Source organism: Orbicella faveolata, unplaced genomic scaffold (genome assembly GCF_042242905.1).
Source record: "Orbicella faveolata isolate gen_17 unplaced genomic scaffold, um_ofav_v1 contig_12, whole genome shotgun sequence".
Taxonomy (NCBI): domain Eukaryota; kingdom Metazoa; phylum Cnidaria; class Anthozoa; order Scleractinia; family Merulinidae; genus Orbicella; species Orbicella faveolata.
Genome location: NW_028301539.1, coordinates 22,959,130 through 23,031,001, shown reverse-complemented (window position 1 = coordinate 23,031,001; position 71,872 = coordinate 22,959,130). Strand labels below are relative to the sequence as shown.

At 37.7% G+C, this 71,872-nt stretch overlaps 3 protein-coding genes and 1 long non-coding RNA gene across 10 annotated transcripts; all 4 read left to right on the top strand.

The window, feature by feature from the left end:
• Positions 1-14,317: 14,317 nt before the first annotated feature.
• On the top strand, positions 14,318-22,469 carry LOC110041679 (uncharacterized). 4 transcript variants are annotated; one of them, XM_089282900.1, is made up of 11 exons: positions 14,318-14,411; positions 14,887-14,916; positions 16,062-16,097; positions 17,958-17,990; positions 18,101-18,127; positions 18,615-18,647; positions 18,839-18,871; positions 19,352-19,381; positions 19,580-19,609; positions 20,196-20,456; positions 22,195-22,469. In XM_089282900.1, the coding sequence occupies exons 1-11, from the start codon at positions 14,351-14,353 to the stop codon at positions 22,227-22,229; spliced, it is 609 nt and encodes a 202-aa protein (XP_089139026.1). In that variant the 5' UTR covers positions 14,318-14,350; the 3' UTR covers positions 22,230-22,469. The 4 variants fall into 4 exon arrangements, with proteins under 4 accessions (XP_089139026.1, XP_089139027.1, XP_020602648.1 ...); XM_089282901.1 differs by lacking the exon at positions 14,887-14,916; XM_020746989.2 differs by lacking the exon at positions 16,062-16,097.
• A 4,734-nt stretch (positions 22,470-27,203) lies between these two features.
• Positions 27,204-34,123, top strand: LOC149117225 (uncharacterized). The gene is made up of 3 exons (XR_016204116.1): positions 27,204-27,237; positions 27,664-27,693; positions 33,825-34,123. It is a non-coding gene; the product is annotated as an uncharacterized LOC149117225 (long non-coding RNA).
• Positions 34,124-39,638: 5,515 nt separating this feature from the next.
• On the top strand, positions 39,639-45,743 carry LOC110041704 (uncharacterized). 2 transcript variants are annotated; one of them, XM_020747013.2, is made up of 6 exons: positions 39,639-39,859; positions 39,952-39,972; positions 40,732-40,761; positions 41,261-41,338; positions 45,272-45,402; positions 45,555-45,743. In XM_020747013.2, the coding sequence occupies exons 1-5, from the start codon at positions 39,799-39,801 to the stop codon at positions 45,388-45,390; spliced, it is 309 nt and encodes a 102-aa protein (XP_020602672.1). In that variant the 5' UTR covers positions 39,639-39,798; the 3' UTR covers positions 45,391-45,402; positions 45,555-45,743. The 2 variants fall into 2 exon arrangements, with proteins under 2 accessions (XP_020602672.1, XP_020602673.1); XM_020747014.2 differs by lacking the exon at positions 40,732-40,761.
• A 4,268-nt stretch (positions 45,744-50,011) lies between these two features.
• On the top strand, positions 50,012-54,090 carry LOC110041696 (uncharacterized). 3 transcript variants are annotated; one of them, XM_089282898.1, is made up of 9 exons: positions 50,012-50,098; positions 50,746-50,766; positions 51,148-51,201; positions 51,545-51,574; positions 51,766-51,840; positions 52,193-52,219; positions 52,317-52,346; positions 53,147-53,362; positions 53,869-54,090. In XM_089282898.1, the coding sequence occupies exons 1-9, from the start codon at positions 50,038-50,040 to the stop codon at positions 53,874-53,876; spliced, it is 522 nt and encodes a 173-aa protein (XP_089139024.1). In that variant the 5' UTR covers positions 50,012-50,037; the 3' UTR covers positions 53,877-54,090. The 3 variants fall into 3 exon arrangements, with proteins under 3 accessions (XP_089139024.1, XP_020602662.1, XP_089139025.1); XM_020747003.2 differs by lacking the exon at positions 52,193-52,219; XM_089282899.1 differs by lacking the exons at positions 52,193-52,219; positions 52,317-52,346.
• The last annotated feature ends 17,782 nt before the right edge of the window (positions 54,091-71,872 follow it).

Below are 71,872 nucleotides of genomic sequence, written 5' to 3'. Positions count from 1 at the left end.
CGGTATTCTGCTGTGAGGTAGTAGCGCTGAACAGTTGCAGGTTTTAAGCTAAAGCGTGTGGTTCCACCAGGATTCTGGGTATCTTTGTTCACTGTGACCTCAGTTGTCTGGTCAACTGGAATCCTCCCAAAGGGATTGCTGCTGGCTAACTCAACGGAAAAACTGCCTTCTTTGAATGCCTTCTGTACTTCAGGATTTTTGTCACCGAGATTTGTCATCTGAGTAAATTAAGGAGTCAGGTATCGTGAATAGTTCACCTTGTCATAGGCGAAACACCAAGGGATCATCCTTCGCATGGAATGGAGATGTAATCCCAGTCACCTTCACGAGATGCCCGCAACAGGCCAAGAACTATTCCCTCTACCGTATCCACATATGACATCCAGAATGCTGAAAGTTCGCCGTTATTTTGACGAAGATGATTCAGGAACTCTCTCCACATAGGCATCACCTGAGGCAGGACTGGGCACAGTAGCAGCTGGTCTAAGCTCTCTTCCTTCAAATTATTAGCCAGTGTATCCACCTGCTCAAGAAAAGACGCCACTGTGATGCGATGATTGGGATCGCTGCTCTCGAGCCTTCTCGTGAACTCAGCTCATGCTAACCTCATCAGAGCTTCATACAGGTACTTGTGTGCCCGCACGCCACGCTTGCAATGCTCTCCATCAATGACACCACTTATGGGTTAGTCTCTTTTCATAGTAAACAGGCTTCTACATTTTCCGTGATATGCGATATTTGGTATATGATTTTCTCGGACCGTTTAGGCGACATCCAAAACTGCCTGATGATTTCGAACTTTGGTTGCTTCCAGCAAAGCCAGCCGAGAGCTGATGTCCTTTGGAGACACAAGATGTTCTTCCTCCTTATCACATGCAGCATAGTGTATTATGCACTGGCGCTTGTCCTTTTCCATTCAATCTGAATGGCAAACGCAAGCTCAGGAACTATAAATGGAGAATTTAAATAAATCTATTATTTACTCTGAAACAATAGCATAAATGATATCAATGATTTCATATACGTTATAGATGCACTAGTAAATTAGCACTCCGTAATAGATCGATTATTTTCAAGCTTTAGATCGAACGGAAAGGCTAACTTCTAAAACAGTTCAAAAAAGATTTAATGCGAACTGATTTGTTTTCTCATAATGCAAAGTACAATTTAAGTTCCAAATAGATAAAAGGTGAATTGTCTGAAAAAAAACCGATCAGCCGATTTTTTGTTTTTTTTGCATAAAAGAGAGCAAGTTTTAAAAAAATACTAGAGTTTTTATGAAGAAGGTTAAAGATATTTCCAGCCATTGACTGCCACGACAGAAATGGACTGTTTTTCTAGATTATGTTTTACAGAACATCTTATATTGTGCTCAGCTGTTACGTCTTTGTCATGCTATTTGGCAATCGAAAAAAGTTCTTAAAACTGATTCATTCAAAATTAAAAGTACACAAAACTAAAATGTTTATAAAATTCATATTTTGTGGAATAATTAAGTGACTGATAGGTATCTAGTAGTTTAAACACTTACCTTAACGAAGTTGGTCTTTTCAAAATGGCGGATACATCAAGCAACAGAGTTCTCAGAGATGGCATAAATTAACATACCGCTGACCAAAATTTGAAGGCTCGCGTATTATACAAAATGTTCTCAAACACATTATGTAGACTCTTAAAAGTATAACTATGTCTCCACCCTTCATTTTATTGCATTCTATAAGCATTTGTAGCTGCATATAATTGAACATTAACTATGGGCCTAATGTGTTATAGTTTGGGAGGGGGTGCAAATAGATGCAGTCAGCACGGAGGAGCTACAATCGATCCAGTGCTATCATGGATTTTCCAAGTCTACAATGGCAGGGCCTTTCAAAAAACACCAGGAAACTTATTCACCCTGAATGATACCGACAGCCTAAATTTGGCTGCCTGGCTCACGGACTATAACATCCATTCGTAGGCACTTTGGTATCTTTAAGTTCAGTTCGTAGATCTGAACTTGGTTCAGGAGGAAAAGCAGAGGAAGGCTCATGTTGTGTAATTCGTTCATCATTGCGGGATTACTTGATTTATTGGCATTCCCCGGTTTTGTCTGCTCACGTTTTTTTCCTGCCCAAGTCTTTCTTCACGTGTGTTTAGACGTGATCCGATATATAATGATCTTGTTTTGTTCCAGATTATTGGCGTCGGTGGAGTCCGCCATCATTTGAAAGCATCGGGAATGACTCGAACGCACTATTTACTTTTAAAGCACTATTAATATCGTGACTTCATTTTAAAGCTTGTCTCATATTCCATCGGCCCTTTCTGGTTTATTTTTTATTTAATATCATCGGCATGTCACTGAAACAGATTATGACGCCTTCCCTGGCCGCAAGACGAAGAACCCTAGTGAGAGTATGTAAGGAATGCTAGGGAAATTTCCTACCATTTCTCTGCGGTAGTTACAGTAGAAGCCCCGTGGGTCCCGTCATGTTTTTCACGCAAAGACCACGAATGTTCAGCACTTCCGCATTTTACCATATGTATCAGTATTTGGTTAAATATTAAGAATGGCTGACTGTTAGGATCGAGAACCGCCGGTCAACGACCCGTTTGGCAAATCGCTCATATTTTGCCCAAAGATACCCTTAGGTGACCTAATTCTAAAAATCATATTTCAAGGTTCCAGCGAATTTTTATTTTTCAGAAATTCGCGAAAATTTGAAAGCGCGGTCAAAGTGCGGTTTTTCGTGTAATAAAATGACCGAAATAAGGTGCGAGGACGAAGCGCTGGTAAAGTCTTAAAATAAAGTCAATTGACTTCAAACTTCACACAAATGTGGAACAACCATTCTAATTTATTCCTCGTTTTAAACTAATCTCAGAGATGTTGATATAGTGGTTTTCCGAACCATTTTAAAAACACCTATGAAGCGTGTGAAAAATAACGGCAAAATATAGGTCATGTTTAACAGCATAAAAATGCATCTGATACCTCACTTTCCGATTATTTTACTTTACAGCCTGGAAATATCATTATTAAACATATATCATGCCAAGTTTCATGCTCGAACTCGCAGTATTTCCCTTTCAGAAAAACGAAAATCTACGTCAATGTGCTGGGCGCAAATAACACAATAACTATACACGAACAAGAGACAAATCAGTTTCAACGGCGAAAGTAAAAGGCCATCATTCATTAAAATCCCGTCAATTCACTGCTATCAGTAGAAACATAATGTCCACTACATAAAAACTGTTTTTAGACGTTTTCGAAACATTGCGCGTTAACTTTGTTTAATTTCCTGTCCGCCGTCATGTCTAGTCTGTCATCCCGTGTATTTCCTTAATGTAAACAACACTCTGAATGGTTTTCACGACAAACGCAAGAGATTTCCTTTAACCTTAATGTTTTCGGTTCACCAAAACGCTTTAAGTTCGTTAAGACACAATAATGGGTCAACTTGGAATGCTGTTTAGCATTAAGGACGTTAAAGGACTGTAAATTAATCGAGTTGAAATATCTTGAAGTAAATCAAAATCGCGCCTTTATTCTAATTTGGTAAACAGCCGACCTCCGTTCAAGTTCAAGAAGTCGAGAGGTTAATTCGGCGATGTATTACCGGTACAACAACAAAATCAAACCGCGGGCATCAAAAGTGTAAGTTTAAAAGTGTAGTGGCAAGTCCCAAATAAATTTCGCCTTTCTAAAATGGAAACAAGAAGTGAAACGCTCTGACCCGAAACAAATACACAAAATATTAATACGACTAATTTAATCCGAAAATGTTACAGAAAACATACGTAAAAGCCGTCGATTCCCCTCAATACCACTCCACATTGCCTTAAAGAGCCCAAGCTTTCTGCTGTAAGAATCAGGGGCCTCAGGAATCTGCTTTTATCATATCGGCAACCATGCTGCGTGGCTGATATTCGAGACTCAGTAAAAGTTGTCACACAACCGTACGAGCAGCCCAGTCACGCTTTCACTGTTCTTGCGCAAATGTTCAACATTTCGCAATTTACCTAAACCGATTACAAGTTTAAAGTAGTGAAAGTAGATTGAAATGTGCTTCTTAAAGCTGACCTATCCAGGTGCAATTATTTCTTGTTCTTGAATGGCTCTTAGTTGTAGCTACAGTCGGGAAGGGGGGGGGGGGAGGGGGTACTCCTGGAAATTTTGGATATCTGTATGCAGTGGAAGCTTAAGTGGTCTCCAGCTCTTAACGCCAACACTGACACACCAGATGATTCTCGAAGTATCACAGGGATCACTAAGCTAAATAATTTTGAGTTTAGCTCCGCTGAGTCAATTACCTGTTGGCGCGCATATTGCATTGACCGTGGACAGGTGGAAAAACAGTTAAACCGGAAATGCCTGGTGCACATTGTAATTTAGCGTTGTTCAACACGCAATCGGTCAGGTTGTAATGCTAATCGTATTTGATAGAATCTCAAGTTTTCTTTCGACACATACTGGGGTGACATACTCCTAGATGGGTGTGACCGGGAGCCATGAGTCAAGTCAGTCAACTCGCAAAGCGTAACAGAAGAGTGATAGTGAACCACTGGTGGAAGGACTGCCGATTGTCCCTACGCTTTACCCTGATAGGCCTCTGTTTTATTCTAATGAACTGATGCTGTGACAATAATACTATTTAGCTTTACGAACATGCTAATTGTTAAGGGTTTCTTTTGCAATTTAGTCAGACATCGCTCTTTCTTTATTTCTGCTGGAAACATCGTTCTCTAAAGGAGACTTCAGGTCATTTTCTAAAAAGGCACGAACACTGCGACCCCAACATCGGGTCGTGTTGAACAACGCTAAATTACAATGTGCACCAGGCATTTCCGGTTTAACTGTTTTTCCACCTGTCCACGGTCAATGCAATATGCGCGCCAACAGGTAATTGACTCAGCGGAGCTAAACTCAAAATTATTTAGCTTAGTGATCCCTGTGATACTTCGAGAATCATCTGGTGTGTCAGTGTTGGCGTTAAGAGCTGGAGACCACTTAAGCTTCCACTGCATACAGATATCCAAAATTTCCAGGAGTACCCCCTCCCCCCCCCCCCCCTTCCCGACTGTAGCTACAACTAAGAGCCATTCAAGAACAAGAAATAATTGCTCCTGGATAGGTCAGCTTTAAAAAGCGCATTTCAATCTACTTTCACTACTTTAAACTTGTAATCGGTTTAGGTAAATTGCGAAATGTTGAACATTTGCGCAAGAGCAGTGAAAGCGTGACTGGGCTGCTCGTACGGTTGTGTGACAACTTTTACTGAGTCTCGAATATCAGCCACGCAGCATGGTTGCCAATATGATAAAAGCAGATTCCTGAGGCCCCTGATTCTTACAGCAGAAAGCTTGGGCTCTTTAAGGCAATATGGAGTGGTATTGAGGGGAATCGACGGCTTTTAGGTATGTTTTCTGTAACATTTTCGGATTAAATTAGTCGTATTAATATTTTGTGTATTTGTTTCGGGTCAGAGCGTTTCACTTCTTGTTTCCATTTTATATAGGCGAAATTTATTTGGGACTTGCCACTACACTTTTAAACTTACACTTTTGTGACCTCGGTTTGATTTTGTTGTTGTACCGGTAATACATTGCCGAATTAACCTCTCGACTTCTTGAACTTGAACGGAAGTCGGCTGTTTGCCAAATTAGAATAAGGGCGCGATTTTGATTTGCCTCAAGATATTTCAACTCGATTAATTTACAGTCCTTTAACGTCCTTAATGCTAGACAGCATTCCAAGTTGACCCATTATTGTGTCTTAACGAACTTAAAGCGTTTTGGTGAACCGAAAACATTAAGGTTACAGGAAATCTCTTGCGTTTGTCGTGAAAACCATTCACAGTGTTGTTTACATTAAGGAAATACACGGGATGACAGACTAGACATGACGGCGGACAGGAAATTAAACAAAGTTAACGCGCAATGTTTCGAAAACGTCTAAAAACAGTTTTTATGTAGTGGACATTATGTTTCCACTGATGGCAGTGAATTGACGGGATTTTAATGAATGATGGCCTTTTACTTTCGCCGTTGAAACTGATTTGTCTCTTGTTCGTGTACAATTATTGTGTTATTTGCGCGCAACACATTGACGTAGATTTTCGTTTTTCTGAAAGGGAAATACTGCGAGTTCGAGCATGAAACTTGGCATGATATATGTTTAATAATGATATTTCCAGGCTGTAAAGTAAAATAATCGGAAAGTGAGGTACCAGATGCATTTTTATGCTGTTAAACATGACCTATATTTTGCCGTTATTTTTCACACGCTTCATAGGTGTTTTTAAAATGGTTCGGAAAACCACTATATCAACATCTCTGAGATTAGTTTAAAACGAGGAATAAATTAGAGTGGTTGTTCCACATTTGTGTGAAGTTTGAAGTCAATTGACTTTATTTTAAGACTTTACCAGCGCTTCGTCCTCGCACCTTATTTCGGTCATTTTATTACACGAAAAACCGCACTTTGACCGCGCTTTCAAATTTTCGCGAATTTCTGAAAAATAAAAATTCGCTGGAACCTTGAAATATGATTTTTAGAATTAGGTCACCTAAGGGTATCTTTAAGCAAAATATGAGCGATTTGCCAAATGGGTCGTTGACCGGCGTTTCGCGATCCTAACAGTCAGCCATTCTTAAGAAAGAATCCAACAGAAGTTCGAGTAACAAGCGGACAAAAACACTGTACCTAGATTATTTACATCGTATTGCGAACTTCTCTGCGACTGTTTTAAATATCTTCTCAAAAGAAATCCTTATCGTAACACCAAATGTCGAAAACAGATTTTGAAGTTCATAAGAAACACTTGAAAGTATTGGTGAAATGAAACTGAAGTTGAAATTTTACTTGTGTTTGCACATGACCTTTGAAAGTTATTTTCTCAAGTTTCTATGGGAAACTGTTTACGGTGTTATTTCAGGCAGCTATCTATGTCTTTAGCTTTTAGAAAATGCAAAGAGGACCGTAATATACATATATGTTATTGGCCGGCTGGGAGGTCCGTATGGTGAAAAACTGTGACCGAGGTCTTGAAAATGCTGCCCGAGGCCGCAGGTCGAGGGCAGCATTTTCAAGCCCGAGGTCACAGTTTTTCACTATACGGACCGACCCTAAGCCGGACATTAACATGTTTATCTTTTTTTCTTGCGGTAAACTGCTTACAAGTGGGTTTGTTTACGCAGGTTTGTCATTGAATTTGCTTACGCGCCGTCTACAGACTCTACAAGCCATTGGTAAAAAATTTAACTTGCGAACGAGCGAGTAACTCAGATACTAGACAAAGAAAGATGTATTAAAGAACCGATTTATATCGAACTATATATAGCTACTTTATGTTAGCGGCATTTAGTTCATCATTTGAGTTCTCTCTATAAATTGTTTTTCCGGTGTGGAATTTCGTGCAAAGTTTGAAGTTCTACTACAAAAACGATTTTTGTCAGTCGTTGCGAATCACTCGAAATCAGACTTTTCTACCGTAAATTGAGTGGCAGATAGCGAGGAAATTCGTGAAGTGTATTCCACAGAAATTCTCTCAATTACGGCAACGATCGGAGAGGTAAACTCGACTGAAATTGACTTATTTTGTACTTAAAATTGTACAGAGAGAGACAGAGGATTACGCGCCATTACAGCGCCGAGCTACAAACAGCCAAACAAACTCACACAACTTCAAAAAACTCAATTGAATTTACTTACAGTGACTTTCCTTGCCATTTAAAGGTGAATAGACATAAACTTGCGTTGATTAATCTTCTATGGAAGTGTAAAAAGGGCGAAAGATGACGCTTACCGCTAATTCATTCACGAAAATAGATCAACTTGACGGATTCCGCCCGCTGTGGCGGTCCGGATGAGAAAATTCCGCCCGCTCCAGGAACCAATCAGATTGCAGGATTTGTTGAATTCCGCCCGCTCACGAGCCGAGAATAAGATAACTTAGCTCTTATTAACCGAGCAGGAGGTCTCTATGGGAGAATCTTGACCGAGGTCGTGAGTACAGACCGAACGCAGTGAGGTCTGTACACACGACCGAGGTCAAGATTCTCCCATACAGACCGACTTAGCTCGGTTAATAAGATGTTTATTTTATGGCAAAGAAGAAAATTTTAATTCGTTTAATGTAACTGGTTTGCTGACATTTTGCTAGCGAACGGCGATGAGCTTAACTTAAACCTGCCGGAATTTGCTCGTCCTCCTTACTTCTTTTTTATGTCATCAGGCTTTTTGGCACTTCCATAAATGACTGAGAAGAAAATAAAAGAAAATGGTGAACATTTTTGTATTTCAGTTTGCTACTTTTTCAACACAAAATGAAACCGGTCTACAGATGCCGGTCTAGATGGGAAAATCTAGACCGCGGTCAATATCGATTTCAGCCAATCAAATTTGTGAATTGGGTAGTTCCCAGTCCTTGTGAGACACAGCCATATAATAATACCTCTTACTAACCGAGTTCGAGGGCCGTACTGTAAGTTACATGGCTGACTCATGGTTTTTGTTGAATTTCAAATAAAGTAAACTCGTTAGCTCATTTTTGACCTTTTCAGTCTTGTAACACCGACGCATAACCACGAATATGAGCAATGTCTATATAAAATTTGCATTGTCACATCTGTCCAAACATTTACATCCTAACTGCTGTTACATGCATGATATGTAACTGAATATGTCCCTTCAAGGTGGCTTACTACAGTTTTGATGGAGTATAAGAGCACAACTTTTAGTTCTTTTCAAAAATGTTCCAAGTTGTTTTTCCTTTCTCTATTTACTGTTTGCTTAGGTTATTTACCATTATATGTGAAATTTGAATAATTTAAACCTGCTTAAATGGCCAAAATGAATGGCCGAGAGCTCAACGAGAGACCGGGCGCAAGTACGTTTAATAACGTTTTTCTCAAAATTTATCCGTATGACCCCACTTCAAAATTCCAAGAATTATAAATTGGCTGTGATTAAACATTCATGAAAAGTAAAATAAAAATCTGTAAGACAGATTTTTCGCAACTAAGAACACGTGAAATTTTGCTTATTTCAGTAATAGCTCAAAATCTGTCTCATGGATTTCTTTTAAATTTTGGCTCTAAGCGCAATTCACCCCTACAACTGAACTGTGAAAATTTCATCATAGGTTGTATGGTATAGTTTTGAGCAATCTTGGATCAAAGACTGGCTTTTACAACCTTGAACAAGAATTGTTAAGCGCGCGCTCATGTGACGCCACGGATCGCGTGCAAAAAAAGCAAGAGTAAATTAAAATTCTTTTACCGGTTGTTTGTCGACCTTTTCTGTCATATTTTATTGGCCCTAGGCTTAAACACATGTTTCAAAGCAGTTTGAAACTACTGCTTCGTAAACCAAAGTGGTTTAACGCGATTCCACCGTTATTGGTAAGTACTATTACAATGACTTCCCTCTTTCTGTTCGTAGTATTACATCTAAACCTCTCTTTAAAAGGGCGCTTTATAAATATTATTTTGCTCAGTATTAAATTTAGTTGATTGCAGTCTTGTTGTGTGTGTTGTGTGCTCGTGCGTGTGTTTGTGTGCTTGGCTTTAAAAAAGGGTAATATACACTATTTTTTAAAGGCCTAAATTAGTCATGCTATATTGTGCCCTTCTCCATTTGTTGCTTTCTTTAATATCTTTAAATATCTTTAAAGAAAGATATCTTGTAATGTAATAGTGACTTTGTAATATAAAAAATATCTTTGTAATATAATGATGAATGGAGGAAATAATAAAACAAAAAAAGCAAACAAACAAACAAACAAAAAAGACTAAAATCATTGATCGGATATGTTACTTGAGCCTTGTACTCCCCTTATTGAACAAGTTCTTTCAAATTGACATGCAACATTTCAGTGTTGTGTGAAAAATAAACTACTTACCTATTACATAGACCCCACAAACTATTTCATTTCATTAGGATGTTTAAGTCGTATGCGAGACCAAAGAAAGCTTTCGAGGCAGATCATTTACCGTAAATGTCCCAAAGAAACAGAACTTGCATCCCAATTGCAATCTTTTTTGTTGGAAAACGTTATAAAGATAGCAATGCGAAAAACAAAATTAGGCTTACCGGAGTGTTGATCACGCTGAAAGAATCCAACATTATCCTAATATCATTACTGTTCTACTTTTGAATATTTTTACCTTGTGTTAGCCAATTTTTTTGTTCGGCAGGTGGGGGGGGGGGGGGGGGGCGTGTCCTCGCCCCTCCCCATGCTACGGCACTGCAGTAATTTCTTTCGACGCCCTATGGAAAACCGCTCTAACACTGAAGCTCAATCATATGTGACTGGTTTCAACAGAAAATTCACAATGCCACAACTGACACATCTTTTTAAAACGAGGCTTGGATATTTAATTACCATTGAAATACAGTCAATTTTTTTTCAGTCAAATAAATGATTGTTTGGGTTGCAATTGCGGGTAATTTAACAATTGTCAGGCAAAGGTTTTGATTTTATACGCTGCTTGTTGATTCTATGCCACCAAACTCTGACATCTTTTCTTTTTCTATTGTAATTCAGAGCGCGTTTCACCGTCTCTTCATGACGATTCCTGCATTATGGCTACTCTATCACACGTTCAAAGCACAATTCGCTGCCATTAGAGCGGTTTTGAAGTGAGCGTCGTAAAACCAAAACCAAAACCAAAACCAAAGTAATTGCCTGATTATCTTCGACACTCAATTGAAAACCACTCTATTCGATATCGCTGCACGTGACATTGATAAAAAACAATGAAGACAAATTTGTACACCAAAGTCTAATGTCTCTCGACACTATATAATATATGACTTTGACATAACACTTGATTTGTTTATTTGAAATTTGATATCATACTTGATTTGCAGGCGTTTCACTGTCTCTTCGTGGAGATTCCTAGATACATTATGCTACTTTACCACACGTTCCAGGCGTTCCAAGTGCAATTCGCCCCACTATTACACTATCTTACTTTGCAGATTTGTATCTGTTTCGTCAATACAAATTCAAATAATGTTATTCCCATTATGCAATACCGTTTCAGGTGGCATTGATCAATGAAGACAGTAAATACAAATATGTGCACCAACATCTAATGTGTCTCGACCCCACCTAATATTTAACTTTGATATTACACTTGATTTGATGAAAGAGAAACCAATTTGGGTAATGCGTTCATGTGAGGATAAGTTTGCTGGTAAGCGATCACGAACCATCGATATTCATAGAACTCACAAAATCTGCTACGGTTTCGTTTAGTTCGGTTATAAGGCCACTATACTCGCTTTATTCGATAAGTCGAGCATAAATAAGGTTTAGACTGAAATGTTTTTCTTTCCGCTCTGCTTCAATTATTAATATAAGCGGTATCTGCCATCAAATCCCATCCCACTTTGACAGCCGCACATAAATAATTTAAAACACATTGCGCCCAAGATATCGAGCTACAAGTGACTAGTTTATTATTCAAATTACTTCAAACTAGTCTGGTTCCCAGGCGAATTCTCTTTTGTCCCAGACTCCCTTAGGCTGAGAACGCCCTAGGACTAGCCTTTCCGCGTAAGTTCTTGAACTGCCATGTATATACCTGTAGCAAAAAGAGCAAGCAATTTTATTGACGAATCGTTTTTCAGGAATGTCACAATACCTTCTTTACTTTCAAGACATTAAAGTCCATGGACATTGAAATATACTGTGCTCATCGTTTGATAGTAATAATCATGGTAACAATACCCTATATTTTAATTGCCCATATTTTTTTCAACTAAGTTTGAGATTTGTATGCATGGAATGCCTGCCAAACAAAGTTCTTAAATTAATGAAATAAAGACTCTACGATGCTCGCTAATGATTATTCGGCACCATTCATATTCGATATTTTGGAGATAAAACCGACAAATTTGAAATATTGCACGACACAATAAACAGGTATTGGCGCTAACGCTTAAGATTCAGTTTAAGCGCCCTAACCCTAAAAGTCACCTATAGATCTAAAGAATTAACATACATTTCTGTAAACAAGTATTAAATTCGTAAAAGACTAAATTCCGCGTTCTCTGGAGAACAGGAACCACAACGACTAGTTTTTTCAATATCTATTTCGAATGTAACGCTGTGTTCCATATTCAGTTTCGAGATGTTTTGACTACGAGATTCGCGTGTTTTGTAAACAAAATATAAATTTGTTTTTTTAAACAACTTTGCCCTCCGCGTCGCCAAGACGCCGTTATCAAGGGAGTTGTCTCAATATTGTTTCACTTGGTTTGGTGTTTGTTTTTCACGACACTATCTTCGGTTTAATTACTTCGTGCATAGTTAATGGAGGGGATTGGTTATGAAGCCCGGCAAACATCAAAGGAGCAAACGAAGATGGTAAGATATATGTTGGAATGTCCACGACCGTGCACAATCTTTTGTTTTGCGTTCATACACAATGCATGAGTTACGTAATCAAAACATTTCTATTGGTTGGTTCCTCGGTAAGTAGTAAACAACTATTGTGTTTTGCACATTGTCAAGGTCAAAAAAGAGAACAAAAACAACACAGAACTTTGTCGAGTTTCATAACCATTCCCTTCTATTAACTATGCTTTGTGCGGGGTACATCCGTTTGTGATTCGTGTTTTCCAAACACTGTTTTCCCGAAAACTGATTTGGTGCACATTTTTTGTTCCTTATAGCGCTTTTCACGATTAACTTTTCTAATCTGCATTACAATGTAATCCAACGTTGACGCGAGACAATTTCGGGTTCAAACTACAAAATAACCCGAAATTTCCTCACATGCATGCTAGATTATACTGGAATGCAAATAAGAACAGTTAACCGTGAAAAGGGCTATTATGGTACTTGCTAAGTACATTTTAATAATGTTTTTTTTTTGCTGTATGGAAAATACAGAGGGTGCTAGAGATATTATGGGCCGAAGATGTAGAACGAAATGCTATGCTATAATTAAACTGACTAAAGATTCTCTAAGACTATTTTAAATCTGGCTTTAACATTTTACTTCTAATATTTTTTTTTCGGTTTTCTACTCCCGTTTTTGTTAGAGCGATTGTGTGCTGTAATGCGTTCAAGGGTAGTGAAATGCCATCTTGAATACCACCAAGAGAAATTGAGGGTTAATTCATTTTCTCTTGATATCACGACATACTGGTATACACTGCGATGTAGGATATTCCTGATTTGTCCACCGATACTACAATATAAACAATAGCCTCCATTTGGCGCAAAAATATGCTCGGATATTTGTTTGAGGACATTGTCTGTTCTGAGAAGGGAACAGTTTTCCGAGAGCGAAGTTTGAGGAAAACGGCGAGCTTCGAAAAACAGATAATGTCCAAGGACAAATATCTAAGCATATTTTTTAAAGTAAATGGAGGCTCTTGTGTTTATTATCCTTCAAGCTTAGTTTTGCAACACGCGGGATTTGTTAGAAATTGGGGAATATCACTCGGATATTCCTCAGTTCTAGCTGGGGCATATTAGGTCACGTGACGCGTTTAGACCAATCGCGTACGAACGAAAATACTTGATGGATTATAATGAATGATATGAAACTGAATGTCTCCTCGTATTTTGCACTCTGTACTTTAAAAATCCAGTTCAATCGACGAATTAAAACAGCACAGTTAACCAGATGCCACGCAAAACCTATTTGGGAAGTGTAAAGGTGATGGGGGACCAAGCTACCTTAAGGTTGATTTCCGTCGCCGACGAAGTCGCAGTTGGAGTCGTAATCAGAAGCGCAAAGTGATATGATCTTATGAAAATAAAACGAACGGAATCGGAAGCAGAATACCGATGATGTCCCTGAGATCTTTCAAACTTTTACCCCGATGTCCCGAGTAAAGTTCTTATAATAATAAATAAATATTTATATAGCGCCTATCCATGCCTGCTCTAGGCGCTGTACAATTCGCCAAAATGAGCTGTACTAATCTTAATAATTAAAAATGTACATTTAAGAAAGTAATAGAAAGTAAAAATCGCTAAGAATAATAAGTTTTCTTTAAAAAATGAGTTTTGAGTTTAGATTGAAGTTTAACATGTATGTTGGAGATGACTCGGCAGACCAATTTAAACTTTTAACACATATTTGGAGCTATCTTTAGACTAAAAATTATCTGGCGAAACTGCGTGAGTGATTTGCAGATATTAAAGCTCTTAAAGAGATAGTCCACGGTTGATATTAGACGATCATTAGCTTAATGTGATGTCTATACAGACAGTATAATGGCAATTACCTGGCAATTACCTGTATTATTTGACACTTCTTTTGCGTTCCAAATGCATAAAAGGGGAATTCTGCATGGTGTTTCTCAGATCTGGAGCCCTGCTTATCTCTCGGAGACATGGGTTCAAAGATTTGGTTCATTGCAGTTCTTCTTTTGGGGGTTTGCGTCGTTTCTCAAGGTATGAGATTTTTCATTATGCAGTTATGGATTTGAAACGTTCTTTGTAGATACCTCTCTGAACGTTTCTTTTCATTGCATTCTTGCAACCTTCTCAGTTACAATAGACGATTGGTAAAGTTAATTTAATTATCTCTTTAATAAAACAACACTATACATTTGCCATTCAACTAAGACAGGTAATATAGTATATCGACATGTACCTGGATAAACGAAATTTAGCAGCTAATTACGAAGATAATTGCTCTGCATGTGGCATTTCTATTTGCAAACCGTCGATACTAGCATCCTTTTCAACTGCACTTTTCTGTTCGCAGACGCTCCAAAGGAAAAATGATTTGGAAAAGTTTGAGAAGTCTACCTGAATGCAAAGCGATAAACTCATTAAAAGACCAGCAAGCTTGTAATTATACTTTGAAATGCGATTTAACATGACCCGCCTCTTCCTCCTTGTCTATCTTTCTCTCTCTTTGCAGAGAGTGCGATTGAAGATGTGGAATTGTACGGTAAGATGATAAAAGCGTTGATCATTGCTCCTTACTTGAATACCTGTAGAACACGGCAAAATGCTTTGGCATTTTTATTTTTTATAATACATGTCTGCTGTATCGAGACGCCTTAAATCCGATTATTCGTCAGATGATCGAGTCAGTACGTAAGGTAGAAAGATGACTTTCACTCTGTACACACCAAAACATACAAAGAAATCACCCTAGGCTAGGTGCAAATTTTCTACCAATTTGGTATTTATTCTCGGGTGGAAAAGCCAGCTAGCTCTGCGTTTTCAGAGCAAATATGACTAGGCATGTGCAGGCCGAAAAATGTGAAAACCAATGTATTGGCCACGGGCGAGGTTGGAGTGAACGAGGATTTTATTGTCTCTGTTGAGAGTCGATTTAAAGAGGCGCTATTATAGCATTTCGCTGCATCTTTGGCCAAAACGGTGCCAGTATTTGATTAAGCACCCTCGACATATTAACGTTTTTACGTTACGTCATCAAGTATTAAAGAGCTAGCAGAGTTCTCATCCTGATAAGACAGAAATTTTTCAAACTTTAAAAAGTTTTATCCCTTTACAACTTTTCAGCTCAATGGCGTTCCTCCTTTAGAAACCTGCACATCTTGAATTTCCCATTCAGAGTTATGGTTGCACGTTATGAAACATGTGTCAAAAAAAAACATTGAATAATAATTATATTCACCTCGTGATTTAGCAAGTTGTGAATTTCAAGCAGTGAGAAACGTATTTTTGCAAATGCTTGTCTCAGTACAAATAATAAGTAACCTACACAACTAAAATGAATTCCAGATGTTTGCAGTATTTTTCGGCCGCAATATTGGTGGACCACGCGTACAACTCCATACTGGACTCTGTCAATTGTGCCCAACACATCTCGACGAATATCTGAAGATTGGGAAAACACACAGACCCAAAACGGGAAGAAGTGTCAGCTTTAGTTATTTCTAACTGAAGAAGACATTTTCTTGACTTTATCTCCGAAAAAAAAAAAAAAAAAAAAAAAAAAAGAACACGACGACGACGACGACAACAACAACAGGAAAACTGCCTTTTATTCACATAAAAGTACATGAGGCCAATATTTTTCAAAGTAAATAATGGTGATTTCATCTTTTTTTTCGTATTTATCAGAGCATTCGTTTCCTGATTACGATGAAGATGATTTAGGTAAGAAAGGATTCTTTTGTTGATAGACTGACTGAATTATTTAATTAAAATTGTTTCCGTTCGAAGGAGAACCGCTTGGGAAATAAATTGTGAAGTACATGGTACTGCTTTTTCCTTTTCTCCTTTTCTTCTCGCTGGAATTCCACAAACGTTTTAAGTTGTAAAGACACAACAATAATGAAAAGAAATAATAAGAACACGTTTACGTTTACGTGATCCTATATAACAATAATCTAGAGAGATCGTCATCATGATGTTAGATCCATCGAAACGTCGAATTACGTTTTTCCTTATATTTCTTGTCATCTATATTACTGTGATATTTTCTAGAAGCTTCTGATGATAAGCACCCTTCCCCTGAGGGGTGGGGGAGGGGTGGAGGAAGACTCCCATATAAAAAGGACGGGATGCTGGTCGGACGGGGGTGCTAGTCATCAAAGGCTACATGTAAATATGATGTTCAAAACTTTTCATGGATCGACCCCTGAATATCTACAATCTCGATTCGTATCTCGAAATGATATAGCTGGTTTTCGCATGACGTCACTAAAATTCGAACTACAAAACTATTGATCTTCCAGAGATTTTACTTAAATGATGTATAAGAGCAGCTGAAAACTAATATTCATACAAATTTTCGCTCCGAATGGATTCTTGGTTTTGTGACAAACTACGCTTGAATTTCTAAGTTTTTGCGTGACGCGGCATTTACATGACGACCTAGAGAGCTGTCATGATGGTTAAAAGAGTGACTTATTTCGGGGAACTTGGCTATCTGAACAGGTCATGTCTTAGAAAAAATATTATTTCAATTTTTTAGAGTTCCTCGAGGGATAAATTTAGGCTTTTGGAGCAAAACTTAGTGACAGATGTTTCTGTTGGTTTCCGGCCGCCATGTTGGTGCCCATACGGATGGGCACCAGCATGGCGTCTCCATACAAATCTCCGCATATCTCGCATAAGAAAAATTGCTGTGATCAGAATTTTGGCGCGAGTCTTTGCATATTTACCTTCTTTCATTTCCCAGATTCTGGACTTTATCTATTGACCGGTTTTGATTTTTATTTTGATCTATTTTGAATTGCGTGACACTGAAAACCAGCAATTACTTCGTATCGACTGAGAAATTCTGAGAATAAATTGGCTCTTCCACAGCCCCGCACCAATTATTTAAAGAGAAGCTTTTCCCACAGGAGTGCTATGTTGTGGAACAGCCTTTCTCATGAGCACTTTCAGTTTCAGTTTCTCATCTACAGTTTCTTTAAGCGAATTTAAAGGTAAAATGCATCATTACAGCTGTGAATGAGACACGGCATCCTTGAAAAGGAACTTTAGTAATATGATAGGTTTTTATTCTTATGTTGTATTTATTATTAGTTAGCTTAGTTAGGCAGACTCAGATATTATACCTTAAAATTATGTTGAAGGAATTTTTACCATGTATAAACAAAGTTATCAACTCAACTCAACGAATCCCTAACAGGTACCAAGATTTTATGGGCGTGGTTTGAAATGATTTTACCCTAAGAAGTACCTATTCTAAAACAGCACATTATCTCCTGTCGTATTTTTTTCGGCTCAATACCCTGATAGGTACCGCGAAAGCTCCCGCTGTGGACCTTTTGAGGCTGAGCAACCCAATAAGTACCAGAACAGCGTTTTTAACCCCTGATGGCGGGACGACCACTCCCATCCTTTTTATATATGAGAGTTTCCCCCCCCCCCCCCATCCTCCCAGGATAAGTCTCGCTGCTGTGTATATAAAATGTGAAGGTTATCACAATGTTAATTAAATTTTGGGTGTTTTGCCCGTTTCGAGACATTACCGGAGATGTCCTTTCCCTTCTGTTTTATTTTTAGAAGATCCCTATGATGAGCCAGACGAAATAATGGGTAAGCTGGAATTCTCTGAATTATAATTATGAGAACCTCAACTTTCCATAGTCAATTCTTTTATCGCGCTCACAACTGATCTGTTTTGCACTTTTTTGTTTTCTCAAAAGATCCCGATGATGAATCAGAAGAAATGGGTAATTAATATTTGTTCTTTTCGTAAATTGTAATCCTCCCCTCCGTATTAAAAAAAAAAAAGAAAAAAAAGATGGCGACTGTAGATTCTACCACAATACCATGCGAGCCTAACACAGCCCATAACGAACAAGGAAAGCTACATTTTGAAATATTTGTCCCTTTGCAATCGACATTGTGTATGCTAGGTTTGATGGTTTTAGAACGGTTCTGTACGTTTTTGTGAACATTTTTTGAGTTTCCTCGTGCTAAGAATTACAGGTAAATATTCCAGTCGCCATCGTTTTTCCTACAGCTGGGAGGGTTCTAACAACGTTGATGAAACTGAGATAATATTAGTGTTTCTCACCTTTTCCCGGAATCGGCCCCAAAAATATTCTTGAGTGATAGTCATGAAGACATAGCAACTCATGGGAAATTAAATAATACCAGAGGAGCTCTTTGCGCTCTTTTAAAAGTCATATAACGTTTCTCAAATATTATTTTCAGAGGATCCAGAGACGGCGGACTTATACACAATGGGTAAGCTGGGCATCTTGTGGGATAAACTGATCTAACACATTGCATTTGAATGAGTAATGTCTTGGAAAGTTGCTAATTCCTTAAGCCTTTTTTATAAGTTTGCTTACCTGTCTTACCTGGCGGCCAGTGTGTTGACAAAGTAATTGCAATGTTTTTTTTTTTGTTTTTTTTTTTCTAAATATCGCTTTCAGAGGATCCGGAGACGACAGATTTATATGAAATGGGTGAGTCTAGCATGTTTTGGGATACAGTGGCCTATTAAACATATTGCATTTCAATGAGTGATGTCTTGGAAACATTCTAATTTCTTAAGCCCTTTCTTTGGTTACTTCCTCAAATATTTTATGCAGCCAATGTAATGACAATTAAGTACATTGCAACGTATGGAAATGCGCGTCACACACTACTTTTTTAAGTATCGCTTTCAGAGGATCCGGAGACGACAGACTTATATGAAATAGGAGAGTCTGGCATCTTCTGGGATAAACTGATCTAACACATTGCATTTCAATGACTGACGTGTTGGAAAATTTCTGATTTCTTAAGCCTTTTTTTTTTACTTCCTCAAATATTTTATGCAACCCATGTGATGAAAAAGTAATTACAATGTATGGAAACATGCATCATATAATTGTCATATGAGGACATTTCTGATGTAGAATTATCTCGACCTTACTTTTTTTACTCTATATCATTTTTTCTAGGGTATTCTGACGATGATTCAAATGAAATAGGTAAGATAGATTTTTCTGTTGACATGAAGTAAATTTTAATTCGCATTTGTTTTGAAGAATTCAAGAGACTCTCTCTGTTATGTACTGGACCATCCTAGATTTAATACACACACAGTTACACCAAGCCTGCTTTTTAGACACAGTCAAATCTTAAACAGTTGTCAAACTGAACGTTTTTCGTCTTGTTTAATTTCTCAGATGAATTTGAGGATGCTTTAGACCAAACGGGTGAGATAATTTTAGCTATGACCTTTATTAAGAGAACTTGGCAATAAAACTTCAACTAATCTTCGAGCTTAAATTTCAAAATATTTATGCCATCTGCATCATATTTCCTAAATGGCAAAACAAGGCATTTATTCATGTGGCGTTTTAGGAAAAACGATTAGAAGCACAATTTACACGTTAAAAAGAGTTAGGGAAATTATCGTTAATAATCATAACAAACAAGTGGCAGTACTTGCTATGCAGAAAGAAAAACCATTTTATCTGTGTTTCTATCGAACGAGAAACATTTGTGAAAGTTTGATGAAATTCGAGAAAAACAGTGAAAATCATACTCGTTCTCCTGAATTTTTCCCCGTAATTTTGTAACTATTTTGTGGCATTTAAGGGTTGTTATAACAGTAGATTTGTCTTCATTGACTGCAAAAAAAAAAAAAAAAAAAAAAAAAAAAAAATTAAAAAGTACTAAGTAATCGATGGAGAATTGACTTAGAAGAAACATTGTACCTATAAAACCAGTTGACCATGTCCCGTCACAAGATCCTCTGTTGTGAATTTTGTAGCCATAGTTTCACTCCCTCTTTTTCAGATTTACAGGATGCAAGACGTCCTCCAAGACCACGACGTCCTCCAAGACCACGACGCCGCCGTTTACGACGTTTTCGTATACGCCGCTTTCGTCCTGTCATCAGAGCCCCACCCAGATTCCGCATAGCCCGGCGCAGATTCCGCAGAGCTCCGCGCAGATTCCGCAGAGTCGTCAGATTCCGCAGAGTCTCCAGATTCCGCAGAGTCCCCAGACTCCGCCGATTCCGCAGTGGGCGAGGTCGTGCTCCCTCATTGCGACCAAGTAAGTAACTGCGTTAAGAAATTAAATGGACACGAATAATGTTTATAAAGGAATATAGAAGATATTTACACGATTTCATTGTTGCGAGGATATGAATATCACAAATACATTTTAAGGCAAAAAAAAAAAAATATATGACTGAATCTCAGCTCTTTCAATGTGAAGTAAAATAGTTTTTACAAGAAGTCTATAATAGGCCGTTTTCGAGTCTTGTGCCTATGTTTCAATACGAGGCTTCGTGGAAAACCTTTCATATAAAAATGAGCTTTATTTGCATGAAAATGAACCTGTAGGCGGAACACATCGTTTTGACACATAGGCCAAAATAAACTCGGAGGTGGCCTATAGCAGAAGTCTTCAGACTTCTGGTTTAACTTATTGCTAGCTTTGGTATTAAAATAACAGCAAGGTTAGAAATTAAGCAGTCTGGTATTTAGTCCTCATTTTCTGATGAAGCTGATCCTGATATCTCGCGTATATTTTGTGTCTCAACCTCATATATGCAAACAAGCCGTCTCCTCGTCAATTGCCAAATGAGATAACATCCATTCTGTTAAATGTCTAAGTAAAAAAGGAACTTACGTAACTCCGCCAAGATAACGTTCGATAATGCACGGCTTGCTCACATGTAGATTAAGTTTATTGCTATGCAAGGAAATCCGCTGATATACTGAATTAGTATAATTTCAGAGCTGAAAAAAGAGTTTCCAGGAATCTGATTGGTTGAGCGATTTCTTTTATGACATTATATTATATTATCCACGCCAGGCGGTGAACATAACATTTGTGAGCTTGGCTACTAAGTTTGGCACCTTTGCCGTCTCGGCAAGTAAACATGGTGGACAATAGACCAATTTCGATATATTAAAATTCAGCCTAAAACAATTGACCTCAGTACGAGGCTCTGGGGAATAAATACAGAGTTTGTGGGATTTATTCCTCAGAGCCTCGTTCTGAGGTCTATTGTGTTAGGCTGAATTTTAATATATCGAAATTGGTCTATTGCTGAACGAATTTTTCATTTGTTCGGAAGACATCACTACAAGTCCAGGATATTTGTGCATATTTGAAAGGATGGAGAATTTTCAAAGTGACTGCTGTCGCCCTTGGACCAAAAATCCTTTAAAGGCATACATACATTGTAATTCAAGGCATCACGAAGAATCTTATACACAGTGGTTACGTTGATCACCAGTACGTCAGATCGACTGACCAAAATTTATTTTTCTTCAAACTAATTATAAAGCTAAACGTTCGTAGACGATGATGACAACTGTGAATGAAGTCAACAACGATAAAACAAATTTAAGGTAACGGATGAATTTAATTTTCGTAGTGTTTGGCTTGTTTGTTTTACTGCCGAACTAGATGAGTTAATTGATTCACAATCGATGTACATGTAAGCTTATTTTTAAAACTACGGCTGCATGCGTGAACGCAGACGAACAATTGCATCTCTTTTTTACGTTTTAGTCCTTTATTTTCTTTGCTCAGCTCTAAAATTATACTAAAACAATAATTCGCCTCAGGCTCAGTGAACGTTGGTGAATATTCACCTCGACTTCGTCTCGGTGAATATTCACCAATGTTGACTCCGCCTCCGGCGAATAATTGATAAATATAATTCTGCGTATTTACGAACTTTGAACTGCAGTTGGAAGTGACGCAAGATCTTTAATTATAATGTAAGTTTCTTAGCGGATCTTCCATTCTAATTGTTTCCGCTTCATTTTCACAGAGGAAGAGGAAGTAATTAAGGCAATGTCGATATAATGGAAAGAGAAAGAGGCCAAAGTGCAACGCCTGAAGATAGCAAAATGTTGTTCTTTATAAAGGGGAGGTTCCCATGTTGACACGTTAATTGTGACGTCGTCACTGCGTTTCATCAAACGTGAGCGTGGAGAAAACTTAATTTAGGACAAGAACATATAAGAAAAATAGAATTGTTAGATTTAAATTCTACTCAATGATGTAGATTTAAGGGTTTGAAATAAAAGCAATTTTTAACTGAAACATGTTTGGTCCTTTCTCCCATGAACACGATAAAGCAATCACAGATCTTTCAAAAAAATATCGTGAACCAGATTTTATTATTTCGATGCTAATTCAATTTTGGTAGCTCCTTCTCGTCTTTAAACTTCGTAATCAAATGTCAGCGTGGGTACTTCGAAATGCCGGCATTCACTGGCCGTGTTAGAGTATTCAATGTCCAATTCTTCAGAGTTTGTTTACACTACTCATACATGGTATTTGACCCAAAATACTAAATATCCCCGAAATTTTTTAGCACTTGTATTTTCTATGTTTTTGTCAATGGAAACATAAAATAACACAAAGCTGATTTTCAAATTGGGATTTAGTTTTTACTACAATGGAAGTTGTAACAAATGCCACAAAGAGCCAGTTTAAGAAATGCCAGGATACGTAGGATACCCAGGACAACGTGACGATTAAAAAACTTGCTAATTTATTTTCTACTTAACAATATCGCGTTTCTCTGGATCTTGAGTGTTTATCGATCAAAACTATTCTTATCGCGATACGTAACGAGAAAAATTAACTCCAGTAACAGCAATGATGAAAATTGTTTACGTTCTTGCGAGTGTTGCGAAAAAAAAAAAATGGAACTGTTGGTTCAAATAACTTAGATTGTAAAGTAAAACATGCACAGGTGACATCTTTCGACATGACATCTTGATGTAACCTGGCTTACGTTCAAAATGTAAGAAAAACTGACTTTATTACGGTCGAATTCGAATTTAAATGACGAAAGCTGGATTTATTTGACATTAAACTAAAGTTAAGAGTATCAGGAAGTCATTCCGGGAGAAATAAATCGACTGTTTTGAATGTTTACACCTTGCGAATATTAAGTGGCAGTCCCGCTAAAAGCGGTCCACTCGACTTCGGGACCAAAAATAATTTTCCTTCATTTTTTGTCAGTGAAAAGGGTTTGACACGTATATATAAAATAAGCAATTTATTATTTTCCAAATCCCTATTTTTTGCTTTGCTACGAGCCAAAATTGAATTTTGGCCAAACTGAGGTTGCCGACCGTGATCAGAAAGGTAAAATTCACCGATTTTGTGAAGCGTGCTACGTCGCCTAAAATGTAGCTCACGGAATTTCGTTTTCACGCGAATTTTAAGGTACATTCATTACTTTGACTGACGAAATATGGAAACTTTTCGAAAAATTCTAAGCTTACCAGTGAGGCTGGAAGATACCCTACTCCGAGGCCGTTGATCACCTACTAAAATTTAGCCAAATTTGACGGGGAAAACCTCAAAAGTTGGGTCTAAATGAAGGCTAAAAAGCACATCACAGTAAATTTCATACCTTAATAAACCGTTCTATAAGTTCAAACCGGCGGGTATCTCATTGGATTGCACGCGAGAACAGATTAAAATCTGCCACAGTCAGTGTGTTTACATAGCTATCGCTCGTGTCAAAGCTCATTTGCATAACCCTAGCACCCGGTGAAAATACATCTTCTTCCGTTCAGGTTCGTTTGTTGACCTTCTGAGTAGTGGCAAATAGCTTCCTTTAATACTTGTGTACACTCTAGATCCAGTTTTGAGGTGAAGGTTGCGTTAAAGTTGATCAATTCTCAAGACTTGCGAGACTCCCAAAGTAAATAATGGCGCCGGTCTGCAGAAATTAACCGTAGCCGTCGTCCTGACTCTTCAATAAGTTCTGCAACAGAGGTAGCACTAGGAGAAGAAAAAAATCGTAAGTTTTCATTGACCGTTTAATGGCAACTGAATCCTGCACTACTGCCAAGACTATTGGGAGCTTGAGGGCTATATGCCCGAGTTTGAAAAACAACAACAACGAACACTTACCGGTTGCATCGCTGGGAAATGAACCTGAATGAACACGACACGCTTGAATGGAACTATGTTTTGCGATGAATGATGGGCTTTACTTCTGTTTTATGCTTGATGCTTGTCTTCTAGTATCTTGCACAGCCCATAAAATAAACTTCAGGATCCGTTTATCGGGCCGGTTTTACAACGAAAGCTGCACCAGCTTCGTCAAAATGTCACACAAGTTGTAACGTGACCAATCACCCGGGAGGGGGGTACTCCTTTATATGGGCTATATAGGTATCTGCACGTGAGGCCCAAAGGGTAGGGTTTTTCAGCCGTTTGGGTCATAAATAGGGTATCGATTTTGGCCATTTTGGTTATAAATTGGGTATGGTTTTAGCCCTCTAGTCTTGAATTGGGTATGTTTCTAAGCAGAAGCTACTTTTTCATCATTATCAATAAGACCTTCAACAAAAGCCCTTCATAACGTATGTTTAGGACAACTGTGTCAGCCGCAACGGTCATAAATAGGCTATCGAATTTTTGGTCAGGTCATAAATAGGGTAGCAAAAAACGCAGACTTTTGGTCATAAAGAGGGTCAGGGTTTTGGGAAATGGGCCGCACACCCCCACTCAACTTTTCTGGAAGTACCCCCCCCCCGGGCCAATTACCAGGGGCCGAGGGCAAACCCCTACCCCGCGCGCACCGATCATTAGATTTGGCAAGATTTTCTCATTTCAATATGGATAGTGAAAAAGCCACCCATTAATTTTTTGGACTAGTGCAATCTTTTCAGTAACTCTACCCTTTGGGGCCTCACATGCAGATACCTATATAGCCCATATAAGGGAGTACCCCCCTCCCGGGTAATTGGTCACGTTACAACTTGTGTGACATTTTGACGAAGCTGGTGGACTAGTGCAATCTTTTCAGTATGACCGAACGACGACAATCATTGCACCTTTTCAATTTTTATCTACCTTTCCTCGGAAAAATATAAGGAGTTGTTAATACACGAGGGCGGAGGAAGCAGACATGGACCTAAAATTCACTTTTCCTTTCCCGTTATCAGCCGTTCGTTTTTCATAGAAAGCACAATGGAAGAAAATCAAAAGATGGCACCAAGAAACCTTCCAAAAACCGTCCATATCGAAGCGCGTGCAGATGTTGAGAGACCGATTTCTCACTTTGCTATACTCATAGGAAGTTTGGGAACTAAATCACTTGTTGTAAACACAAAATGGCCGTGGCATTTATCAATCCTTCCTTGGCTTCCCGAATCACCGTTTACTGTTCATACATGTAGGTGCGCCGAGAGTTGTCCAAAAGAGCGCTTCTACAAACCTTTCAAGAGGAGTCTACATGATCAAACCGGCTTCGAGGAAAACAATGGTCAGTTATACAAAGAACATCGAAGTATGTGACGGTCACGCTCGACACAGATGAGGAACGTACAACTCTACTTTATATACAAACCTACAGTTGGAAGGAAAAGCTGGCAGTTTTAATGCTACCTAGGTTTCAAGGATCCCTACAAAGGACCAAAACTTTAATCTTGAAGCCAGGTAAGAGATTTACGGGAATTTATCGGAGCACTTTACGAAGGCGAGTGTGTTAGTTACTCACTGGAATATTTTCAAAATTTCCTGAACTTTAAGCGGTCGTTAGTTTTGAAAACCTGGTGGGCAGACAAATTTTATTATTGTTTTAAATTAAGGGACTTTTATACTTTCTATTCATGTAGTTCAGCAGTTTCAAACAGGTGCCACATTTTTAAAACGTGCCTTCAAAGTAGAGCTATTTTCGCGTCTGGTTCAAAACTCGATTTAACGGGTAGAAAATCTTCTTTTAACCGTTGAAGGAACAACATTGAATTATAATTACAACATGGCTAAACAAACTGCTATGATATATCTATAGTTTAAAAAAAGAATTGGGACTTTTGAGCGAATATTATTTTTTTTAGAGCGCCGGCAATATGTGCTATTTTTCCAGTTTCGGCGGGCATGAAACTTGTGTCGAGCGGACCGAACTTCAATCAATCCTAGAAAACTTCAATTGGAATTTTTAATGAAATAAAACTCATTTTATTGATTGACTAGGTAATGTAAGGGCTTCGAAATCCAAGCTTATGAGAAAAATCGAATTTTCGAAGTAAAATCAGTGGTCGGTTCTTACAGAGACAGCCTCTTAAAGCTCTTGAGGATAGTCGACGGTTGATATTAGACGATCATAACGTTGGCAGCATTGATAAATCACCCGAGCAATTAGCTTAATCTGGTGTCTAGGCAGACAGTATAATGGCAATTACCTGCATTGGCTCTGCTTATTTGACACTTCTCTTACGTTCCAAATGCATAAAAGGGGTATTATGCAAGGGGTTTTTCAGATCTAGAGCCTTGGTTATCTCTCGGAGACATGGGTTTAAAGATTTGCTTCATTGCAGTTCTACCTTTTGGGGTTTGCGTCGTTTCTGAAGGTATGAAATTTTTCATATAGTCATGGACTCTAGACGTTCTCTGAAGGTTTTCTTTACATTGCCTTCTGCAGCTTTCTCAGTTACAATGGAGGGTCGGTAAAGTTAATTTCAGCGATCAGTATAACAAAACAACACCATATACATTTAACAGTTAATATAATACATCAACATGTACCTGGAAAAACGAGATTTAGTAGCTGATTAAGAAGATAGTTGTTCTAGCTGCCATTGGCATTTTTATTTGCAAGCCGTCGAAACTAGCATGCATTTTACTTGCCTTTTTGTGTTTACACATGCTCCAAAGGAAAATCAGTGATCTGGATAAGTTTGAGAAGTTTGCATCGAATCCAAAGCATATCAGCCGACTTTGAAAAGATTTCTATATATATTTATACTTCGAAATAAGATTTAACAAAACCTGCCTCTTCCTTGTTTTCTGTCTTTCTCTCTTTTTGCACAGAATGCGATTGAAGATGCAGAATTGTTCGGTAAGATGATAAAAGCTTTGATCATTACTCCTTATTACCTACCTGCAAACACTGCAAGGTGCTTTTTATAATACATGTTTGCTGTATCGAGATGCCCTTCATTCGATTATTCGTCAGACGATCAAGTAAGTGCTTAAAATATGACACACTAAAACATACTAAGAAATCACCCTGGGCTTTGTGAAAATTTTCCACCAGTTGGTATTGCGCTAGGGAGGAAAAGCCGGGTAAAGGGTTTTTCAGTTGACATAAAGTGAATTTTAATAATTCAAATGTTTTTGGTAGAATTCAAGACACTTTCGCCGTGATGTACTGGACCATCTTGGATTTGGTACACACACAATTACACTACGCCCGCTTTTTAGACACAGTCAGGTCGTAAACAATTGCCAAACTGAGCGTTTTTCGTCTTGTTTAATTTTCCAGATGAATTTGAGGATGCTTTAGACCCAATGGGTGAGATAAGTGGAGCTACGATTTTCTAATATGAAAGAAGTCAAGAATTCGAGAAACATTGTCACTAATCTTCGAGCCTCGATATTTATTCAATCATATTATTTACATGTAAATGGCAAAACAAGGCATTTATTTGTCTGACTTTTCAGGAAAAACGATTAAGAGTACAATTTATACGTTAAAAAGAGTTAGGGAAATTATCTCAACGATCGAAACAAACAAGTGGCAGTCTTTTCCAAGGAGATAAAGAAAACATTTTATCTGTGTTTCTATCGAGCAAGAAACATTTGTAGATTAAAATCCCACGTACACGTTCTCCTCACATTTTTCTCGTGTTTTTGTAACTATTTTGTAGCATTTAAGAGTCACTGTCTGAGAAAACCGGGCAAAATCTGAAAAAGCTGAAAGATGGGGGTCGGCCAAATTATTCCATACTAACATCATAGATAAGTTAGGTTGACTTATGGATAAATATACTAAAGTTTGCTCTTCAAGCGTTTTGGTATAGGAGATATGAGATCCAATCTCCATCACCCCCTCAGGTCCTAGTTTTTCTGGTAAATATGACCCAAATTTGACATCCAGCAAAAACTGTAAAATTTAGCGAACGAAGTTCGTGTTTTCTATCTGATATAATTGGACATAGAACTTCTTGTAAAAAGCCAGAGATATGAGAAATAAGCACAAGTCAGTCTACACCATTTAGTTTTCGAATACCTATATGCGAATAAGCAACAAATGAGCCATTTTCAACTTCCCGCAGAACGCACAACTAAAACGTCAGCAATAATCGGATGCCAAAACCAAACACTTTTACCTTCCCTCTATCACAAACAGCAATAATCTTTTTGGGCTATTCAAACACCAAGATACTACATCACCTCCATTTCTCCTACCAGTCGATGTCATATACAGCACGACACGACGCAAGCAATGTGCTGTTTAAGCCGCTCCTGGATTTCGCATTGGGTTTGTCCAGTGTTAAATATATGCAGTTGACTAAAGTGGTCCAAAAAAAATTCAGAACCCCTCTTTGGCCAATCTAACAGAACGAGAATTTAAAAAGAAACATGAAGTAAACAGAACGACGCCATCTTGAGTTGGATTGCTCGCAAGGGACTGGGACCTACTTATTTATGCTTTGGGTAAGGAGGGACCTGTCGCCGTCGCATTGTTGCCAGAAACGCCTGTTTTGTCGCGATAAACAGCTCAAGGTCTAAAAAAATAATAATATGAACGAATCACGTTTATAATAGAGCCAGCAGAACCGCGCAATATCGTGAATAAACAGCTTCATCTGATCTTTTTCCGAGCGCGCGGCTTTGATGTGCATTTCCACCGTCAAGGAATCACAGATGCTCTCGCCTCGATAAACTCGTACACTTCTTTCCACCTATCCAACTCCCGAGCTCTTCATAACTCGATAAAGCACGCTAAAGCATGAACAACTGAAATTGTAGATTTAATAACAGAAATAGCAATGCCTATATAAAAAAGAGTTTCCGTTAAGTAACTTCGAAAGAACTACCGTTATTTGATACTTGCACCACATAAGATTAGTAAAACAAATCTCTGTACAATGTGTAAGAAAACTGATTACAGTTATTACTCTCCTTGGTTAATCTCTCTACTCGATACGTTCCCCTCTGAATCACTAAGGAAAGCTGAAATATCGCTACCTTTACCGCAAAATGCAATCAGATTGGATGTATGAAATAAGTTGAAACAGTGTTCTGGTATTGTTCTACCCATAAATTAAACTGCGTAAAACTAAAGATAACTAACGGAAAATGTGCGCTTGATATTTAGACGAGAGACTTTTCCGTGCAGATCCTCTTTGGGTTGGAATTTATTTTTTCCTACAGATAACTGCCTTTTCCAAAGTATGTCTGCTTTTACTTTTGGTCTCTCGTTTACTTATTTGAAGTTTGCTAGTTCTGTTGGTCTGTCAATGAACAAATGTCGGGAACCGAAATATTTACTTAGGAGCCCTCACCGAATACGTCATTTGCTTTTAATAAGAGCATTGAACTTGTCATCCCGGCTTGTCATGTACACCAGAGGGTCCTTAGGAGTACGCGCTCCTTGGTTATATATGCTGTTGATGGAACCTTAGGCAACAAATTAAACAAAAAATTAGTTTAGCTGTATTATCCCCGATTTTTGTTTTGTTTTTGTTTTCTCTTGCTAATCCCAAGCAATTTTTTTTCCAGTAATCCGGTTTGCTATCTTTAGTTCTTTAGTGCCATAGGCAACGTCCTGTAAAAAATTTGCACTAGCAATAAAGTTGATGAAGTGAATTGTTTTCACTGGATCAAGGCGTGTTCGTTTTATGGGTGCGGACACCACTGGTCGTCCTGGTCCTTCTTCTGCAGCATGGCGACGGGCTTGATCGATCTGCCATTTGCTAAGACCTGAAATCATCTCTCTGAGCTCCTTGTTTGGAAAATGTTTCGCAAACATTGATAGAATTTGCAATCGAATTTGTCGACTTTCCGCTTCGTGATACACCCCCAGCAAAATCGACAATTAGTCTGTAGTCACTTCTTCTTTGACAGCACATGCTCTGCTTTCGTTTCCTTTTTTGACAAGAGTTGTATCTAAAGAACGCCTCAGTGCTTCTAGTACTTTCTCTTCCTGATCTGGTGCAATGGTTGTTAACACCTCAGTGAGAACTTGACCCACTTTCTGCAGGTAGTAGGCCTTTTGTGTGCTTGATATACTTTCCCAATTCGAATTTAAAGTCGAAGCTATCGGATTAACTCTTCCATCTGATATATGTACCAATAGTAAATGGTTTGAACCCAGGAGTATCAGTGGTTCGTATAGTGTGATCGTCCGGGTGAGGGTAGTTCTGAAAAGAACTGTTGTTGGTGACTGACGTTTCGACAACCTGAGCGGAACTCATCTTCAGAGTCAAGTGAATAGTGTTTGTCAGTCGATGATGTTATAAGTCTGGTCCGTTAAACGTGATTGGTCAGTTTAGCCATGATGGTATTGGCTGAAAGACTCGTATAAAGTTTGTAACCAGTCATTGGTCGGTTTCGATCCGTCTATTGTGAGTCAAATAGGTCGGTTTGTCTATGGTCAAATTAAGTCGGTCTGTAAGAAGTGCGTTTGTCGGTTTCGTTTCCGTCATGGATAAATCGTTTGTAATGCGCAGGTAGCAGTTGACATCTTTTAAGAGGCGTTTGTTCTAGGTTAGTGTACCAGCTTTCCAGAGTCAGTCGTTGAAAATAGTTTGTACTGTAGGTTAAACAATGATCAGAGTCCCAGTCATCAGTAATTGGAGAAAATGCTACCATTTTCGGGAAAACCTTTGCAACTACAAAGCATTTGATATCGGCTAAGCGTTGGGTCAAAATGTAGAAATTTTATCTCTTTTTTTTTTTTTTCCTCTGGCCGAGAAAAGCAAGACAGGGGGAACAAAAACAAAAACATTTTCAGCAACTTCTTACCCTTTTTCTACCCGCGAGAGGAGTGACCATTGATAGTGACCAAATTCCACGACTTTTTTATTAGGAAATAACGCGATGTAGTAAATTTTAGTCAGGTGGCTTGATATCTTAAAATGTGTAAATAAACGACGTTTTGGCAGGCTGCTGTACCCTACGCAAACCTTTGTTTGGTAAGCAAATACAGAAGGATTGGGAGCACTTTCTACCCCACCTCGCCTCGTCCCGCCCTTAGAGGCCGACAAACATTGTGGCGAAATCAGATTGATTGCGGTCTCCGCTTTGTTACTGTAATAAATGTGATAGGAGATGGATTGTTTCCGGGTCGAATAAATAAAGCAGTGCTGTCAAAGTTAATATATCTTCCAAAGGAACAGTAATCCTACTTTTAATTCAAAACACGCACCTTAAGCTCGTCCTCACATTTTGAGGTTGCATCCTCCACTTTTAATCTGCTTGAATGGCCTTTTCGACAAGTGTTACACAGGGCTGAAACAATATTTGATTTGCTAGTTTAAAAATACACAGGATGTTGATTTCAACTGAATGAAATGTTACATTGCAACAAAACAACCCATCTGTCAAATTAGCAGATATTTCCGAACAGATAAGAAACTACACGTAAGGTGAAAATATCTTGAAGTAACATATAAAGAGTATATTAATTACCAAAAATAGGTGAATTGCGAGGAAATAATTTAAATATTGGCTTATTGTACTTACCGGATCCTATTGGAACTGAAACTTGAAACTCCTGATATGTTTCTTCCGACACCTGTTTGTTTACCCGAAGAGGATTTTCTAATTTTTTTCGCTTCACCTCTGTGAGATGGGTGAGAACAACTGGACTTTAACTTCTGGTAATGTGTTGTTAATTCGTGTCTGTGCTTTGGACATACGGTAATCCTTTCCCTGTCTTCCTCTGATAGTGAATGCAATCCGGCGCGATTGAGAATAACATCAGCCTCGTTAATCCGTGTCCCGAAGCCTCGACTTCCACTGACACCCAGATTAGTTAGATAATCTGTTAAATCCTTTCTGCACGATTTTAGAGGAATAACATGAAGTTCATTTGGCGCGTATGGTGTTGGACCGCACACACTTTCCACAGCTGAAAATGAGCAGCTCATTTTGCGTTGTACATCACGCTTCTGACTACAATGTATATATTGTCGCAAAAGACTGGAGCGAAGATCATATGTCACGTCATAAATGTAAATATGGTAAGAATAAAATTGTCATAAAATACTTTTGTACATGTATAAGCTCTAACGATATAAGATAATATGACGTTATTTTTCCGGATTTTTTCCCCTTTGTATTGAAAAGAAAAAAAAAAGAGTTTCTACAGGTGAATTTGCAAACAAGACTTTAAACTGGGCTACGGTATTGTCACTCAAAATTACTATTGTGATTTTGGCTTTTATTTGATTTGTTGCAATCCCGTCTTTGACTATACAAGATTGCTTAAGCTGGAAACTTCGCCTATTCAAAGCCCACAAAATGTAAATTAAATGCCAAAACGATTTTCCCTTAGGCCGTTTAAAATTAAGCAATGAAAATCTTTGGTAACTCTCGGTCGTATCTTCATTTCCTAATAGTTCGTTAGACGTTGCCACTTACGGTATGAACCTAGACCAGCCTTGCTTCAATCAAAAAGCTTTCTCATGAAAGCAGCGTGGAACAATCACCCATCCCTCCTGTACCACCAGTCAACTAGTTCCCAGTCTGTCCCGAGTCAAAAAATTCAACATGGCGTCGTTGTGTTCATTTTCGTGTTTTCCTATTTTCTCTCCGTTAAATTCGAAAGAGAAGGGATTTGAAATTTTTTTTGTGGAACTAATTTGATGAACTGTATATACTCAACTTCGGACAAACCCAATGCGAAATCCAGGAGCGGCTTAAACAGCACATTGCTTGCGTCGCGTCGTGCTGTATATGACATCGACTGGTAGGAGAAATGGAGGTGATGTAGTATCTTGGTGTTTGAATGGCCCAAAAAGATTATTGCTGTTTTTGATAGAGGGAAGGTAAGAGTGTTTAGTTTTGGCATCCGATTATTGCTGACGTTTTAGTTGTGCGTTCTGCGGGAAGTTGAAAATGGCTCATTTGTTGCTTATTCGCAGATACGAAATATGGGTGTTCGAAAACTAAATGGTGTAGACTGACTTGTGCTTATTTCTCATATCTCTGGCTTTTTACAAGAAGTTCTATGTCCAATTATATCAGATAGAAAACACGAACTTCGTTCGCTAAATTTTACAGTTTTTGCTGGATGTCGAATTTGGGTCAAATTTACCAGAAGGCTAGGACCTGAGGGGGTGATGGAGATTGGATCTCATATCTCCTATACAAAAATACTTGAATAGCAAACTTTAGTATATTTATCCTTAAGTCAACCTAACCTATCTATGATGTTAGTATGGAATAATTTGGCCGACCCCCATCTTTGACCACCTGCCTGGTTTTCTCAGACAATAACTCTTAAGGATTTCCATGACAGTAGATTTGTCTTCATTGACTGCAAACAAAAAAATATTTTAAAAAAGTATTAAGCAATCGGTGGAGAATTAACTTAGAACAAACGTTATCCTCCTAAAGCCAGTCAACCATGCACTGTCACAAGATGTTATGTTGTGGATTTTGTAGCCATAGTTTCATTCCCCCGTTTTTCAGATTTACAGGATACACGACTTCCTCCAAGACCACGTCCTCTAAGACCACGACGCCGCAGTTTTCGTCGCTCACGACTGCGATGTAACTGCCTTGTCCAACGTCGTCGTCGGACAAGACGTCTTGGAGGCCGTTTTCGTCGCGGAGTCATCAGAGGCTCGCGCAGATTGCGCAGAATCTCCAAATTACGCAGAGTCTGCTGTGGGCGAGGTCGTTGTCGTCCCCCACGTCCGATCAAGTAAGTAACTGCGTTAAGAATTGGAATGGACACGAATATTGTCATTAAGGAATAGAGAAAATATTTGCACGATTGAGAGAACATGAAGAAGAAAGAAATATGACTGAATCTCAGCTATTACAATGTGATGTAGAATAGGTTTCGCAGGAAGTCTACAATAGGCCGTTTCCTAGTTATCATGTGCCTCTGTTTCAAAACGAGTCCTCGTGTAAAACCTTTCATATGAAAATGAACTTCATTTGCATGAAAATGAACTTGTAGGTGGAACACATTTTGCATGACGAAATGTTTTGACGCATAGGCAAATGGCAACTCGGAGGTGGCCTTTTGTAGAAGTCTAAAGACTTCGGGTTCAACTGCTTGCTTGCTTTGGTTTTAAAATAATAGCAAGGTTAGAAATTAACCAGTCTGGTAATTAGTAAATCCTGATCCTGATATCTCGCTTATATTTTGCGTATCAGCTTCATATCTACAAACACGCCGTCACCGATTTCCGTTTCGAAAATGGTCGATGCCATTTTTAACGTTCGATGTCATCATTGGTAACCAAGCCTTTCAGAGCGGACGATGCCATATCTGCTTTAGTTTAGGTCTGGACAAGGTAGAAAGTGGTTATAATTTGTTGATGGAGCAAAACGCACTCACCAAATTCTTAATTGTTCATATTCACACTGGTTGCTTGCGGTCAGCGTTTATTTGATGGTTGGGGTAACTCTATCATTAATATTTGAGAAAGTCACGTTTTATAATTAAATTTGGCAGACTAACCCGGTAGTGTAGTGGTATAAGAGGGATGTTAGGAAACAGAGGTTCCGGGTTCGATTCTGGGTGGTTACTTACAAATTTTATTTTTTCTTAGTAGAGAAAACTTTGTTGATAGTTAAATTTCCGAGTGTCGCGAAAATGGCATCGACCATTAACGAAACGGACAACTGCCACGCCGTCTCTCATCAATTCCAAAATGAGATAATATTTACCCTGTTAAATGTCTAAGGAAAAACAACTTACTTAATTCCGCAAAGCTAACGTTATACTCAAATATAATTCTATGTATTTAAATTTGGACCCTGTGTTACATGTACGAAATTCGAACCGCATTTGGCTGTGTCACAAGAACCTTTTTATATAGTGTAAGCTCCTTAGTGGATTTTCCATTCTAACTGTTTCTGCTTCACTTTCTCGGAGGGCGATGAAGTAATCAAGGGAATGTCAATATAATGGAAAAAGAAAGAGGCAAAAGTGCAAGCCTGAAGATAGCAAATTGTTGTTCTTTATAAAGGAAAGGTTCTTATGCAGACATGTTAATTGTAACTTTATTTTCCGTCGCCGTCACTGCGGTTTATCACTCGTAAGCGTGGAGAAAACTTAATTATAACATAACTGAAGCAAAACGGGCGCTCTGATTGGTTAATTTAGCGTCTACTATTTGCCCATGGGTGTACGCTACTGACGTGTCTGCTAATGTTTACAAAGCAAATCTTTTGACAGACATTGTTTCCAAAGTAATGGCCGACGTTCTTCTGCCAGAAATGCGAAACTGTCTTCACAGTTTTCTGAAGATGAAACTTTATCGAGTTACTGGTGTGCAGTCGGTTGTCATGAATGAATTTTCGCGCGCTTGTTTTCTCTTGTCATGTAAGACTACACGAACATTCTTTTGTGATGTCGCTCAATAAAAGGACTTCTGTTGTTCCAGTGTCTCAATGTTATGGTATAAAACAAATGGTAAACGCCATAGCGTGCACAATTGAGTTATGGATGCACTTGGGAGGTTTGCTAAGCACTCAAGAAGCTAGAGTCGCACTCGGCTATCGCCTCGTGCGACTCTTACGCTTCTTTCGTGCTTAGCAACCTCCCGCGTGCATCCATAACTCAATAGTGCACGCTATGGCGTTTACCATTTGTTAATTTGGGACTAGAGCAGATAAGAAATATAAAATTTTCAGATTTAAATAAGTATATCTGAAAAATGCAATAAAAAATTGGGGTCACCGTGCTCGTTGTTGCACAACACAGATGGCCTTTATAACAACTTTGCGACCGACGAGGGTGTCATTACTTAACCTTAGTTAGCAGAAAGGGGCACTGGAAACTCTAAGAAAAGCTATTGGATTAATTTATTAGAGAAGTGAAACAAAGTAGACCCTGAACTTACATTTTAAACACAGTTAGTTAAACAGGGCTACGATTATACTACAAACTTAAGAATTCTCTTTTTGCGCACATACCCAGCACTACCTTATGACGTGTTCTCTACAGCATTATATTTATTTCGCTGTCGTACTTTGCTTCGCTCATGTGCGGGCGCTATTGACGCGAAAATCGTGCGCAGTACGTAGGGATGCGTAATGCAATACTGAGGAATCATTTTAAGGGTTTGAATTAAAAGCAAGTTTGAACTGAAACATGTTTGGTCCATTCTGCTATGAACAAAAAAGACATTTCATTGAACGTCTAACCTGAGACGAAAGCAACCACAGATCTTTTAGAAAACTAGAGCCAGATTTTATGATTTCGATTCTAATGCATTGTCGGTAACCCCCTCTCGCCTTTTAATATCACATTAAAATGCCATCGTGGATATTTCGACATGCCGGCATACACTGGCCATGCCAGAGTATGCAACGTCCAATATCGAAATCAGACTTCTTCAGATTTTGTTTATACTACCCATACGTGATATTATACCCAAGAAACTAGATATCTCCCTTACATATTCTGGAACTTGTACATTGAATGTTCTTGTCAATGGACAGATAAAAATTGGGATTTAGTTTTCACTACAATGGAGGTTATACTAAATGCCACAAAAAGCCAAGAAATGCGAAAGTGATTTCTGAAACGTATTAATAATTCATTAAGTTTAAACGAAGGAAATCATGACCGTGACGGTGTTTGCATATCTGATCTTAATTAGCATAGATTTTAACGATTTTATTTCTCCGGTGTTTGACCACATTTCCAAACAACTCAAAGTTCTTCAAAAATACTCCGCTGCACGTCGTATTTTCAACTCTCTCCTCGGTGTTTGGAAATGTGAACAAACACGGTTTTTCGTTTTTGATATATTACGTGAAACCAACCATCGTGATGCCAACAACAAACAAGGCAATATTTCATAGAGACAAGCAACTCATGCGTGGTTTTCGTTACGCGGCAAGATCGCGATACCCAGGACAACGTGTCGATTAAAAATCTAGCTTATTTATATTCTACTTAAAAAATATTGCGTTACTCTAGACCTTGAGTGTTTATCGGTCAAAACTATTCTTATATCGCGATACGTAACGAGAAAAATTAACTCCAACAACAGCATTATTGAGAATTTTCTTACGAGCTTGCGAGTGTTGCACTAAAATGGAACTGTTAGTTCAAATAACTCAAATACAAAAGTTGTTTAAATTTCTGGTAAAGTTGTTGTTGGAAAATGTAAATTGCAGCTTGTTTCAGTTGTGCCTTAAGATTTGCGGTTCATTTGTTGGTCAGGGAAAGTGTTCATCTCAATCCTTCCGGCGTACGTCACGCAACGGAGACGTAGATGCTGCGAAGGAGACTCAGGGAAAGAGCCACGGAAAGGTTGGCTTATATCGTTCTGACGGGGCTGTCTTACAGCGCTGATAAACAGCTATTAAACAACCTTTCTGCTATGGGTATCAAGTTCGAAGGAAAGATCTTTCTGAAAAAAATCATTATTTTGAGTTAAAGAAGCCTCTTCGAAATATCAGTTGGCTTGCTCTTTGATCATGCATGTAAGTGAATTTCTACTTCAAGAGCAGTTGCAAAGAATAGTTTACATCAAGTATCTCCAATATCTCCAATATCTTCACGAGGCTAGGGGTGAGGTGCGTGTTTAGTTAAAATGGTGTAAACTTGTACAATTCCAAAACAGCTTGTCGCCTTTTATTGAAAAAAAAGGAATCTCTGCTGCAATGGTTGAATTTAAAATTGTTTAGAATAATAGGAATGTTGAATTTAAATGCCACACGGTTTTTATTTCTTCTATGAATGTGAGGAATTGCCCGTTTGCACTGAAACCTTTTTTTCGTATTATTCATTTGGTATGAAATTATATGATACTATTTTGGTCATTTCTCTGAAAATTTTAATTCACGATGTTTATCGTCTAAAGAGGGTAACACCTTCTTTGCTTTCTTCTATTGAACAGATCTGCGACAAGATTCGAAAGGGAAAACAAACAGCTAGCAATTTGCGGTTTACAAGAGTGATCCGATTGTAGTTAATCTATTAAAAAAAGAACTTCCATCTTACATGCTACCGTAAATTATTGCCATTCACACGAACTAAATCGTAGAAATTAGAGCAGTTTAACTTTCTGACAGAATATATCTGAAATTATTTTTTTTTCGGAGCATTTACCAGTAATGCTTATGTATTGGCTTCTATCTTAATTTTAATATATTCACATACGACTCACATCTAAATGGTTAGTAAATCACCGACATCTGAGCGAAATCCATATAATGTGGTGCTGTAACCTACCGTACAGTATACGAGATCAATGAAATAAATATTTCATTCTTGAGCAATCGACGATACTGTCTTTCAGCACTTTCTTCCTGCCCTAATACTGAGAGGTACTTCATATTCTTCCACTTAAACAATCGCATAACAATCTAAAAGCATCTTTATTAATATAAAACGCGAGATATCGGGCTGCGAGTTGACGTATTATTATTCCAGTTAATAAATGTTTTTTTTTTGTCCTTAACTTTCTCGTATATCGATGCAGCTAAGTGAATAACAAAATACAGAGTGATCTATTTGGGCGGGGATGGCTATGTTATTTTCAATTTTTTGTTTTAGTTCAGTGTCAATTTCACGGAAAATGAAGATCAAAAACTACACGGTCAGATATTACAGTTTAAGAAAGTCTCTTCCACCATCCCTCCCGTCCGGTGATGGAAATATGTTTATTACGTAATTGTTCTACTCTTACCGCAACATATGAAAGCAGTCTCTCGAAACCGAAGAAACTTCTGGTGAAGATGCATCATCAAGATATTGCCAAGGTCAGCTTTCATCATGTACAATTAATATTTAACTCGTGTTCAATAGAAAATGATACTCATTAGCTGATAATGTCTGCTCAGGGCATAATACAAGATAGTCGATCATTGTCATTGTTAAGGTTCCTAAAAGCGTTGTACACGTCTGTCTTAACAATATTTTTTTTTTCCTATGAAAAAGAAAAACAAGCGAGAAAACACAACATTTACGTGAAATATTTACACTCAAGGCAAGCTATTTTAATCTCGATTTTGTAAACAACTATTAAAAGTTTAGAGGTAATGTCAGAAATACCTGTCGATATTGTCTCCTAGAGGAAGCTGCAATAGGCCTCGTTCTATACATCAATATTCTAGGCTTTCAGGACAAAGTTTTATATTTGGTGTGACAAAAGAGAAACTTAAAAAAAAAATTACAATTTTGACCCGAAAGCCTCGGAGCCATGTTAGAATATTGATATATTGAACGTGGCGTATTGGTGGCTTACATTAAATGGTTCTAAAATTAGCAGCGCTGAGAACCTACTTTAAAAGCCTGATTACCAACTTAATTGGGTACACTGTGTCTACTAAGATAATACTATTGATTGAAGCTTCGAATTCCTGCATTGGTTCCTAGATATTTGAAGTTTGATTCACGTGAAAAATTCCTTAAAAAGAGGAATTCTACCGGGCATCTTTCAGACCTCGAGCCCTCCCATCTCCCTGAGCAATGGCTTCAAAGATTTGGTTCATTGCAGTTCTATTGCTAGCGGTTAGCGTCGGCTTTGAAGGTAGGACATTTCTTGAGTACTCGAGTTGTGAAGTCTTAATGCTCCTATCAGATATTTAACTAATCATTTTGCTTTCACTGACCTTTTTGTAGCCTTCACAATTCCACTAGAAGGTAAGCAAATGCAATATGAAGTTTGTTCTCCATCAGTGTAATAAAAGTCTGTTAAAAGTGTTTGATAAAGTAAAGCAGCACCCACCATCACTGGTAAATGCAGTTTACCCGCTAGTCAACAAACGAAAAAGAGGATTTACCTTCAACTTATAGATCACTTTTTCTGGACCATAAGATTATTTTAGAAAAATTTAATGTATACTTCTGGGTTCGCTTTCCTCGGACGTTTGAAATTAAACTGAACTGAGCAACGTTTGAGAAGTATTTCGAAAAAGAGTGCAACGTAGCGGTGGATGCAGCCGGCGCTCGAATTGGAAGCTTTATTCCCAAGATAGGAAGCAGTATGAAACCTGAAAAGGGAATCCAGGGAAATCATTCAACATCTTTATTTGTTGTACTTTTTCTGACGATCCAGTCGTGTCTCACTCAAATGATTTGTCATATGAGTTAGTCGAAAGAAGTAACGTGGAAACAAAACGTCCAGTTTGCTAATCTATCAGAAACGATATAGCGCATGTTTTAAACCATGTAAAGAATTTAGCCCAAAAGCTAACCGGCGATTAGGCGTTCTCTGCCAGACAGTTAGTGCTTTGTAGATATACCCAGGCATTTATGCAATTTGCATGGCACACAAAAGTGATATATAGTACAATCTGATTAGTTGCCTGAAAAGTATTGTATTCAAAATGAGTGGCGATGCTACACAAGTGCCCTATAACCACATTTTTTGAATTTTTATTTTTATTTCTTATTTATCAGAGGATCTTAATGATGATAGCAATGAAATGGGTAAGATCAAAACGTTCAACTTTTTGGATTCTGTAATGTAAGAATATCCACAATCGTAGTCAATGGGTATAGAGTTCGAAAAATCAACAGCAATAAGGAGAAGATATGTACAGTGAATGTTTCGTCATATTGGAAGCACTCGCAAAAGTCTGGGGAAAATTAGCTCATCAATATCTCGCAGAGTTTACCGCTGGTCATTCCCAGTCCCGGACACCTTTTAAGTAAACTCGCTGGCCGGGGACTATTAAAGGTCTGCCGTGTATATATTTGTGTTTTGAACAATGCGAACGATCTCATTTCATTTATTTTTTTTTATTTACTGCTTATTCGTTTAGTGTTTTTGTCTTCCTTGGCGATGTTTAGGTTTACTGTATTCCAATTCTACTGTCCCCGTTCGATTGTAGAAAGGCTCCTTCATCGGTGGCGGCAAATTAAGGTTATCATTGTCCATCGAGAAGGCCATTTCTTCATTCTTCTTTATCTTTTCTGATCATCCAAGATTATCCTAAAGATTATAATGATGACGATGACGAAGATGATGACGATGATGATAATGTCCATGATGGAAACAATTTGGGTAAGAAAGACTTGTTTTGTTGAACACTTAGCTGTTCATTAAAACAATTTAGGGTTGATGATACCATAGCACGTTTGTGAACGTCACATCTCTTCACCAAAGCAAGAGCACGTGCGTTTACTATATGAATATACACACACAACACACAATCCCAGTGGTTACGAAGAGTTAACGTTAACGCCCGAACATCAGCTTCACAAACTCGCTACAACGGTTGATTTACCTTATCAACTCAACTTTACGTTTTACCCTTGGTTTGCTGGCACAGATTTAATCTAATCACCCGAATGACTTTAGAAAAATATGAGAGTTATCCAACAGTTATGGGCGTGTGAAGAAAGAAGGGGTGAGGGAAAGTGCCATCTAGGTATTGAGAGTATGTTTTGCAATTTAAAACGAGATTTCCTATATATTTACAACATTTTCCTACTTCCTGAGAAAGATGTAAAATGGAATATGGCGGACTTTGTGGCGTTACGTCATGAGCTTTCTTTTACGTTTGGAGGTAATAATAAAGACGTTAAGAAAAAAAACACTGAATGGAAAATTGCTCTGTGAATGTTTGCGTTTCTCCATGTAAAATATCAAATACGAAAGACCTTTTGACTAAAGTAAGTGTTGTTACCCATGCCTACAAATTAACCATGGTTGCTTCTTAAAATACCTCCATAAAGAAATATACCTGATTCATTATCTTCCTATAACATTTTTTTCACAGAGAATGGTTTGAAGGAAATGGATAAGATATGTTAAATTTTCATTTGTTAACCCATAAGCATACTAGTAACTTTTTTGAAAAGGGATTAACCCGGATTCACCACTTGATATTGGAACTGTCAGTAGCTGTTCATTCATCCCTCGCGAAAAGTTTGGTTGTTAACATTATCATAGCAAATGCATTTGCCTCGCAGGTCCTGAGCAAAATTGCTTAATTTTTTACCGGAAACATTTCCTTGATTTACTGGTTTTCTTGTAGAGAATTGTATTAATAGTTTTAGATTTATTTCCATCAAAAAATAATAACAAAAATAAAATAAAATAAAATAGAATAAAAATAAAGTGATTATTTCTGTGCTAGCATATTCAGTTTATAACCAGGAGCCATAATCGGGGACGGAGACCGTAGGTCCTGGGATCCGCGCGCACCTATGATATGGAACAATTTTTCTATTTTTAGAACAAATTGCGCCATCCCGACGTCATATATCCGCGCGGATCCACGCACATGTCGGAGGCTCTCGCGTGGATGTTGTCACGTTGCGTGATCAAATGGTGAGAGTTGAGAGACCTTGAGAGATTATCTTGCGTATTTTTCACGGCGTAGGCAGGGAATAAGGCAGGGAATACGAACCAAGGCGCTTATATGTAGTTTTATGCTCTGAGCTAACGGATAAGGTGGGATTTTCAGGGTCGAAAACAAGACTTCAATCTCGCGCTGGGAATGAATAATAAGATATGCTCGCGCTTGTTGTAAACTTACGCATATGTTTTTGCATTTGTTCTGACTTAAGAATATAGCAAGAAAACTCTCTACTCTGGTATCGAGTGAATTTGTGAGTTTCTCAGACAATGGTTAATCATAACCACAACCTGTTTTGATGATTTCTTTTTGATTCTGCTTGTTTGGTGAGTTTGCAAAAATTTTTGAAAGGAAAGTCTGACGCGTACAATTAGCTCATTTGCATAGTGCAGCTCGTGCACTTTCAAGTCCGAGTCGGTGTTTTCAATTGTCAACAAATCTTGACAAAGATTTCTTTCGTTATCTTTTGTGCTGAGATGCTGCAACAAATTTCACGAACGCAAAAAAGGCTACTAACATCATGTGTGTTTCTTCAACATAAGCATAGTAAAGTTTTGCGAAAATGAAAATAGACAAGGAGTTTTGATAACTCGATCAGCAAAATCGAAATCGTTATTCCAAGTTGATTAAAGAAAGCGTCATCGTAACTTTGCTGATTATTTCTGCTTTATTCACATATTTTCAGCTTAGCTTTTAATATGTTCTCAAACATTTATCAATCTTAAACATATTTAAAAACTATAGAGTTATTGTTTGAGCTCGATGTACGCGTTCACACGAAAGTGCGGCGGAAGTACAATTTGTCATGTTTACTGACTATACAAAACACGCATCGGCGGGCGCGTTCGTTCATCGACAACAGAGAATTTACTGGATTTTTACACGAATAAAACTGAGCAGTATCTACGGACGTAAAGTTATTGGGCCTTGATGAAACATCAAGCGTTCCTTACAATTCAGGCGAAACTCAAACTAGCAATTATTTTGTTTTACTTTTCGGTCGCGATAGACTGGCAAATTCCTCGCAAGCGTGTTGCAAGAGGAGCTAGGAAAGTATGAAGTCCTGAAGCGCTGCTATATCTAAATATATCCAGCTAGTTTTTTGCTGTGTAATGGAAAAGCTGTTAATCTTCAACTTAGGTGAGTACTGTACATCTCATGTAAAAGAAGCATCCGTCAGAACATAACTTGGTCAGCGATATATATCTAAACTTAAAGCGGAACATACCTAAATTCGACACTATCTTACTTCACTCAAACTTGAGCAGCTTACAACGAAAATACTTAAGCAAAATTCCAACAGACGTAAATACGATTAGTTGTGGGCCAAAAACATGAAAAATTTCGGGAATATTGGACGCCATTTCCCCCGCGCGACATTCGCAAAAATCTTCGCAGCATGTACGCGCGTGTGCCGCAGGCGATGCATGGCGCAATTTGTTCTAAAAATAGAATTATTGTCCCATATCATGGGGACAACCCCAATACTAGAAATGGCGCGCTTACGGTCTCCGTCCCCGATTATGGCCCCTGGTTTATAACGGATGTGCAATCATAAGACTCTCGAGCTAACACTGCAGAGAAACAGCAAGTGGAAATTTCGATACACAACCCAACTGGTCGGTAAATCATCGATATTTACAGACCTCAGCAACTCTGCAGCTGTAACAGCTCGGGCAAATTAAGGGCTATGCATTGACAAATGCATATTGTTCTGTTATCAGTACGAAAAGTAAATGCTGCTTTAAGTTCTACGCCCCAAGCTTTAGCTTTAAGGTAGCTTTCCACAGTTTTGTGAGAGAAAACAAGCCAAACACTGACACACTTCCTTTTTCGTCCTCTAATTAATGCTCACTTAAGTCTTTAACTTTATCATACGCGGCAGTTGTACAATATATACCTTAATGACAAGCCAAAATGAAGTAATACTTAAAGGAAGATTGGTACTAGCAGTTTAAGGCCCCGCTGGTCCACACTATGCCAGAGAAATGTGAAAACGCAACAGTAACAAGCGGCAGAAAATCTTGAGTGCACCCTTTAAGATTTGGGTTAATCACATTAAATTATCAAGTTGTCCGCATTTTCGAAAACCTCCGTTTTCCGTCCACACAATCGCGGCGCCAAGCTGGCGTTTTCCAATTTTTCTGGTTTGAAGAGCTTTTACGAAAAGCTCCATCTTCGATTAGTGTGGACGGTAGGCCTAACCGTATAGATAAAGCTGTGTTTTCAAATTTCTCCGGCGTAGTGTTGATGGGGCCTTAATGTTGTTTCTTTCTTCAGAATCTATCTACCTGACACTGCCTCAAAATTCCAAGAAATAGAAATTGGCTCCAATTAATCATTCATCTAACATAAAATAAAGGAACTTGCAAGTTATATTTTCCACAAAATAAGAAATCGTGAAATTGTGCTTTACATTGTCTTCAAAATGGCTCAAAATGTGTCTTTTACAGTTTTCTTGTACGGGTAGATTTTGGGAGTAACGTCATTAAAAGTATTAGTGCCTAGTCCTCGTCAAACTTTTGTACGTTTATTTTGACTACTTAATCGATAAAAAGTACCCTGTGGAAAGATACATGTAACAGACAATGGTGACGTTATTTACATGTTTTGATTAACTTGCTGGTTTTCAGATATGGAGGATACGAACCGTGGTCGTCCACCAAGAAGACGACGACTTGGTGGCAAACCAAAACAACGTGGTAAAAAGCCAGCTAAGCGACCTGGTAAACAACGACGACCGTGGGGATAGATGACGCAAAATGTAATTATCAATACAAATGTTACATAAAAAGGCATGTTTCGCACTGTTTCAGCGACTTAAAGTCAATAACTCTTTACCTGTTGTGAATGCTGGGCGTTTTGCTTCTACTATGATGAAGCGCATTAATTAATAAAAATTTTTATTTTTCACAGACGAGTACAAAGAACCATGCTCACAGTTGCCTGAAGGAGTTGTCGTCTTTAATTAGTGGTTGGGAAAGAAATATTTTTGGTTGAATTTGAAATCGAATTAAAACTGATGAATGTAGAGTTTAGTGTTGGCTAGTGATGTAGATTGTAATTATTAAAGTAAGTCAAGTAAGAGCAATATCTTGAAAACAAGTTTGTTCCTTTTGTTTTGAGCATAAACGATTCAGGATTTGACACAAAGTTGGGTGAAATCAGGCGAAAGAGTGCTGTGATCAGTATCAAGGTCTACTCTGTGCCGCCATTCTAAATCAAAGTGGCTGTGAGCCACTGAGCTCGGATAATGATATTAATCCATAGGCCATGGGGTCAACTTCAAGGACATTTGTGCAGTGCTCTTTATCTATTTTTTTCTACTTTTCCTTCTTCATTGATTCTCTCATAGTTTGCTCTGATATATGCTAATACAACTCATGACATTCCAGATAATTCTGATATTTCTTTTCGCTTTCCTAACCTCAGCGAGCAGGGGATTCGACTCGCTTTAGCTTGCTGTTCTTATTACTCAGCGTTTCTGTACAAACCTTAACTAACGATATTTTTCCATGTTCGAAAACAATTGCTGATGTAGCACGGTCGAGAGGTTGTTCGTTCCCACGCGGATGGCTGTGGAAATGACTTCATTTATCTATGCTTTTTTTTCTTATCGATTGACAAAATTACCAAAAGGAAGCGTTTGCCTTTCCCACGCTCTTGTTTTTTTTTTTTTTTTTTTTTTTTTAAACATCTGGAACTTTTAATCATTCGAGAATTCGTATAAGTACTTCGATCAATTTCAAACTCAAAATACGCTGGTTAGCCCATTGGTCTATCGGTGGGAGCTTTGAGTTAAAAAAGAACATACACTGTCGACCTTAAAGGATCCACTAATGAGAAACTTTGCCACTGAAACAACCTGAAATCACTTGGTAAATAAATTGTATCGCGCAGCGCACTCGACTGAGAACCCTTATATTTTACAGTTGCCTCTTCAGTGACTGGCCTTTGGATGGCAGTCAGGTTGCGGATGACCTTGTTTTGATAAAGACCTTACTGCTTTTGCTGTGTAGATGAAGTTGTTCTTATGCTAATTAGAAAGTTCGCATTTAAAAATGAGAAAAGTAGAGAGGTGTGTATCAAAGCAAGTTACCTCTAGTCTCGCTTTCATTCATAGACCAGGTAACTAAGCACACAGTTGTGGCCTATTGTCTAACAGGAATCGAAGGATCGAGTAAATCTCACATCCATACCTATATCTCGGATTAATGACTACGTCATTATCGGAGCTGAAAAGGAAATGACAGTAAAATTTCTGTGAATTCTCAGGCGGTGGATAAATAACAATGATTGGACGAGGTTGAGCAAAATTTCGTAGAGTGAAAGAATGATACCTTTCTCTTCCAGGATTCGCCATTAGTCCTCGCGTGGCATCAGTTCCCGCGTGTAAAACACTATGAGGGACTAATCTCTACAACCAGTCCCCTCGAATAGACTCTTCAAGGGCTGCATGGACTAGTCCTGTGAGCTTGTCCCTTTGTGAGTGCCGACCTTTTAACAATGCTTGTTGTCCTGTATTGAAGTGTCTTATTTTGCTAAAATTAACTTGGATTGTTATTTCGCCGGATAAACCTTTGGACGATCTGTTCTACTGAACATCGTAGAAAAACAGCGAGTGCATATTTCTTTGTTGAAAAACAATTTTGACACACATCCCAACAGGTTGGCAAATCATCGATATTTAAAAGCCCCACAAACTGTGTTGCCGTAACTCACCGTACAAGACAGGAATGAAATGAACATCTTATTTTTAAATCAATCAAGGGTACTATCTCAACATTTCTTTCCGACTGCAATTCTGAGTGGTACTTCATACCCGTCCACTTCACTAATCGCATCCATTTAACACTTACTTTTAGAACAATTGAAATGAAAACCTGTCTAAAATGGTACATTTTAGATTGTCCATCATCTGTTTTCTTCATCGGTATTATTATCTGTTTAGTTACAGTGCACGCTTACCGTAAACCAGTTGCCGCCCGCGGCACGTGACCTCGGATACTGGGGCACATTGGTATATATCGCCCCTGTAGTATTTTTACCAAGGCATGATTCATGACAAGATTTCTTCACTAATATGACTCTTAGACGAGATATTAGACCGGAAACTTGCGTCATGATAAATCAACTACTACAGTATAAATAGAACTCATTAACTGTATTTAAATCTTTCTCCGCAGTTAAAGTAAGTAAGTAATCTTTATTAATGTGGTCTAATACACTTAGCTGATTACAGTATTGTGAGTATCCAAATATATGATACAGGACTGTAAGTATTCAGTTCAAATAATGATCTTCATTTATTATAATAAACTTTCATCACTGTTATGGATTAGAAATTTGTTACTCAAATGACATACATTGCTTTCAGGAAAATACTTGCGTCAAGGTGAAAAACGTAACTACATGTAGCCTGATGCCAAGACAAATGAAAGGCAAACGCCCTTAACAAAAACCACCTGATGGAGCATTTTCACCTGACGATCGAGTTTTTCGAAAAAATGTACACTTTTCTCGGTTGCTTTTAACCATTTAAGAACATAATGTATTAGGAAAAGTGTTAATGAAAATATTTGCATGCTCAGTATTTGATGATCAGCCGCCTAGAGAACCAAAGTAGGTTCTAGATGTAAACAGGTCCGAACGCCCGTTCTGTAACCAATTGGAGCGAAACATTTCGACGAATATCTGAAGTTTGGAGCAACGCACACACCTTAAACTTGGAGGAGTGTCTTCTGTGTTTACCTTGTCTAGTATCGCAATTTATTGACTTTCTCCACTGAATGGTTTTTTCATTTTTTTATCGCGTGAATATGGAAACCCTCTAAATCCATATAGTCGTCCTGGTATGTTGGTTTTTACTTAGTATCGGTTCTACTCTTCCCTAAATACTTGAAAGTGGCTCTTGAAACCTAAGAAAGCTGGCGAAGATGTGTTATCGAGATATCACCAAGGCCAACTTTTATCGTGTAAGAGTGGGTTGCCATGGGAATTGACACTTTTATAACCGTAGGTGTGTTGCATATTGAACTATTAGCCTAGCAGGTTTCAATGGTTTTTGCTCCAAATTGAGCTAGATAGCTCTATTTATAAACTTGATGCAATATTTGGTTGAGTGTATGACGTCATCAGCTATTTTACTCATTTTTCAAACTTAAATATCTCCAGAACCAACGCAGATATTTGCAAACAGTAAACGGGGCAATTCAAGGGGTAAAAATTTGATCATAGATGTAGTCTCACTTTAATTGTGTCTACACTGAGCATAAAGGGCATGATGCAAGAGACCACTGCTTTTCACTGTAAATTTGACGAATGACGCTGTTTTAACATTGTTGTTTCGGATAAAAAAAGAATGAAAACACAGGAGAAAACACTCAACAAACTTACAGCAAATGATCCTCATCAAAGAAAGTTATTCTAGGATCATTGTTGAATGCACCTATTAATATAGATACAACAACAACAACAACAACAACATGACAACAACAAAAGTAAGATGACAAAAATGACTGAAAGCTCTGCCACTAAGTCTACTAAAGATAATTGATGGCTTAGGGGGTCCTTCTTGACTACCAATTGGTCCTGAATTTGTTGCTAAGGAAGGTTTCTAACCGTCGTATGTTGAAAACCAGACCTCCTAAGGATCAGCGTTTTACACGGGTTTGTTCCATTGAGGAGTCTTCATCATGGCCATATTTGAACATGTGAGCAGAACATAAAAAAACCTAAAACTTAAAAGGCATCTAAATCAGTGGCAATAGATTAAGAACGTCCACGTGCATAGTGCTTTGTGTGGGTTTTATGAAACTCGCATTACCATTAAAGTTATGAGATAACAAAGAATAAATAACAGACTTTCTTCAGTAGCTTTCCTCTTTTACGTGTAAACAACAATTCCATACGTAGGATTATAAAGAAGGCTAAGTCATTTATGATTCACAAGACAAATCGCAACTCTTCCTCTTTTCTTTCAAGTTTTAGAGATATAAAATTCTAACACGTAGTTTGGGTTTGGCACTATTTACGCACGCGAAATCATTTTGTTTTTCAAAGCAAACGTTCCCTCATATAAAATTCACCATTTAGCACTGCAAAACACTCTTCAAAATAGCTTTCCTCTAAACGTTGCCTTTCGAAATCCCTTAGCAACTGCTCCAAATCTGAAGTTAAGAAGGACCCCCTTAAATTAATTGCTTATGATATTAGGAACGCTAAAAATCTTCTTCTTAGCGGATCATCAACGTAATTCGGGTGTCGGTAAACACGACAAAATTGATATTTCCTGTATTGGTTCCTGGATATTTGACGTCTGATTTGTGTTAAAAGCGTATAAAAAGAGAACTCAACCAAGTGTCTATCAAATTTGGAGCCCTCCTCGTCTCCTCGAGTCATGGGTTCAAAAATTTGGCTCATTGCAGTTCTACTGCTAGCGGTTAGCGTCGGTTTGGAAGGTAAGAGATTTTTAACTAGTAGTCAAGTTTTGAAGTCTTGCCACAGTCAACTCTTTCTAAGACATACACTATCGGGAATCGCCTTGAATTTCTGACCGACTAGTCCGGCCTATTTAAGGTCGAGGTAACGTGACATCAATAATTCTGAGAGATTATGCTGAATCATAGGCACAATGATTACACGTCTGCCAAGTAAACGTCTGGTTTCAAGCGGTCCGTTGACTGTTTAAAATTGTCCACTGTCCATCCGTGTTATAAAGGTGTCTTTTAACCCTTTGGCTGTCAACGTTTCTCAAAAAATGCCGCTTTTAACCGTTAAATCAGTTTTTGGCTGCCATGACGCTAAATGGGCCTTAGTTTTGCCGGAAAAGCTATTTTTTACCAAAAAGATAGGTTTCTCCAAGGTTAGGGTACAAAAATGTACAATATTTTAGGTCAGCGCACGCGCATAAGCCAAAATCGATATCCGAAATCGCCTGTTATGCGGAATGATCTATCCTAGCTCTACTATCTGCTTATCAAGAATATCAAGTGCGCGTATACGCGTCGTTGGCAGTCAAAGGGTAAGCGGGAATTGACTTTTGTTTTTGTTCAGTCGTCTCTTCAGATATCTAACTCATAGTATTGTTTCTATTGCCATTTTTCAGCATTTCCAGTTGCATTAAACGGTAAGTAAATTTAGCATAAAGTTTGTTGTCGATCAATATAATAAAAAGCTGCAAAGGAGCCAATAAAAGTGACTTATATAATAAATCAGCATACACCATGGTAAACATAATCAAGCAGGCAGCCAAAAGTCAAGAAGATAAACCTTCCACTGGTAGATTACTTTCTTAAGCCAGATTTATCTGAGTTGAAAGATTCTGAGGAAAAGTCAAATATAATACTCTCGGGCCTTTTTTTTAACGCTCTGTAGGAAAATAAAGGCAAGTTTGAGTAGTGGCTTGAAACTGATCGTAGAAAAGAAACACAGAATCACTATTGTAATGTCTTAAATGTAACATCGAAAGAAATCATCCACATTCCTTTGTCACTGTACTTTTTTGCAGACGATCCAACCGACTTTAAATCAGATGATTTATCAGATGATTTAACTGAAAGGGGTAAGATGGAAACATAACTCTTACTATAATTTACTGTTTTAGTCAAGTAGCGTATCAAAGAAGTTACAGTAAGCCCTACGTTCATGTTTTGACGTCAGAGCCTGACTATAGTCCCAGGTCCCAACCCTCCGCGGTTTCTAAACAAACCGGAAGTTAAATTTCACCTTTTTAGAGGGCTAACTATGCTTGCTTTCCATTTCGATATCATAATCTAAAGTAGATTCAAAAAAGCGAATAGTAAAGAAATGCAGCACAACTAACTTTAAAACACAAACATTATTATTATTATTTTTTAAATGATTTGATACAGATGTAATTTTGTATTTCGTTTCGTATTTCTCAGATGTTCTGTACGAGGACAACTATGAAATGGGTAAGATAATGAGGGTTTAATTTCATACATTCTTAAGAATCTCTCCAAACTCGGACTTCATGGACGTAGAAACATTTACAGTAATAAAGGGAAGGTTGATTAAGCCATACACATACATTTCTTGATGATGGACGTGTTACCATTGGGCAAGATCAGCTTACGAGTTTTCTTTCCGTTTCTGATCATCCAAGGTTATCCTGATGTTGATAATGTTGCTGCTGCTGTTGCTGCTAGTGATGATGACGATGATGATGGAAATGAGTTGGGTGAGAAAGACTTGTTTTATTGACACATTTTGCATATAACCACTCGAATGACTTCAACCATTAGAAACTTTATACATTTTAGTTTAACTCTCAACATCCAAAGGGAACGGAAAGCGGGGAGGGCCAAAGCAGCGTTCCGATGAGCAAACTTTGATGGGAAAACTATTTTTGTATGTCATTTGTTATTATCACAAGCCTTTTTTGACTTGCCCGTCAAGCTAAATTTTGTTTCATCTGGTTTACCTTGAGCAGCCTTGCAGAATTAGTACTTTGTCCCATGTACTTATTTGATGTACGAAAACGTTTTAGCGTATGATTTTCTCGAGGCGATTTTTTTCCTTTACGTTTTCAGAGAATTTTCATGATGACTCAGGAATGGGTGAGATGAACTTTTAATGTTAACATGAAGTAAATAGGCGCGTTCGTATGTCAGACTGATGTCAAACTGACATATTCGTATCATTTTCCTTTCTCAGAGGACTATGAAGGTGCTTTAGACGAGATGGGTGAGATATAAGAATATTTTTCATCTTTTAACGCTCGGGTGACCGAGCACTCCGGGGTTTAATGAGGGGTTTTTCGTACAGAACCCCCTTAGAAATGTTTTCCTCGTAATTTGAAAAGGGAATTTACTCTCTGTGTTGACAAAATCTTCCGCTGTCCATTCACCCCTCAAAAAAATTTTGATGTGTTAATAATAAATTTGCATCTTGTTCTAAAGCGAGCAACTTCTTATTGGGTATAAGGACAAAATCCAACCAAAGGGTGTCTAACTTCCCACCCACCCGGCCCCCTTATAAATGTGCTACGTCCGAGGGTCAAGTTTTCGAGACAAGAACAACTTAGAGGAACGTGACCTTTTAATGACTAGCACATGATTTCAATAATAAAGACTGGAGCAGAGGTTTAAAAAAAAAGGCCCTGCTCAATATCCTTTCCTTTTACGAGAAATAAAAATATCGAAGAGCTGCTGAATGAAATTGGCGAGTCGCACGAAAAATTCTTCTTCTTTGATATGTATAAGGTTTTACGCTCCTTAGTCTTAATTTTATAGTATCCACAATAACTTTAATTTATAGGCCAATTAAAAAATAAAGACTGAAGAAAGGAAAAAATTGTAAAAAAAAAAAATAAAAAAAAAAATAAAAAGTCAGGGGTAATTATAATTCTAAAAGCAGCCCACCTTGTGCAGTGATGCAGCTTAAATCCTTAATGAATAAATAACAATATAATCTTGAAAATTGATTAAAAATACCATGTGGATTGGTAACCACTTATGAAAGCGATATTTTGCATTATTTTCCAGGTCTAGAGGATCCACGTTGGAGTGGGACACTCAGACTGCCACGACCACGTGATAGGCGTCCACGATCACCGCAACCAAAACGAAGAAGGAAAAAAACAGGGAGAAGAGGAAAAGGGAAACGGGGTGGTAAGAAATCATCAAGACAAAAAGGTAGAAAAAGGCATGGGAGACCCCCACGAAAATCTGGAAATAAAAAGGGAAAGAAAAAGGGAAAAGGTGCGTAATTACCTTTATATACTACGTTCGCAGTTTCAAAGAGGTCTTACGTTCTTGATCTCATTCAATGCTCAAATAAAAACTTTATACTTCGCATGCGTCAGGGACTTAAAAGTTCGCTCTACCACCAAATTACTCAGCGATATTGTTAGCCACAACTTAAGCTATGTTTTTGGATGTAAGTTTGATCCAAATACCAGCGTGTAATGAATCTTATTTAGGAGTTCATTATCATTTTATAATCCCGAAAAATGAAACGATATACAGTATTTCAGTAATGGAACAACAGAAAGGAAAATATCTTAATTAACCTCAGGAGACAGGTAGGACAGATCAAACACTACTTTCTTGGAATCTACAGTATGCACAACATGTACATACATCAATAAGATTTCCAGTACCTTCATTAAAATGATAAATTTGAACTTACCAAGTAGCATTACAGCCGCTTACATCTGCAAAGCGTACTTGTTATCTTGATTGAAATGTTGATATTTTTCCCATAGGTGGTTAAAAAGACGCGCGGTTACAGAGCCTCACCCTCCTGGACTATGCCATAAATAAAAGGAAAGAAAAGAAAAAGGAGGAAAAAGTCACCCTTTTATCAGCGAACGGAAAACAAATAAATGATAAAATCTGGAATTAAAACTGAGTGATAGCAATTGTTAGAGTTTAGAATTTCTTAATGATATAAATTTCAACAATAAAAAAGATCACCCTTTAGAAAAGGACCACAAACAGCAACTTTACTTAACCTAGCTATCACTTTTGTAACATCCAAATCCCTGGGAGGAGCGGGCAGAGACTGGGAGATTAGGGCGAGAAGGCGTCTGGTATTTCAGAATAATCAGGGCGTATGCTGCGTTGTTTAGGGTTAAAGTTCATAAGCTAGAAACTCTTGCCTGCAAAAGCTGGTTTAATTCACGTTTTATTTAGTTATATGAGGTTAGAATATAAAGGCAGCTAATATCATGTGCTACACTTCTAATTTAATAATTTTGGTTTCATTCTGGAAAAGCCGCAGAGTGAAAGAAAGATAGCCTTTCCCCCTAGTGTTTGCTACGTGAAAGTGGATTTAGTCCCTGCGCATGTAACATATTATGAGAGACTAGCCCCTCGAACCAATCCTCTCCTGGAAAATCTTCAAGGGACTTGAAGTGAGACCCATTTTTCCAAGTGTGACCTTTTTTTTTACCAAGTTTCGTCACTTTTCTTCAAGTGTGACACATCTTATCAAATAAGGCACCTTTTTCTCCAGGTGTGACCTATTTTCACAAGTGCAAGCCATGTTTCCAAGTAAAACCCTTTTTTTTTTTTTTTCCAAATGTGATCCTTTTTGTAAGTGTGACCCCCTTTTTACCAAGTGTGATCCCCTTTTTTGCAAGTGTGACCCATTTTTCCAAGTGTGACCCATTTTTCCAAGTGTGACTCTTTTTTCTAAGGGTGACCCGTTTTTCTAAGTGTGACCCTTTTATCCAAATGCGACCCATTTTCCCAAGTGTGACTCATTTTTCCAACTTTGAACCTTTTTTGCAAGTGTGAACCCCTTTTTCCATGGTACTCATTTTTCCAGGTGTAGTTCTTTTTTGCAAGTGAGAACCATTTTTCCAAGTGTGAACATTTATTGCAAGTCTGACCCCTTTTTTCCAGAGTCACCCATTTGTTCCAAGTGTGACCCATTATCCCAAGTGTGACTCTTTGTGCTAATTGTGACGCATTTTTTACAAGTGTGACCCCTTTTCCAAGTGTCTCCCATTATTCCAAGTGTGACACATTTTTACAAGGGTGACCTTTTTTTCCAAGTGTGACCCATTTTTCCAAGTGTGATCTGCTTTTACAAACGTGACCCATTGTTTCAAGTGTAACGCTTTTTCCTAAATTTGACCCGTTTTTCCAAGTGTGTGCCTTATTTCCAAGTGTGACCCTCGTTTCCAAATGTGACCCCCTTTTTTCCAAGTGTAACATTTATTCTGAAGTGTGACCCATTTTTTTTCAAGTATAACCCTATTTTCCAAGAGTGACCCACTTTTTTAAGTAGGACCCATTTTACCGTGTGCTACCTGTATATTTTTTTAAGTGTGACCATTTTTTCCAAAGGTGATCCATTTTTCCAAGTGTGACCCATTTATCATAGTTTTACCCAATTTCCCAAGTGTGACCCATTTTTCCACGTGTGACTCTTTTCTCTGAGTGTGACCCTTTATTTCTAAGTGTGATCCACGTTTCCAAGTGTGACCCCATTTTTTCAAGTTTAAATTTTATTCTCAAGTTTGACCCATATTTCCAAGAATGATCCCTTTTTTTCAAGTGTGATACTTTCTTCCAAGTGTGACCCACTTTTCTAAGAGCGACCCTTTTTTCCAAGTAATACCTGTGACCCATTTTACCAAGTTCGACCCACTGTTTTAAGTGTGACCTTTTTTCCAAGTGTGACCCATTTTTTTCAAGTGTGACTTCTTTTCCAAGTTTGACCATTTCTTCCAAATGTGACTCCTATTTTTCCAAAAGTTACCCATTTTTCCAATTGTGGCCCATTTATTCAAGTGTGACCCATTTTTTCAAGTGTAACTATTTTTTGCAAGTGTGACCCCTTTTTACAAGTGTAAAAGTGTGACCCCTTTTCCCAACTGTGACCCTTTTTTCCAAGTGTGACCCATTTTTCAAGTTGACCCGCTTCTTCCATAAGTTACCCATTTTAACAAGTGTGACCTATTTTTCCAAAGATAACCCTTTTTTCCAAGAGTGACCCATGTTTTCAAGTGTGACCATTTTTTTGCAAGTGTGACCCCTATTTTCCACAAGTTAACCATTTTTTCCAAGTGTGACCCATTTTTGCAAGTTTTACCCATTTTTACAATTGTGACCCTTTTTAAAGCGTGTTCCATTTTTTTCAAATGTGACACATTTTTACAAGTGTGATCTTTTTCCAAATGTGACCCATTTTTTTCTAGTGCGATCCACTTTTACAAGTGTGACCCTTTTTCCAAATGTGAACCATTTTTCCGAGTGTGTCCCATTTGTCCTAGTGTGGACCATTTTTTCAAGTGTGACCGATTTTTCCAAGTGCGGCCTATTTTACCACGTGGGAAGTGTTAAGAGCGTAAATCCGAAAATATCGAGAATCGGCCGACAGAAGCGAAATAACGAATTTTTTCTTATTTGACCAAAAGAACCCATTTGGTTAAGTGTTTTCGGAAATGACATCAAAAGGTTCGATTTCCTTTTCTTTTCTTCAAAATTCGCAAAACTTGAAAATTCGGCCACAGGGCCTTCAGCGGCGGCTATGAGACTTGAAATTTGGCACATGTTTAACATACTCGTATGGACGTACCAAACGTTTTGTTAACATATCCTTTACACAGTTTGTGGGGCATCTCTTAAACTTAAATAGTTAACCTTCGGAAGCTGAACCATTTACGGACCTAAGTGATAAGGCTAATATTAGCAAATTTTGAACTTGTCAAATGCTGTCTGTTATATTACAGTTAGTTAAATAAATATAACCAAATAAAAGCAGGTTCTTTATTCTACTCGCCTGGAAAAAATTACAGGTGGCTCGTAAAAACTGTTCCGTTGAGAGAATTTTCCGTGAAGTCACTTTGACGCATATCTCAATTAGTCATTTGTTAATCATTGCGCAATTGTCATTATTTCCGACTATTTGTTTTTATTTTATACATCCCTAATAACTCTTGGAAGGAAAAGAATTGAAATAAATCCAAGATAAGAAGTTCAAACAAGTTTTTACAATCCAGCTTATCTTTCGACCAGTCTGTTTGTTTACGTCATGATATTTAATCATAAAGTAAGAAGCATAAATAACGTCTTACTAATATACGCCGATTCTGGAATATACCATATCTCAAACTTTTTCGTGAATGGAAATTTTGCATATAAAAATAGTACAGCAAAGCGGGTAAGTGTTTAGTAGTGGTAGTGATACTGTAAAGTTTAACGTGACGTTCCTAGTTTAATTTAATTATAGTTGTTGTCTATGTTTAAAGATATCCCTTTCACGTATCACAAATTTTGTATTTCGATTACTTGAGTGGCTATATGTACTCGTTAAAACAAAATTATTAGTTAGAATGCATAAGATCCATGACAAGAAGGATCCATCGAAGCCATAGTCAGGTTCGCTACCGTGTGAAATAGTTTGCGTGATTCATGATAAAGTACTAGTGCTATTGAAAAAACAAACAGAGTGGTCGAAAGATAAGCTGAGTTGTAAAAACTTGCTTGAACTTCTTATCTTGGATTTATTTCAATTCTATACCTTCAAAGATTTAGTGGGAATGTATAAAATAATAAAAAAAATAGTCGGAAATAATAACAATTGCGCAATGATTAACAATTGAATAATTAAGTGAGATATGCGTCAAAGTGGCCTCACGGAAAATTCTCCCAACGGAACAGTTTTTACGGGCCACCTGTAATTTTTTCCAGGCGAGTAGAATAAAGAACCTGCTTTTATTTAGTTATATTTATTTAACTAACTGTAATATAACAGACAGCATTTGACAAGTTCAAAATTTGCTAATATTAGCCTTATCACTTAGGTCCGTAAATGGTTCAGCTTCCGAAGGTTACCTATTTTGTAGAAAAAAACATTTTTAAACAAAATTTAGTCCCGAGTAAAGTTTAAGAGATGCCCCACAAACTGTGTAAAGGATATGTTAACAAAACATTTGGTACGTCCATACGAGTATGTTAAACATGTGCCAAATTTCAAGTCTCATAGCCGCCGCTGAAGGCCCTGTGGCCGAATTTTCAAGTTTTGCGAATTTTGAAGAAAAGAAAAGGAAATCGAACCTTTTGATGTCATTTCCGAAAACACTTAACCAAATGGGTTCTTTTGGTCAAATAAGAAAAAAAAATCGTTATTTCGCTTCTGTCGGCCGATTCTCGATATTTTCGGATTTACGCTCTTAAATATTTTGTCAAGTATGACTTTTTTTTTAAGTGTGACCCTTTTTTCCTTCGTGTGATCCATTTTTCAAAGTGTATCCCATTTTTCCGTGTGACCCATTTTTACTGTGACCCATTTTTCCAAGTGCGACCCATTTTTTTCAAGTGTGACCCACTTTCCAAGAGTTACCCATTTTTCCAAGTAGGACCGTTTTTACGTAGGATGACCCAGTTTTTTTAAGTGTGACCCTTTTTTCCTCAGTGTGATCCATTTTTCAAAGCGTATACCATTTTTTCAAGTGTGACCTATCTTTTCAAGTATGACCCATTTTTCCAAGTGTGATCCATTTTTTCAAGTGTGACTCTTTTTCCTGGTGTGACCCTTTTTTCCAAGTCTAACCCGTTTTTCTAAGTGTTACCCATTTTTCCAAACGTGATCCATTTTTTCAAGTGTGATCTATTTTTTCAAGTTTGAACCATTTTTACAATTTGGACCCTTTTTTCAAGTGTTGCCCATTCTTCCAAATGTGACCCATTTTTCGAAGAGTTTCCCATTTTACCAAGCGTGACCCATTTTTCCAGGTGTGACCCATATTTCCAAATGTGAGCCATTTTTCAACAAGTTGGATCTATTTCTTTAAGTGTGACCCATTAGTTTGAACCATTTTTTAAAATTTAGACCCCTTTTTCAAGTGTTGCCCAATCTTTCAAATGTGACCCTTTTCTTTTAAGTGTGGCCCACCTTTCTTAGTGTGACCCATTTTTTAAAAGTGTGTTCCATTTTTCCAAATATAACTCTTTTTGCCAAATGTGACTTTTTTTAAGTGAGGTCCACTTTTCCAAGGGTGACTTTTTTTTTTCAGCGTGACCCATTTTTCCAAGAGTGACTCTTTTTGCCAAGTGTGTCCCGTTCTTCCAAATGTGACTCTCTTTTCTAAATGTGACTCATTATCCCAAGTGTGATTTTTTTTCCAAGTGTGACCCCCCTTTGCAACTGTGACCCTTTTCTTACAGTGTGACCCATTTTTCCAAGTGTGGCTCTTTCCTTCAAGAGCGACCCTCTTTTTTCCAAGGGTGACCCATTTTTCCAAATGTGGTTTATTTTTCCAAGTGTCATCCATTTTTCAAGTGTCATCCATTTTTACAAGTGTGACCCTTTTTTTTTAAGTGTGATCCATTTTTCCAAGTGTGACCTTTACATTAAATGTGACCCATTTTTCCAGTTGTCACACATTTTAACAAGTGTGACCCTTTTTTCTATGTGTGACGCATTTTCCAAGTGCAATTCACTTCTACAAGTGTGACCCTTTTCTCCAAGTTTCACCCATTTTTACAGTTTTGATCGCTTTTTCAAGTGTGACCCACCTTTCTTAGTGTGACCCATTTTTTTAAGTGTTCCATTTTTCCAGATGTAACTCTTTTTGCCAAATGTTACTTCTTTTTTATTTGGGGCCCACGTTTGCAAGAATGACACTTTTTTCACAGTGTGAACCATTTTTCCAAGTGCGACTCTTTTTTCCAAGTGTGACCAGTTTTTCAAAGTGTGACACATTTTTGTAAGTGTGACCCTCTTTTCTAAGTGTGAGCCGTTTTTTCAAGTGTGACCCTTTTTTTCCAAGTGTGACCTACTTCTTCAAATATGATTCATTTTTTCAAGTGTGACCCATTTTTTCTGTTTTGCAATTTAGTTCAAGCGCGTTGCACAAAAATCCTCGCATCACTTAGCCTTGTCGCTTGTCTCTGCCTAAAAATATCTCTGGCCTCGATCGCTTGAAATTTTGTATTTCATCGGCATCCAGGATCTTTCTTCGTAACGCTTATCAAACTATTCCGAGAAGCAACAACAACTGTGTCTTGCTTTTTCGAAGATTGAAGCCATGATGAACACGATGGATCCACGAACCCGCCATTTGTATCGGACATTTAAAAAATATAAACTTCAGCGATGTCAGCTTTGCAAAACGGAAAGGAATCACTTCCGATGAACTCTCGGTGTCTATGAAACCATTCGCTCGACATGGTGAATCAAGTTTGGATCGTATCGAGCGACGGTCCGCGAATTTGATCGATAGAGGCGAACAGAACATGGATTTGCCGCCATGCTCTAGTTCGCGCCACCCGTTCTTTGATCGAATTTTGCGCGATGCATATGCAACGAAGCCTCTGGCTGTAGTATTAAGAATCTCCCCAAACTAATTCGATGGATGTAGAAACATATTCAGTGATAAAGTGAAGATTGATTAAGTCATACACGTACATTTCCTGATGATGGATGCGTTACATAATATTTCAAAAACGAGAGAGAGTGTCTCATCGAGATATCCAAACACCAAGAATGGAGTTGAAAATACGACGCGCAGCGGAGTATTTTTGACGAGATTCGAGGTGTTTGGATATCCTGATGAAACACTCTCTCTCGTTTTTGATATATCTTCTCAATCCAAACAGAAGCTAAGGAGTAAACGGAGAAATAAAATCGTCAGAATCAATGCTAATTAAGATCGGGTATCCAAACCTCCTTCACGGTTGCGATTTTCTTTGTTTTAACTTGATGAATTATTAATGAATTTAAGAACATCTGGGGAAGATCAGCTTATGCGTTTTGTTTCCTTTTTTGATCATCCAAGATTATCGTGATGTTGAAGATGATGCTGCTGCTGCTTCCGTTACCACTGCTAATGATGATGATGATGATGGAAGCGAGTTGGGTCAGTAAGACATGTTTTATTGACACACTTGAATATAAACACTCGAATCGCTTCAGAGCAATATTAATAACACATTTTATACATTTTACTTTAACGCTCAACATCTAAAAGCGGGGAGGGCCAAATCAGCCAGATGGTCAGTAAACTTTGACGGAAAAACTATTTCTGCACGTCATTTGTTATTGCCACAAGCGTTTTTTGACTTGCCCGTCAAGCCAAATTTTGTTTCCTCTGGTTTATCTTGAGCACACTTGCAGAATAGTTAGTACTTTGTCGCATTCACTTATTTGCTATACGAAAACGTTTTAACGCACGATTACCTCGAGCGCATTTTATTTTTTTCGCTACGTTTTCAGAGAATTTTGATGATGACTAAGAAGAAATGGGTGAGATGAACTTTTAATGCTAACATAAAGTAAATACGCATGTTTGTACGTCAGAATGATGTCAAACTGGCATATGCTTATCATTTTCCTTTCTCAGTGGACTATGAAGGTGCTTTAGATGAAATGGGTCAGAAATAGCATTTTTGTTTTCATCTTCTAGCGTTCGGGTGGACGAGCACTCCAGAATTTGATGAGGGGGTTTCGTACAGGACTTCTCTATGGAAATGTTTTTCCTCGTAATTTGAAAAGGAAATTTACTCTCTGTGTTGTCAAAACTTTCATTAGCTGTTCATTCACTCCTCACAAAAATGTTTATGTGTTAATTTTTTCTTTGCACCATTCAATATGTTTTACCATAGCAGCCACATTTTGAGGTGCGTTTTTTGGAAAAAAAAAAAAAACCTCATTTTCTCAGTAATTTTGACCATCATTTTTTATAATTCTAGATTTATTTTCCACCAGTTAGCATTACTGAAATGTTGAAATTTAAGCTGGTTTATTAACGTAGTAAACAACAAAACTATATTATTTTGTAGAGCAACCAATTTTCTTATGTCGTATTAGAACAAAACGTACCCAGAGGGGGCTTCGAGGGTCAGGTTGTCGAGACTAAAACAATTTAGAGGAACTTGAAAATATAATAACTATCATTTGATTTCAACAAAGGCTGGAACTGAGAAAAATTTCCCGCTGAGCTTTTCAGTTGATACCCTTTTATTTCACGTGTAAATGAAAATATCAAAGAGCTGACCGAAATTGATGAGTTGCGCAAAACATTGGTCTAAAAGCTCTTTTATGCTAAGGTTTTAGTGATTCTAAGTCTCAATCTTAAACCTTCAACGATATCTTTAAGTCATAAGCCAATTATTTTAGAGGCAAGTGTTTCGTTAGCTATAGACGAAATTTTTGTCTCTAATTTCTATTCAAACTAAATTGAACGTTTCGTTAAATGTTACTTCCGTCATCTAGTGTTTTAAAGCAGCAAACTCGGTTCCATAATCAACCAAAGTTAAATTGTTAATCGATGATAAAAAAGGAGAATTAAGGACATTCCTTTATGAGTCATCTGACCTACATGCATTTGCGATATTAAAGGCTAATTAAACAAAATAATAAGAACTAAACAAACGAAAGAAACAAATGTAAAAAGATTACTATTCTTCTAAAATAAGCCAACCTTGTGCTGTGATGCAGCTTAGATCCTTAATAAATAAATAACAATTTAACGTCGACTATTGATTACAAATACCATGCGGATTGGTATACCAGTGATGAAAGCGATATTTTGCATTATTTTTCAGGTCTAGAGGATCCACGATCGGGTGGGACACTCAGATTGTCACGACCACGACCTAGAGGAAAAAAGCCAAAAGGAAAACGACCAGGGCGACAGGGTGGTACGAAATCATCAAGTCCAAAGGGTGGGAGACGAAATGGCAGACGCCCACGGCCATGGGGATAGAAAAAAAGGCAAAAAGTAATTACCGCTATATACTACGTTCGAAGTTACATAGAATCGAAAAGGTCTAATCCTTCTCATTCAATGCTCATTAAAGACTCTATACTTCGCATGCATCAGGGACTTAGAGGTTCCAGTCAGCGATATTCTTAGTTTAGTTAATTTTTGTTGGATGCAAGTTCGATCCAAATACCAGCAAGTAACGTGACTTATTTAAGAGTATCTCATGATCTCGAAAAGTGTAATTATGTACAGACTAATCCTATATTTCAGTAATAAAACAAAGAAAAAGGAAATATCTCAAATATGCTCACAGAACATGTGCGACTAATCAAACACTACTTTGTTGAAACTTTCAGTAAGTACGACATGTACACATATCAATAAAATGTATAAAGCATTCATTAAATTTGATAAATTTGAAGTTACGAAGTAACATTTAAACCACTTACATCTGCAAAGCGTGCTTTTCATCTTGATTGACATTTGATAAATATATTGACATTTTTCTACAGGTGGTTATTAAGACGGATATTTAGGAGAGTGTCATCGCTCTGGACTATACCAAAGGGAAAAAGAAAGTCACCCTCTAATCAGCGAACGGGAAAAACTAAATGATAAAATTTGGATTTAAAAGTCAACTATTAGTGGCAATTATCTGAGATAAGTACTTCTTAATGATAGCGATTTCAACAATAAAAGATTACGCTTTAGAGTGAACTGCAATATTAATTCTACTTGACTCATCACTTTTCTAATACCTAGGGTCAAATTTCCCGTATATCACTGTAGAGACTCTCCACTACGTCCGCCTATGGCTCATATGTCACAAATTGTTTTGTTTGTTTGTTTTTTTCTGTGACAAGTTCACCTGATAATGCCTTATAATACCTATACTACAGCTGCCCCAACTGATAATACTTACTTTTTTGCCTCTAAAGGTGTTGAGAAAGTACTTTCTGTGATTGATTTCTTGCAAGCTTTCCCTGCGGCATTTTTTTTTTTGCCAAATTTGTTTCCAGTGCTACCTGTCCGATCCATTCGCTTTGACATGAGCGTTAAATTATAGTCGTGCGCCTTGTGATAAATGTCATTACCCATGCGCGCCTATTGGGGTAAATCGAGTTTTAATCTGGCATGCCAACGGCATATTTTATCTGCAAGTCACTGCTCACAAAGTAAGTCAGTGCTTACAAAGCATTACACTCAGTTTATACGCGCGCAAAACAAGGATGCCTTCTCGGGATTTTGCTTCTATCAAAATGTGTGTGGGGGAAGTTATTGCCCTGATAGAAAACTCAGTGTATTGTATTAAAAAGAAAAAGAAAGAAAAAAAGAAAAATTCCCCTGACAATAGGGATACAATGGTTCTTTTAAGTTAGATTCACTTAAGTATTCAGCCCGTTCTACGCTGATCCGCTATAGTAGTGGGAATAAATTTTAGGGCTAGATACTGATGTAGATTTAACTAAGGGACGTGCCAATAAACTTGATTTGATCATTACCTTGGCTTGGTGCTGTAACATAAAAGACTATTTTTAAGGACTGGAAAAACTGTTTAAAAACGTTGTTTGCCTTAAATTCCACTTTACGTACGAGAAAAACAAGAAGAACAGAATGTGTGCGAAATATCGAAGAAGAAGAAGAACTAGAAGAAGAAGAAGAAGAAGAAGAAGAAGAAGAAAAAGAAGACAACGCCGAAAGGACGACAATAAAAACAACAACAACAGTTCACAAGTTCTGCAGCTTTACTTAATTTTTTACTTTATTTTACTCTTGTTCTTTGATTGCTGTTACAAATGATATTTAATCCACTTTGCCGAGGAGAAATTGCCCCTGAAAGATGAAACTTGAAGTTACCTGCAGTGCAATAAGAATATGTTTTTGATATACTTTAATCAAAGTGGTATCATAAATTTGGATCGAACTTAGCTGAATATGCGTCACAATAACATGATTTTAAACCAATTTTCTTTGGGTCACCTTTGAATGAGCAGTACTGCTTGAATAAGCTCGCTATCAGCTCCTTCATGTATGCAGTCACAAATTCCAACATAACCAGTTCAACTTGCCTGCTCTCGCCTACTTTGAGTCTGTATTTCTAGGTAGGGAGTATCGCTACTGCGATTTTGGATTCAAAAATTAAAATAAAGGAGGCTTAGGATGAGTAGAAAACATGAACGGCCTAGGTAATAGCGATAAAGGTAGATGTGATTCTGCTCGCTTCGGCCAGAAACACCTTTCACTGCCAGCTAGTTATGGACCACACCTTAAATCACTGTATCGGAACGAAACACAGGTTTAATATAATTTTTTTTTTGAGATTTTTTAAGCGGTTGGAACTAGCAGTTCTTCATTTTTTTTTCGCAAAAAACTTCTTTCAGCGTATCCTATCAAATTTGCCAGAAAGAAACAGCTATGGGCAATCTAAAGACACAAAATAAAATTAGGAGGTAACTTCCTTCGAGTTTTACGAAAGTATCGAGAAGGAATAAACCAGAAGTTTGAGCAACAAGAATACAAAATCTCCGAAGTTTACATCGTATTACAAAATTCTGTGCGACTGTTTTAAATGTGTCTAAAAAGAATATTTCTAACAGCAGATGCCAAAAACAGATTTGAAGTTCATATGTAACACTCAAAAATTACTGGTGAAATGGAACTGATTATGATATTTAATCTGTGTTTGCGCAATTTTTTCTGAACTTTGAAATTTATTTCCTCAAGTTTCCATGGAAAATTGTTTTCGGTGTTATATCAGGCAACTATTTAGATCTTTAGCTTTTACAAAGTGCAGAAAGGACTGTAACATGCTTAAAACCTCTCTTGTAGAAACTGAAACTACTCCATTTCTTATCGAATGATGTCTAAATTATTTAACAGGAGCAGTTAAAAAAGTTAGATCAGTTGAAAATCGATTTGACAAATTTAAATACTTCCATGACATGGCTTAATTTGTTCTGTACGTTTTTTGCTTATGTTTAGAAGTCTTCATGTTCGACGCTACACTCAAAGTACTTAGTTGCCTAATTTTGCAAAGCTCAGAGGAGGTTTATTTTAATTTAAAAATCAGTAAGAAAAATTGAGTGTAATTCTTCATACATTTTTATGCAAGAGCAGCTTATCACACGCTATAATATTTTGCAATACTCTCACCAGTTAAAGAAAGCGTGTTGCTAATTTTCTGCTGTCAGCGGTTCATCCCCGAAGGGTTTGCCAACACAACGGCACTTGTAGCCGTACCAAATTTTGTAGCAGTGAGAGCGAGCACCAATACATCTAATAGCACAAGATATTACAAGCTAAAAACCAAAAGAAAAATAGCGTTTCAATCAAATAGCAACACACTAATTGGCCAACGCCGAGTTGGCTTTTGCCTCTATGTCAAAACCAGTCTTCGTGCGAAACCATTCATATATGAATATGAACTTCGCCTTCATTTTCATTTTTATGAAAATCAGACTCATTTTTAAGATGAAAGGTTTTGGACGAAGACTCGTTTTCAAACAGAGGCACAAGATAACTCTGAAATGGCCATTTTTAACATTGGGATGTGACATACTCATATATTGATACGTGGTCTATATCTTGTATTGCAGCACCATCCTCCTTCGTCTGCATTATTTGCAACAGAAACTGCCACTCCAGAGCGACACTCTACAGCCACTCGAGACGATGCTCCGCATCGACATAGCGCTACACCATCGTCTCCCGCGACGAACGGTTGCCGACGACGATCTTGTATTGATGTAAAATTGCTGCCCTTTTATTATTAGTAGTATTTTAAAGTGTACGATGATGGAATCTAATTGAAATTGCGATATAGAAACTGACTCAACTGGTAGTAAATTTCGTGTTAACAGACAGTTTAAACAATTCATACACATATCATATGACGATCTCGTGTAGATTTCATCAAAGACAAACTAGCAAAATAGTAAAATAGATACCTGTCAAATATACTTAAATTTTAGAAAAGAAGAACTGGTAGGAGGGTTAATTCCTAAAGCAAACTTTATTTCCAAGGTTATCCCTCTGTATTCGGTTTTATAGCTGGTTCCCAGCTCTTCGCTCTATAATGTTACCACGCGCGTTGCGTGGGTGTTTCGTGGAGGATAAAAATGCGTGTCAAGCGGCTTGGGGTGTCCACGCGAGCAAACCTGAAGTCACATGATAAGCACCCCTGAGGTTTCCGTGTAGGAGGAACCTAGGGAGTGATTAAAAGAAAAAAAATGTGAGAGGGACTTTGGGAATAAGACCTATATGAGGGATTAACTGTCTTGCTCTTCATCCGTTCTTGATTGTAAATATTATAGACTACTTAAGACATGATGAACTTTTTTCTACCTACCCCGATAACTAAAGAACCTCCGCAAAATTGGATCCTGAGCCTGATCTGAAAAATTGGCGTGTTAAGACAATTAAACTATCATGAATTTGTATTTGAGATGACCTCCCAACGAGTGTGATAAGAGTGTATGCATGTACATAGACAGATGGAAAGAAAGTAAAGAGCTTAAATAAATTAAGAAAGTGAATATTAAAAATAAAGCTCCTTTCAGAATTGTCACGGTTTAGTCGCTACCTGGGCTAGCATGGTTATAAATAACCATTTTGATTATCTTTTTAACTTGGCGGACTGGAAGATCCGTAGCCTGGATTAGTACGAATAAGTTTCAAACAAACATGAGACGAAAGCATGATTTCCGCGGAACATAAGAGCAATAATGGCAAAAATAAAGTTACCAAATAAATCTCATAGCATTGTAATGTTTTAAATAAAGGTAAAAAGAACTCATCAAGACTTAAGCCCTCAAGCTGACCCCGCGGGGGAAAATTAGACTTGAAGGTATCCATATTTCAATTAAAACGGACCTTTCACGTTTGTTGGAAACACAATAACACTCGCGTTAAGCACTCTTACTAGGTTCGACATGAACTTTTACGAGAAGGCTTTAGAATTTAATCGCGGGGTCACTTGGAGAAATTAATTAAAGTGAGATGCTTTAAATAGTATTCAAAAAGTTACCTTGCTGTGAACAGATTTTTAGTAAATGATTTTTGCACTTATTGCTCGAACTTTGAGCGGAATTCTGGTCTATTTAATGAACAAAAATCACATATTGAGCCTGGCGTAGACTTGGTAACATAGTTGGTGAGGGAATGGCAGAGGAAAAATAATCAAAAAAGTGACGATTGCAAAGGGTTATTATTGGATTAATTGTCTTAAGATAGACAAACGTGCTGATAGATTTCGTTTGGGTCCTCGACTAACATAAAGACGAAGATATTAAATATTTGGACCACGAAAAGACTTACCTGGCAAGTCTTCTAGTTCTTCTTATAGGGACAAACCTACAAGCACCACCAAAACTATCACTGCGATCAAAAAGGTTTTCTTGGCCATGGTTAGGACTGAAGTGGTGCACTACCAACTGACGATTTTAACTGTTGGTTTTATCGCTCTTCTTTTATAGGATTTTCTGCCATGCGTGCCGCCATAGATAATTTTTTTTGGTTACGTGTTCTTGTAAGTGTTTTGCACTAAAATAAGGGGAAAACAAAATCTGACTTCCGATTGCTAATATAATTTTTGTCTTGTGGTCAGAGTCTGTTCTTGTAAATTGGTAGGGCCACATCTGTTTTAATATTCTATATATTAAGGAAGGAATGAAGAATTTATGGTCATTTTTTTACTGATCATCTTGTCACGATAAGTTGAATGAAACTGGCAACCTTTGTTTTGGTAGTTACTGATCCTGTATTGAAGTGTCTTATTTTGCTACAAATAACTTAGATAGTTGTCCCGTCACCGGGGAATCTTTTGCACGATATTTTCTAAAGCTCCAGTGAAACAGCAAGTACAAATTCTCTGTTAAACAATTATGACAAACATCTCAACTGGTTAGTAAGTCACCGACATTTACTCTGCTGCTGTAGCCCATCGTGCACGACACGAATGAAACGAATATTTTATTTTTAAATCAATTGTGGGTACTGTCTCTCAGCTGTTTCCTTCCGGCTGCAATTCTGAACGATACTTCCAATCGCTTAGCATTTAGCACTTACTTTTACTAAACTATTTAAATTAAAACCCGTCTCAAAATGGTACATTTTAGATTCTCCTTCATCTGTTTATTTTTGAAAATATCAAAACTTCTTCAACTCTGATTGATTAGGAACAGCTCTTTTCCTCGAAACGTTCATTTTTTTAATAGCAGTTTCGTCTTTGTCGGTATTATCAACTGAGTTATTTACAGCCCATGGACACGGTAAGCAAAGTTGCTGCCCGTTACACGCCACCTCGGGTATTGGGACACATTAGTATAGATTGCCATTGTCGTCTTTTTACTAAGGTGTAATTCCCGACAGGATTTCCGCACTGATATGACTCTTAGACGAGATATTAGAACAGAAACATGCATCATGATAAGTCAATTACTACTGTTTAAATAGAACTCATTAGATGTCTTCTCTGCGGTTCAAATATATGATCTTCATTTCGTGGAGTGCCTGAGGCAGGCCGCGTCAAAGTTTCGTTGGAGTTTCTCTTGATCTTTTTCTTCTTCGCAGGCACATGTGCAATTTAACCCGTATCCCGCGGGACCCCATAATCTTTATGTTTGTTTGCGTGGAAGAATGTGTGAAGTTGAAATCATGTCGGGTCGAAGGAACATATTATCTTAACTATAAATTTGCGCCAAAAGCACCCATTGCCTCGAAATATAACCAAGAGCATGTTCAATAGTTGACCTAACCATCTCTATCTTATATCGCCGACCGAACGGAAATTTGAGCTCGCAAATCTCCTATATATCTTTCAGAGCGAGACAAACACGGAAGGCGAAGCCCGGCATTGCTTTCCTTAATCGCCGGCAAACGTCCGCTCACAGATATTTCTCATCACGACCCATCGCGAAGCCCAATGAATTTACCAAAGGCGGAAAATAGCCATAAATTTGTTTGAAAAGGTCCCTCGCCTCCAGGTTTCACCTATATATAGTTCATGTTTGATAGCCTGGAAACAAATATTTCTCATCGCGGCCCGACAAAAACACTGGAAAGCAATGAAGCCGAAACTCCCTGAAATCGCTTTACTTCGACTTTACTAGTAACAAGGCCTAAACCTCTACAGCAACATAAAAAAAGTTACACACACGAAGCCAGGGAAGACGTTTTTAGTGTGTTTCTTTTTGCAGTAAAAACATTGAAAGTACGTAAAAATTTTGAAATTCCAACCGACTGAGGCAGTTTTGGGCCACATTGACACAACAATAACAATGTTGATAATGCTTATACTCTTACCATCAAATTTATACAAATTCAAACGTGACATACATTCTGCTTTCTAGATTGTTTATGAGTAAACATCTCTCATCCTCATTACCGTTATGGATTAGAAATTTGTTACTGAAATTACACACAAAGTTATCAGGGAAACAATTGCGTCAAGGTGAAAAACCCAACTATTTTGATACCACGAAAAAAAAGAAAAAAGAAAAAAGAACAGAAAACTTAATTGATCACTCCCCTGACGGAGCTTTTCAGGGCAAATGAAACCAAACGATGAAACAAATAATGCAAATGAAAATATCATGCTTAAAAATCCCAACTGGCGGGAGGCAGACCAGTAACAAATGACTAATGATGACAATGACAACTGGAAACCAAACGTCCTTAACAAAAACGACCTAATTTTTTATCTCGGGTTTTCGAACATAATGTATTAGGAAAAGTGTTTATGTCAATTTTTGGGTGCTCATCAGCCGCACAGATGACAGTCGCCTAGAGAACCAAAATAAGTTCTAGATGTGCACACTATTTTCCTACCACCCATTCTGTGAATTTGAGCGAAACATTTCGACGAATGTTTGAAGTTTGGCCGGGATAATGTATACACACCTTAAACTTGAAGAAGTGTCTTCTATATTTGTGTAATATCGCAAGAGACCAATTTCGATATATCAAAATTCAGCCTAAAACAATAGACCTCAGCACGAGGCTCCGGGTAATAAACCCCAGAAACTCTACAGTTATTCCCTGGAGCCTCGTGCTGAGGTCTATTGTTTTAGGCTGAATTTTAATACATCGAAATTGGTCTATTTCATGCATTTATCCAGTAAATGGTTTTCTATTTCTCTTCTTTTTCTTCTTTTTTTGTTATTGCATGAATGTGAACACGCGCTGTATGGGTATATAGCTTTACTTTGTCTCTCTGCAATATTCACTGCAACAGTGGGAAATAACTCTGAGCTAATAATGGATCTGGCTTGTTGTTACTACGTATTTGTTCTACTCTTCCCTCAATATGTGAACAGCGGCTCTTGAAAGTGAAGAGAGCTGGTGAAGATTTGTTATCGAGACATCACCAAGTTCAACTTGCATCGGTGTACGATTTAACACGCATCAACGAGGAAATGCCGTTAACGTTCATTGCATCGATTTACACTGAGAGATCATTGTCTTTAGTCTACACTTAATAGACGTGTTAATATACGGTGCATGATGTAATTTTCTCGACCAATGATTTTATTTCAAAGTTGCCAAATAACGCTGAATTAAAATTTTTATTTCTGATAAAGAAAAGAATGAAAAGCGAGCAAGAAAACACCCAAAAACCCCCAACTAAAATTGCCTTCGCTGAAGGCAAGTTATTGTAGCGTCCATTCTGTATGCACCTATTAACAACACAGGAACAAAACATCAGATAAAGAAACTGTCCGAGAGTTCTGTCAATATTGTCTGCTAAAAATAATTGGTGGTGCGAGCTACTGTGGGTCGAGGTAACGTGACATCAATAATTCGGAGAAATTATACTGAACCATATGCATAGTGATTACACGTCTGTCAAATAAACGTTTGGTTTCAAGTGTCCGTTAACTGTTTCAAAGAGTCCGTTGTCAGTCTTATTGAGGTGTTCTTAAAACGAGAATTGACTTTTGTTTTTGTTTAGTCAAGGTTTTTCAGATATCTAACTCACAGTATTGTTTCCATTTTCTTTTTGCAGTATTTAGTCCCAGTTGCAATAGACGGTAAGTAAATTTAGCAT

What these genes read in the sequence shown, in the direction of transcription:
- LOC110041679 (XM_089282900.1), top strand. Translation starts at nt 14,351, where the DNA reads ATGGGTTCAAAGATTTGGTTCATTGCAGTTCTTCTTTTGGGGGTTTGC. An exon ending in GGATGCTTTAGACCAAACGG is followed by an intron (nt 19,610 to 20,195) that starts GTGAGATAATTT and finishes CCTCTTTTTCAG; the next exon opens with ATTTACAGGATGCAAGACGT. An exon ending in TGCTCCCTCATTGCGACCAA is followed by an intron (nt 20,457 to 22,194) that starts GTAAGTAACTGC and finishes TCATTTTCACAG; the next exon opens with AGGAAGAGGAAGTAATTAAG.
- LOC110041704 (XM_020747013.2), top strand. Translation starts at nt 39,799, where the DNA reads ATGGCTTCAAAGATTTGGTTCATTGCAGTTCTATTGCTAGCGGTTAGC. An exon ending in CTTCACAATTCCACTAGAAG is followed by an intron (nt 39,973 to 40,731) that starts GTAAGCAAATGC and finishes CTTATTTATCAG; the next exon opens with AGGATCTTAATGATGATAGC. An exon ending in TGATGATAGCAATGAAATGG is followed by an intron (nt 40,762 to 41,260) that starts GTAAGATCAAAA and finishes TGATCATCCAAG; the next exon opens with ATTATCCTAAAGATTATAAT.
- LOC110041696 (XM_089282898.1), top strand. Translation starts at nt 50,038, where the DNA reads ATGGGTTCAAAAATTTGGCTCATTGCAGTTCTACTGCTAGCGGTTAGC. An exon ending in ATTTCCAGTTGCATTAAACG is followed by an intron (nt 50,767 to 51,147) that starts GTAAGTAAATTT and finishes ACTTTTTTGCAG; the next exon opens with ACGATCCAACCGACTTTAAA. An exon ending in TCATGATGACTCAGGAATGG is followed by an intron (nt 52,220 to 52,316) that starts GTGAGATGAACT and finishes TTCCTTTCTCAG; the next exon opens with AGGACTATGAAGGTGCTTTA.